A 72,089-nucleotide genomic window follows, 5' to 3' on the forward strand; every position below is an offset into this window, starting at 1 on the left:
CTGGCCTTCCAGGAGGCCCATTTTTCCCACTACCCGAGCCTCCGTGCAGGCCCTGTACTTGCCTCACATCCAAAACGGGCCGCGTGGAGACTCCTGGGAGGGGCGGGGTGCGGTGGGCTGGGCTAGCCGAGGGTGGGATTTGGAGGTTCTCCGAACCGGCCATAACATTAACTACAGGTTCTTCCGAACCCGGCCGAACCCGTATCAGCCTAGCCCTGAAGCCATTTATCTTGAAAATGCTACTTATGTACTGCCTGCTTGGTACCAGGGGAAGCAGAGGGCAAGGAAATCTGTTTGGACTGGGAGATACATTGGAACCTGTTGGCAACTGTGTCTTGAGGCCTCATAGAAAAAGGCCTCAATTGCCATCCAATGTTAAGACCAAGTTGCCAACTTGAAACTTGCATCGGTGTAGATATTTTTCCTGCATATACGTATGAAATTTATAGAATTTCTTATTTTTATCTGTAGATGTTTTCCCAGGAAACTGTTCTAGCAATAGCCCCAAATGGTAATAATATTAGCATCAATACAGTCAAGCAAAGCAGGTTTATCGAGCTGGGTATGAACATTTAGAGTGAGACACTGAAGAGATCAGGAGGGGGATGTAATCCCACAGCACTAGTAGCAGACTCTTCTGTGAAGTGCCTACATATGTTTCAGATTTTCAAGAAGTAAGGATGAGTTTCCAGATTGATAAGGATTCAGAAAACACACACACACACACACACACACAAAAGCAACATGTTTCCTGCATTATCAGTGAAGAGATCTGCCAATTAACAGAAAGACAAAAAAGAACATTAGCAACCCTCCACCTTTAATGCATTAGTTGTAAAAGGGGAAAAGTCCAGTCGACATGAGTTCTTCTAACTCCATTCCTTTCTTCTGAATAAACCTTGCAATAAATAGTCTCTGGGAATCATGGCTGAAAAAGACATTAATTTTCATTTTAACTGGAGGCCATGCTGCCTTGACACAAAATTGCTTGCCTTTGTAATGGTTGAGCTTTTTAGGCCTGCCTCTTTTTCAACCCTTTTTTTTAAAAATAATCTTTATTGGTTATACATTTTTTTAAGAATAAGACATACAAATACTAATACAACTTTTAAACATACAAACTCCCCCTCCCAACCTGCGGTAACAGTCATTCACAGCCCAACTTTTTTTTTCTTCCTCATTGTTTAGTCTCTCACCAGCATCTTCTTGTTACAAAGTTCAGGGATCAATTACAATACCCATGTTCACTTTTAGTTCCCATTGTTAACAACTGCTATTTAACTTTCCCCGTTTTAAGTCCCTGCTGTTCTCCTTGTCGCCCACATATACCATAGGTTCCAGCTAAGATAATGTTCCGTTTCTCCTTTGTGCTAAGGTGACCAGATTTTCAGATTGGTAAAGAGGGACACCATTGACCGGGGGGGGGGGGGGTGTTGATTAAAAATTTTATTTTTTGTCAAAAGGTCACCCCAGGACACTGAAACCAGCATAAATACAAGTCTGTTGCCAAACAAAATTTTGATCACGTGACCATGAGGATGCTGCAACGGTCGCTAAGTGTGAAGCCTCTTGCTTATCTACCTTCACCTTATCCGTCTTCTGCTCTTTCCCTCTCTTCCTTCCTTTCTCCTTCCATCATCTCTTCTTTCCTCACTCACTCCCTTCCTCCTTTTTTCTCTTCCTTCCTCCTTCCATTCTTTCAGCTTCATTTCTTTTGCCTATCTACCTTCTCTGTCTTTCTGCTCTTTCATTTCTCTCTTCCTCTTCGCTTCTGTTCCTTCCTCCTTCCCTCCTTTCCTATTTCTTGTTTCTTCCTTCCTTCTGCCTATCTACCTTCACCTTCTCTGTCTTTCTGCTCTTTCCCTGTCTTCCCCTTTCCTCCCCTTCTTTCCTTTCTAGTTCCATCCTTTCTTCTTTCCTCTCTCCCTTTTTTCCCCCTTCCTTCCCCCTTCCTCTTGCCTATCAACTTCATCCTCTTTGTCTTTCTGCTCTTTCCCTCTCTTCCCCTTTTCTTCCTACCTCCTTCCTTCTCCCTCCCTTCTTCTTTTTCTTCCTTTCTTCTTCCATCTTCCTCCTTCTCCTTCCATTCTTTCTCCTTCCATCCATCTTTTCTCCTTCCATCTTCTCCCCCCTCTTCTTTTCCTTCCCCGTCCCTCCTTCCTTCCTCTCCTTCCCTTTCTCGCACACAGGAAGGGGAGGGGGGGCTTTCTAGTCGCTTTCACAGCATAATTTCTTTATCTAACTTTTAAAAAACAGTGTGCAAATCAAACGAGATTTTCGTAACCTGCGAAGCACCAAGTTATATTATGTTGTTACAAATTCGCAGCTACTCCATTCTTTCCAATAGGGAACTGCATTTCCCAAGATGCCTCAGGTCCTCAAAGCGCTGAACGCGGTTTTGCAATTGACTCCAGCGAGGCCCGGTAGCCGCCGGCTGGGGTGGCTCTCAGGGCACTGCGGAGCGGACGCGCCGTTTGTTACTGCTCCCAGCAATCAAGACGGACAAGGGAAGCGACTGAAACGGACGCTGGGTGCAGGAGAGCGAGGCTGCTGCCAGCCGTTTCACCTCGCGCAGAGAACTTCCACTGGGTCCTGGGGCTTCTGCCGGGCAGCACAAGCCCGGGAAGCGAATTGAAGTTTTCTGCGCGACTGAAACAGAAGCCGCGGCAGGAGAGCGAGGCTGCTGCCAGCCGTTTCACCTCGCGCAGAGAATTTCCACTGGGTCCCGGGGTTTCTGCCGGGCGGCACAAGCCCGGGAAGCGAGTGGAAGTTTTCTGCGCGACTGAAACAGAAGCCGTGGCAGGAGAGCGAGGCTGCTGCCAGCCGTTTCACCTCGTGCAGAGAATTTCCACTGGGTCCCGGGGCTTCTGCCGGGCGGCACAAGCCCGGGAAGCGAGTGGAAGTTTTCTGCGCGACTGAAACAGAAGCCGCGGCAAGAGAGCCGCAGGGGAGGGCGGCGGGACGCGACCACGCCTCACAGACTTGCAGTGTGGTCGCTGGGAACCGTGCAGCACAGGTGCCACCACGCCGGCAGAAGCTCCGTGAGTCCGTGACCGAGTGGAAGTTCTCTGTGCGAGCGGCGGCAGCTGTTTCACTCGTGCAGAGAACTTCCACTCGGTCACGGAGCTTCTGCCGCCCATGGCGGCGCAGCACAGGGACTGGCTGTGACGCGAGGAGGTGAAATGAACTCCGCAAAGGGGGAGAAGGAGGAGAGGAGGGCTGTCTCCTCCCCCCAGCACCTCCCGATTCCCACCCGTACCAATTCATAACATGATTACTCACCAGTGAGTAAGTGCAGCTGCAACCCCAAAAGACGAAATGAAATGGAGGCTCGCGCAGGCGTGCTCAGCTAAGCGGAGTCCAGCCAATCAATGAGCTGGTTGGGATGGAAAATTTTCAGCATGTGGCGTGCTGAAAGTTTCCCATCCCAGCCAGCTCACTGATTGGCTGGAGTCTAGGCCAATCCAATCAGTGAGCGGCAGGCTGGGCTGGCTTAAATTTGTAGGATAGAACGGAACGATGAGCCAGCCCAGTGAGCTAGCAGCTGATGGGCGGGGGAGCGAGGGAGCTGCGAGCGCCAAAAAAAGTGTGTTTTTTAAAGAACCGTGCGGGACGCGGGAAAATTCATGAAAAAGCGTGGCTGTCCCGCCAAATGCAGGACGTCTGGTCACCCTACCTTTGTCCCTCAGCCAACCCGTCATTCTGTCCATTTCTGCACATTCATAAATCTTTTTAATTATGGCATCGTCTGATGGTATGGTAGTAGATTTCCAAAATTGTGCATAGGTTATTCTTGCTGCCACAATTATATGTAGGCTCAAATGCCATATAGATTTACTCATGTTTTCTGGTTTTATGCTTAGTAAAAAAGTCTCAGGTTTCCATTCCATACTTGCCCCAATAACCTCTTTTAACCAGTTTTGAATTCTTTTCCAGTATTTCGTGGCCTCAGTACAAGACCACCAAATATGGTAGAATGTGCCATCCCTTCTTCCACATTTCCAAAATAGTGGAGATAACCCAGGAAAATTTTTGGCTAACCTCGTTGGGGGGAAGTGCCACCTATAAACCATCTTGTATGTTTTCTTTAAACGCTGTAGATGTTGTAAGTTTAATAGTCTTACTCCATAGATCCCACCATTTGCCCATTTCAATCTCATAGCCAAAATTTCTCTCCCATGCTATTAGAAGGCTTTTATCCATCTCTTCTTTAGCATCTTGACAGGTCAAAAATTGATAAATCTTGACAACATTTTCTTCTCTCCGCCAAACAAAATTCTCATTTCCCACTTTCTCATCTCCTGGGGCACTACTCTTTTGCTCCTCTCGTCGTTGTTATCCAATTCTCCATCGTTACTCTGAGTTCCCCTCTTCAACTGACTTTCCATAAAGTCTTGTGCATCTTGCAATGATCCAATCCGAAACCTCTGGCTTTGCCAGAGGAAGGACACCCCTTTTGGGAAAAACCACCTATACATCACCTGAAGTTTCCTCAATTGTGTTGTTAGGTCCTGATATTTCTGCCTCCTTTCCCTCACTCTTCTTGGTATCTGTTTTAGTACTGTCACCATCTCCCCCGCGTATATAGTATTCTGGTCACGTGCCTTCTGGTAAATTTCTTCTCTCAGAGATCGTTTGCTAAACCTCACGTGCACTTCACGTGGCAGTTTCTGTCTCCTAGTATAGGAAGTATAGACCCTATAGACATAATCAATATCATTCTGTATCGTCAGCTTATCTTTCTGAGCGATCCCTGCAATCATTTCAACCATAATTTCCATAACCATAAGTTCCTCCCCTCTTTCCTCTGGAATATTTTTAAATCTGAGAAAGAAGGCTGACCTTTCTAATTCCAACATAGCAATCTCATCTTCCAACCTTCTATTGATATGAAGCTGCCTCATCTTCCACCTCGCCATGTTCCCTTCACTTTCCTTCATTTTTACTCCTAAATCTTGAATTTGACCCTTCTGTTTCTCCATTTTTGCCCAGATCTCCTTTTGCTGCAACCCTTAAGAATGTAGAATTGTGGCAACTTTTTTAACTTATGAATGGCTGGCTACCAGATGCTTTATTCTGAGGAACCTTTTTCCTAAAAACTATACACCATCAAATCTTACCAACCACTACATTTCCATGCGCAATTTTATTTTTAATTATCTTCCTCTCCGCTGACCCCAACATTTTAACGCTGCAATTTTTTTGGTACTTGTCAACATTTATCTCTCCACACATACACACTACATATACATTTATTTAGGGTGGGTGGGTGGGACTTCTTCAACAGTTTTTTTTTTTAATCCAAAGAAGAGTCTTTATTTGGAAGAATCTTACAATAGAGTCATTTGGAAGCTCTAGTGAACATATGATCCCAAAGTTGTGACACTACATTTCACAATCTCAGAACACTGGTCAAGGTTCTTCTTAATTCTATAGAATTTATCCACATATTCGGATCGACTCAACAGCTCCACAAAATCTTCATCGTGGGTTATCACAAGCAGCTGAAAGTTACGTTGCTGAGATCTACTTTTGATTATCCTTCAAAGGAAAAACAAATGCTGCATAAGTAACATTAAAGCTGATATAATCTGGAATGCACACTTGACTAATTTTTCTACCCTGTTTTCCCGAAAATAAGACACAGCTGGAAAATAAGCCCTAGCATGCTTTTTCATGATGCTCATAATATAGGCCCTACCCCCCCAAATAAGCCCCAGTTAAGACTGTCAGCCTGATGGATGCATTTAGTACTGTATTTCCCTGAAAATAAGACCTAACTGGAAAATAAGCTCCAGTGCGTCTTTTGGAGCAAAAAGTAATATAAGACGACCCTATTTTAGGGGAAACACAGTATTCAATTTTATAATTAGGTGAGAGAAAATTGCACCTCAGATTGTGATGAGGCCATTAGTAGGTAAAGGAAAAGAGAGAATGTTACTTGGAAGAGGACAGTATCTGGTTTGTCTGGATCCTATTAGAAGTGGTGTCAGACAAGTAAAAATTCAGAACAGGATCTATCCAGTTCTGAGGAACAATATCAACTAAACACTATTTATAGGTGCTTTCTGTTAGACAACTAAGATCTTTCTACTTATTAAAAGCTTTACCCATACCCCTTTATTTCTTTAGGCATAAAATTATTCCCCTTACTTTTATATTATTAATTTTTAGGGCTGAATTTCAATTCTAAATATAGGAACCTGATGGTTTAAAAAAAGCTAGAATACCATAGTAAATTCTACATCATGTTGATATGTTTGGATCAATAAATTTCCTTTTTATGACCCTGTAACCCCTTAATTTGTGGTAGAGCCAATTTTCTACTAAATAAACAATGAGTGGCATGCAACCCACAAAGCCTCCATTTGCTGGGTGGGGGCTTACTTCCAAATCACATTAGCCAAGAGTAATTTTCCTAGTTCCACTCCACATATGATCTTCACCAAGAAGCACTGGAGCTTTTGCCTTAGCCTGAGTAGTTCTCCGATTACGTGAAATGTGAACGCTAGCTGAACATAGAGGAAATACTTCCGCTCTTCATGCTGCGGTAGAGGATAGCATCATAGCTTCCAATTTGGAACAAAAAAGTGGTAGATAAATATAGAATAGATTCACCTGAAACTGAATCAATTGCTGCTAAAATTTTACATGCAGACAATTACCTGAATTACTTAACTGTTTATTATGCATGGAAAGTTTCACAGGCTTAAACTTATGCCTGAGGAAGGATGACTTGATTTACGACTGTAATTGAGCCCAGACATTGTAACTTTGAAACTAAATCATAAGTCCCATTTTCAGGATTCATCATAACTTTGAACCATTGCTAAATGACTGGTTGAGTCAAGGACTCCCTGTAATTTTTAGTTCCACATAAGTAAATATTTTTAAAATTCCTAGTAAATTCTTTGGATACTTACTCCACCAAAGCATGTGCAAGAGATTCAATATTTTCTCGGTCAAGATTGGTGGTAGGCTCATCCAATGCAAGAATGCCACAATTGAGACAAAAAGATTCAGCCAGAGCAAGACGAATAATGAGAGAGGCAAGAACCTAAAATTAAAATAAATATCACAATTTGATAAATGGACCAGAATATACAAATGTATTTAAAACCAATACTAGTATTCCCTTACTATGTTAGAAAACTGGCCTGTTCATAATGCTAAGGATGATGTTAAAGATCCCCAGTGTTCTTAAATAAGTATCATTTCCAAGTTTTACTATGAAAAAAGTATTAGCATATTTGTAGCGTATATTAATTTGATGCAAGTCATTAGCCATGATTAAACTTCTTAGCTTTATCTTCTCAGATAAAGAAAAGCCCAATTAATTTTGTCTTTCTAGGGCTGAAAGTATCCCTAATAACTTGTGAACCTATACAGTATAGTAGCACTGAAAAAACACCAAGCTTATCTTGACTCTAATTTTTCCATGGGCTGATCCTCTGATATGGATCTACTAGACCACTTGATATATTGGAGAGGGGGGAAACCCATAGTCTGTATATAAAAAGACCCATTAGAGATGACTACTACCACCAGGGGCAATTTGGCATTAGTCACCAGCACTTCGTATGCAAGCACTTTATGTTTTAAATGTATATTAAAAGGCCTACACATTTGAATTGGCTGAGTCACTTTCTCCTTCCATGAACAGAAAAAGGGAGTAGGGTATTTTGTAATTATTATCCTTACAATTTTCTTAGTAAATTCCCTTCTGTTTCTGGTATTACTATGAAAATATTTATATACTTCTGGAAGGTATGGTTATCAGTGTGAAAGCTTAAATGAGAGCAACAGCATATTCTACTTCAAATGGTTAAACTGGAGAAATCTGAGTAATAACATTTGATTACAAATGAAAGACAGTCATGACTCATTACTATGGTTACTTTCTGAATTCAAGACTGAGTGAAAGTATATGAAAAGTTTCTAAAGTTTTAATTTTTATTACAATAGGCAGCTTCTGAACTACAGTGGATATTGTCAGTTCTGGAAGCTATCTTTTTTGCTGGAGCTTCAGGGCTGCCTGGGAAAACAGGAGCGGGGATTGCAAGGTGCTGGTGGAGGATTAGACATAACAACATTCTTTTCTATGGGAGTCAAGGATACTCAACCTGTACCTGGATGGGAGTGACTGAAGGCCGTCTCCAGTTGGGACATTGAAATGATTGGACCATGTGATGGACTTGTGGGTGCAGGGGATGGATCTTTGACTTTCTTTTGGTGAGAAAAACCCAGAACTCTCCGATTCGGGTTTTCCCAGATGTCCCAATATGTCATCTCTAAGAAAATGGAACTTTGAGGAATCACTAGCCTCGGAGTCTTCTTTAGTTGGGAATGTTACTTGGAACCCTATTTTAATCTTATTTTATGAACTAAAATAATAAGAAGAAAGTGACTAGGTAAAATGCACCCAGAACAGCATCAAGAGCTTGCTGGGTTTACAACAAGCCACATAAAATCTGCAACCATATCCTATGGTACACAACATCTTTTTCACCAGTAAAAAAAAAAGAGATTTTCCCATCTCACAGTCTTCCTCCCTGCACTTTTCTCAATATAACTGATGCAACATATGCTTTACTATGCTTTGAAAGAAGCAATGGTGATGGGTCTCCCCCTCAGTGAGCTCTCCCCACAAGAAAACATTTCATCCCCCCAATTAAAATACAAAATAATTTTGCTTAACTGCAGTTGACAGATTCCATATATATTTAGATATGCAAAGAGAGAAATAGAAAGGAACATTTAAAAAGAAATTGATGAGAGTTTCTTGCCTACAGCAAGGGTGGCTAATCTGCAGCTCACCCAGCTTGTGTTTATGAATCCTTGCATCTCTGCGTGATTTATTTTGTGTATGTGTGTGTGTTTAAAACCTTAAGAAAGTCCTATTTAGATGCATTAAGTTGTACCTGTTTGGTTAAAAAAAATATGCCCAGTCTTAAAGGATTGTACACAATGAAGAAGAGTTCCATTGAAACGTTTCTATGACAGAAACCAGCATCACCTCTCATATTTAGATGGTGATACTAATAATAAGCATTGCATGCAAGTGCTTTCCTTCACAAGTGATTTTCAGTCCAAAATTGGCAGGCCAAATTTGAACAGCCATCTTTCATTTAAATAAGCCAAGGAGAGAGTCTGAAAGGTGCTTTTTCAATAGGCAAGTGGACAATATTTTTTCCCTTGAGGAAAAAAGATCTTTCACTTCTCATCCAAGAAGCTTCATCAGTTCTTGTTGGATCATGGTGGGATAGAATGATTACTTCTGATCATCCCCCCTCCCAATCCAACCAGAACTGATGAAGCTTCTTGGATGAGAAGCAAAATGTATTCTTCCTCAAGGGAAAAATCATAGTCCAATTGCCTTTGGAAAAAGCATCTTTGAGAGGGGCGGATTGAAGTGGCGACGACACGACATGCAATCTCAATGCTCTGAGATCGCAGTCGACACTTTTGTCTCTGGGTGGTCCAAACGGACCTAAACCGTCCTGTAGAGATGGTGAACAGGAAGAATACATCTTGCTGATCACAGGGACATCGCAAAGTCTCTGATTAATCCAAGGGAAACTCTTCAAGCCAGTGACAAACAATCCAGCCAAATGGTTGATGGGGTTGGGGCGGCTCCAAAATGGAAGGATATGGAAAGAGAAAGTATTTTCAGCTGGTGATGAATTTTTACTGTTTTAAAAGTGACTGCCTATAAAAAAACTTAAAATTAATTTAAACTGGAGAACAGAAGAAATAAGCAGCAGAATTAAATTTGGACTGATTTTGAATAGTGGGTTATCTTACTTTTTAAATGCTATTTTTATGGATGGAATTTATGCAAACCTTTTAAAATGAAAGGATTAAATTTCATTCTTCTATTTTTTTTATTTGACTACTCTCCATAATCTATGGACTAAAACTCTCCTCTTTCATTACTGTGGGTGTTTTTAAAAATCGGACCTTTTTTTAAACTTGAAATACAAAAAGATTACAAAAAGAAACAAAGAAATGGTAACATTGTAATTTTGTAACGCTGCTACTCGGAAGCTAGATGTTTGTGTATTGGAAACGAAATACTTTTTTCACTGATTATCCTGGCTTGGCACTTCAAGGACTCACAGCTTGTTTATAGAAGAGCCAAGGTGGCGCAGTGGTTAAATGCAGCACTGCAGGCTACTGCTAGATCAGCAGGTCAGCGGTTCAAATCTCACCGGCTCAGGGTTGACTCAGCCTTCCATCCTTCCGAGGTGGGTAAAATGAGGACCCAGATTGTTGGGGGCAATATGCTGACTCTCTGTAAAACCGCTTAGAGAGGCCTGAAAGGCCTATGAAGCGGTATATAAGTCTACTGCTATTTATAAAGAGTCAAGAAAAACACACAGATGCCCCTTTGAAGTAGATTCTTAACCAGAGAAAGGTGAAATGTTATTGTGATGTTTAATTCTGCTAAAACCTTTTAAGATAGAGTAGCAGTGTTTGTCAGCCATAAATCATGGCGCAATCTAAACACCAGAAAGAAGTTTTAAATCTGCAAAAGATATTCTCAGAAATACAGAAATTATCAAATACAAATAAGAGGATAGAGAAGTTGGATTACTTAGTGCATTTAACAGTAAAATATGATGGAGAAGGTGAAGATGTTTATCAAATGGAAAAAGTGGTGGTTAAAATCCAAAAAATCAAAGAGGAAGATGAATATAAAGAAATTAAAATTGCTGAGACTTATGGCGATTGGTCTGTTTCTGAAAATGGAAAGAGTGGAATACTGAAAGAGGAATTAAATGGAGGGGAAACTTACCCCAGATGGGAAGATACAGAAGAGGAAAAAATAAAAGAATTTATGGTCTTAAAGAAAGAAATCTTATTAGCAATAGTTTTGATAACATCACCGACAAATATAAGCAGATTAAGGAAACAGAAGAAGGGCATTGAAACTACATGAGAGATCTTATAAGCAAAGAGTTGCTAAGAGGAATCCATACAAAGCTGATTAAGGAGATGATTAGAGGATTGATGCCACAAATGGCAGAAGAGATGACACTGTTTTGTTACTGGAAAGATACAGGTTGATAGATGGAAGAGTATAATTTAAAACTAGCTAAACTTAGTGAAATTTAGTGATAGGAGATATAGTTAAATAAATAGTGGATAATGATAATAATGTATACAATGTGTAGTGTTATGATAAGTAATAACCTGATATGAATATTGAATGGCACCCATGAAAGGAAGATTAGAAACCCTTTTGGATTATGTATAAAGGTTAATAATAATAATAATAGAATTAATTTAGATTTGGTTAAGTTTTGATTACTGGGGGGAAAATGATATGATGCAGTATATAGTCAAATAAAGGAGGGATAATGATAATAACGTATGTATGTATGTATGTATGTATGTATGTATGTATGTATGTATGTATGTGTACAATATAAGGAAATGAGATGTGAATTGTAAACAGTGATTTGGAAAGAAGGATAGAAAACTTTGTTATTAAATATATGGATGTTTAGCTAGAATAGGACATAAGGATTTAGTGTCATTGGAGGATTTTAGAAATAGTAAATGTAATGCCAATATGTGGTAATGTATTAAATCTTGGTATATTTTATGATGAAAGACATTTAAACAACTATAGTCAAATGAAAACGGAGGTATGATGACGGTAATATGTATAAATATCTGAGTTAAAATACTTGAGTTAATATGAATTATGCTTGATGATTACGGAAGAGATGCACAAAAGTTTTTTGTAATCAACTGATACACTTTCTACAGTATGTAAAAAGGGAAGATTTTATGTGTTGTGTTTGTTTTGAAAATTAAAAAAAACTTTAATAAAAAAGAAAAAGAAAAAGCACCTTTGAGTCAACTATGAGCTGAATGACTGAGAATCTCTATAGACCAGGGATATCCAAACTTGGGAACTTTAAGACTTGTGGACTTCACAAGTTGAAGGTCTTAAATTTCCCACATTTGGACATCCCTGTTATAGATAATGCAAACTATACTGCTCCAAGTAACCACTTTACTCTTTCCAATGCTCATGTGAAAAAATGGGCTAAAAAAACATCTTCAGTGTTTCTCACATTAGAATGCTTTGGAAGCAGAGATGATCTGAAGCTGAGAATTAAAACTATTCTAAAACAAATAATTCTAGGTACAGAAGAATATAAACTATAGTTTGATGGATACTTTACACAAAATGACAATTTGAGTCTTATTCCAATTAAACACAAACAGGATCATCTGAATGCAGTTCTTTTATCTGCTCTGTACAGATCATTGGGTTTAATAAGTACTGTATGTTTTCCATAAATCTTTACCTGGGGAGAAAATATGAATTAATTCTTTGTTCTTTTTCATTCCACGGTGCTTCGCTAATTGTGGGGTCACTATTTCTGAGTTCAATTTTTCAACAAATACTGTGTCAAACTGGAGACCCATGGGCTGGATGCATCATGTACAAGCCATGACCAACCAAGCTCCGCAAAGGGAAAAAAAACATTGTAAAAACATCACATGATGGCAACGTGACGCGGTAAGTTTGATACCGGTGCTCTAGATCCTATTGCTGGTATAAATGTCTACAAATCAATGAATTGGCATGATAACAATACTACATACCTTTTGGCCAGCACTGCACCTGCCCCTCATATCTAGAGCAGTGTCTCCTTTTGTCATGACTACCCTGTAATTGTAACTCCTCCTTTTGTCAGAAGCAGATATATTCTCATCAGCATCAGACCGAATTTCTATATAGTCAATATCTTTAGGGGGGAAAAAACAATTTTATGTAGTTAATTGCCAAAGCAACTTTCTTTTCCTTAAAGCATTCTAATCATTATCTACGGAGTAAATCCACTCTATTACCACATAGGCATAAGTCATTTGTCCACAATATAGTTACATTAGTTCAGATTTTTGTCAAAAGCTTTTCCAGATCTTGTTTAGGTACTTATTATGCATTTTCATTTTGCATCCGTTAGCCAAGGAGAATACATTTTCCAAACTACTGTGCACCGCTCACAATTTTTTTTTCCAGAAATGTAAATGCGAAAGGTATTACTTTTTAAAAGTTAAAAGAAATTTCAAAATGCAGAATTCTGGTTAACTCAGCAATGCAATATATAGAAATCTGTTAAGAGTAAGATGATGATAATGTAAGAAGGCAAGAAACAGGAAAGAATTCATATAAATGTATCAATTGAGATGACTCAACTGGAAATGGCATATTGCTTATTATGAAAGATTATATAACCTCTCTAGGAATGAATGATAAATCTATTTTTATCTTAAAGAAAAATGATCTCAAAATTTTATCTCCAATACTCCCCCAGCCTGGATAAAACCTACTGCAAATATATACTCTGTATGTACCTTGTCCCCTGTACGTGCTTCGCCACAGGTCACGAATTATCTTGTTAATTTCTTCCATTTTCATGCTATGAAATGTCATTATTGCTCTAAGAGATGGAAAAGAGTAAACAGACTTTAAAATTTTAAATTCCTTTGCTTTCACTATACTCTGATCAGGCATTGCTGTGCTTTGATATTCAAGAAAGATGCCAGAGCTATATAAAAAGTTTTGCTACAAGCATGATAAAAAGACTATTGCCTAGAAACTACACTACTAAAATTCCATATATTGAATCTTATATGATACCTCCACATGTTCTCAGAAGATGCTATAATAAATGTCACAGCAATTTTCAAATAAATGACATCACAATCTAACAGAAAATGGATCCATTATTCTCATGGATCCAAGTACACTATACAAAGACTGGGACTATGGAGTAGGCATTCATTGTTTAACATTGATCAGAAATAAGGCCATAAGTAGAAACAAATTAAAAGCATTCTGCATCCGCTTAAAATAATCTTTAAAAGAATTTCTTGATTTTAAAGTAATAAATTTAATCAGGAAGTATTTAAAGGATACTATTTATTACAGTAATAGTAATGTGCGCTTCAAAATATTTTTCCTCCTTACAGAAGCAGAAACATATAATTATTAGGACACATTTGGAATATAAAAAGATTATTGACCAGGTATGCCAAATAAAAAAACAGGTAATTAATACAGCACAATTCATATATAACAAGACAGCTAAATGTCTCTGGTTTATGCCCATGTAACATTAACTTGGTGTCATTCCTCCCTTGCCAAGAGCTGCCTAGTAAGCCAGGATTTTTCATTTCACCATCTCAAGATATTCTGTCTTTAAAATGGCTACTTTTGAACAAATATCCATATAAATATAAAATAGCTCAGCTATATAGGTAGTCCTCGACTTACGACCACAATTGAGCCCAACATTTCTGTTACTAAGTGAAACATTTGTGAAGTGAATTTTGCCCCATTTTATAACCTTTCTTGCCATAGTTGTTAAGTGAGTCACTTCATTAACACAGTTGTTAATTTAGTAACTGGGTTGTTAAGTAAATCTTGTTTCCCCAAGCATCCTAATTTAGATTACATGGCTGTGGGGACAGTCATGCAATTGTTGTGTGAAAAATGGTCCTAAGTGGTCTTTTTCAATGCTTTTGAACGGTTACTAAATGAACTGATATAAGTTGAGGACTCCCTGCATTCATTAAGATGTTCAACATTATTTCCTGAAAGAATTTTTTTTTACTGCCTGGAAAAAAGAGACATTAATCAACATGGCAGGGGAATAAATTCTCTTTTGACACATTATAAGCTAATACTAATTTCCAGAACTTTTAAACCAGATGGAGGAAAAAAGAATTTTTTCCCCAGAAAAAAAATTGTCCCAAATGTTGTTTTGTAATATATATAATTTTTACTTTTGAACAGTTTTAAAATAATAAAACCATTCAAGTTTTGAAAGAAAAAAAATAAAGAAAAATGATAGAAAAGAAAAAATATAAACAAGCAGTTTCCAACCTTAACAGCAGTTATAAATGCATTTATATTTTACTCTTTCTCTCTGTAAGGGTAGACCATAATTTGCTTCATTCCATAATCTACCCTTTCTAGTAATGAAAGCTATAAATTACGTTCATGTTATTCCTTTTTTTAAAGCAAAAAGTCCATAAAGGGTTTCCAGTCACTAATAGTTATTGTCCTTTCTTCAATTAAACAAATCATTTTTGTCTTCTCTGCTTATTCTGCCATGCTCACAAGCCATTTCTCAATTGTGGGAATTTCAGGGTCTTTCCATTTTTTCTTTGCATATAATAATGTCACAGCAGTTATATATAAAACCAATATTCCATAAGTCTTTTTTAATTTTCAATTTAATAGCCCCAGCAAGAAGAGTTCTGGTTTTGACTGGATATTAATGTTTCTTTGTATTGCCTGTAAGTATTCGAAGCAAACCTTTCTGGCTTTTTTGCAGTCTACCAGGTATGATAGACACTTCATAGGTTCCATATTTACCACAGAAATCTGAACTATTTTATACCTTTCGCTCTCCTGAACTCTGCTGTGGGCGAAAGAAAGCACTTTAATCAGTGGGGTGCCGGGGGAGAGGACTGCCTCACCAGTCATAAACTTCACCGCACATCACTGGTTCTAGCAATATATTAGGTCTTAAGTTCTTAGCTCATTTTATCATACTCTCACTTATTCTTCTGTTTCAAGTTTTAACAAAAGTTTATTTATTTTAGCAATTACATGTTAATCATTTGTGCATAGCTCAATTTCAAATTCTGTCCTGTACCAATTAATTCAAAATGCCCTGTTATCTATTTTAAATCTTTCTCTTAACTGTGCATATGAAAACCATTGAAACTAAATGCCTCTGAAGTCGAGTGATCTCTTGATTTCATCTTATATTCTTCATGCTTTTGAACATGAACCATCTGTCTTGTTATTTCTTATCTATAAAATGCTGAGATCCTTAAAGTATTTTGGGCACAGTCTGAATTTATATCTACTCTATAGTCTCAATATGGCATTTCTAATATAGTGATCTTTAAAAACTACAAAAACCATAGTTTTATTGTACCACAGAACGTCATGCCATCCAAACCTCAGGTTGTGTTCTTCTAGTGCTAGAATTCTCTTATTTCTCGGCAGCACCCATTCCTTCATCCAAATCAAGCAGCAGAATGCAAAATTCATTTTCAAATCAGGCAGCCCTATTCCTCCTTATTCCTTTGCATCTTGGAGGTATTTATATTTATATTTAACCCTTGACTTTTTCCCTTGCCATAAAAATCTACGTCTTTCTTTCATTGCTTAAAAGGCATATCACTGAGAAGAAGAAATAGGATAAACATTGGAAAAATGTAAGACAAAAAAAAGCTGAAATATAGGGCATATAGTGATGTTAACTATATAAAATTGAGTAAGAAAAGATAAAGAAATATATAAAGAGAATAATGATTGAAGTTGGTATAGTAAAACTATAGTAAAAAATGATTTGTAAAGATTAGGTATTTAGTAATGATATGTAAGCTTAAATGAATTAATGGGAAAAATTAAAAGATTATATAAAAGAGATGAATATTGATGAAAGTGGGGAGATTAGAATTTACAGAAATTATGATTATAAATGGGATGTATAAAATGTGACCCAGTCAACACTCTGTCCATAATGTATGATGGGGAAAAAAGAAAAATTGTAATAAAATTATAATAAAAAAGGCATATCATTTTTCAAAATACATGTTGTTTGAAACAAAAACTACATTCTAGGGAATACTTTCATTTTTATCATTGAAATATTCCCTAAAAATGACAACTGTAATTTCTCCCATCTTAGAATATCTTTCTTAATATCATTCCATGTCAACATAAGTGTTCTGAAATAACATATAATTCACATTAGTCATAGTAATACCCAGGCACTTCACTTTTTTCCTCAATCTTTAAAACACTTTTTACCTTATTTTTTGGAGTATAAGACGCATCTTTTTCCTTCAAAAAAGAGACTGAAAATCTGGGTGCATCTTATACATTGAATACAGCAAACTTTTCCTCCCGAAGCCCCGCTCAAACGGGCCACCACCCCCCCAGCCCCCAGCAGCACTCTATAAGCCTCCATAAGGCTATACATGCATTTTTTTTGCAAAAAATGGACCGGTTTTTGCTCATTTTTGCCCTCCCCCCCCAAGGAGCACCCTGCAAGCCCCCCATGGCTATTCATGCCTTTTGTTTGGAAAAAAAAGGACTGCTTTTGGGAGGTTTGCAGAGTGAAAAAACTTTTTTTTTCTTTTGAAAAGTTCTTTGATTGATGACAATTAGATTGATCAAGTTCTGTGCCAGCAGAAACAAAGTCTTAGATGCTGCAGATTATCAGCAATTTCCTTCTCCAGCACATGGATAAATACACCTGGAAACATCTACCTACGTACTTACCCTCTCTCTCTCCCTACCTACCTACTATATTTCTTTCTCTCTCTCTCTCTCCTTCTCTCCCTATCTACCTACTTACCTACCTACTCTCTCTCTCTCTCCCTATCTACTGTATTTCTCTCTCTATCCCTCTACCTACCTACCTACGCATACACTTTCTCTCTCCCTACCTACCTACTGTATTTCTCTATCTCTCTCTATTTCTCTCTCCCTCTCTCTATCCCTTTATCTACCTACCTACCTACCTACCTACCTACTTATCCTCTTTCTCTCCCTACCTACCTACTGTATTTCTCTCTTTCTCTCCCTCTGTATTCCTCTATCTACCTACCTACTTTTTTAAAAATTTGCCTCTTCAAAACCTTGGTGCATCTTATACTCTGGTTCATCTTATACTCCGAAAAATACGGTAAATCAATTCCTTTGGCTCTTCCATCTTCCATATTTTTTGTTAACTTCACACAACCCCCCCCCCAAACAAACTCAAATTCTGGAAAAACTAAAATACATCTATCTGACATAATCTTCATTTCAAGCCAATCACTGATTTAGATATACTATAATAAAGTTGTTTTATTCATAATATTATCATGTTTCTCTAAACTAAACAGAATTACTTTTTACAATTTAAAAGTATAATTCAGAAAAGAATTTACTACTAGGATTTACTTTGAAATAGTTTTAAAACTTTTTTTGCACTCCTGTCCGTATGTGCATATATGTGTATGTGCATATACTTTTTATGCCTTGTGAGGCCTACAGAAAAGAAGATTCACAGACATTTGAGATTAAAAAAATCAGAAACATAGAAGGCCACATCCAAATCAGGCATGGAATTCTTCTCTAATGAAAGCAACACTGCCATGATAGAGTTTTGCACTTGAGGGCTAAACTGCCCTGCTGGTGCTCTCTCTCCATTTATTAATTACAAGAAAATATTTCATTTGTGAACAGTGTTTTAAAACTATTTCAACTTTAGAAGGAAAAAAATAGTGGGGGACATTTCCCATTCTGAATTTTTAGGTTTTTCTTTTCTAAGCCTTCAAATCTCGGTTACTCTACAACTAATTACCTACCATTAATCATGATAATTATTTTTGTACTTCTACTGTATATATCTCATTTTTCTTAATTATTTATGCTTTTCCTGTCAAATCATATATTTATGATAACTTCGTGCATCTGATTATATGGAACTACATAACTATGTTACGCTAACAAGAGGCTGAAATATTAATAATGCAAATCTTATTCCTACTGTTTTCCTCAAAATAAGACCTCCCCAGATAATAAGCCCAATTGGGCTTTTGAGCACATGCACTAAAATAAGCCCTCCCTGAAAATATTGCAACACAGAAGCAGCCATGAGGTGACCACGCTCGCCGCCTCCTGCATCTCAAAAATAATAAGACCTTCCCAAAAATAAGGCCAAGCGCTTATTTCCAGGGTCAAAAGAAAATAAGACCCTGTCTTATTTTTGGGAAAACACGGTATATAGCTACTAATCCTTCTCAGTAAGAAAAGCTTTTGTATCATTCCATTATAATTATGATTGGATGCTCACTTAAATTATGTAGTTACCTCTAGGCTATACTTTTATAATTATAATAATAGCAAAGGCACAAATAGAAAATATATAATGGAAAATATAATTTGGTAGATGGTGTAATGAAGCCCAAAGGTGTTCCAAGAACTCTTAGTTTCATTGTTGTCATTAGTTATATTTAGTCATGCTTCCGTTGTAACACAGGATTTTATAGCAGCTTTTTGCCTGATAATATCAAATTGACTCATGGTTATTTTTTACTAGTGAACGAAGTGGCATATTTTGGATATATCAGATAAACAAAAAGAAAGAGAAGCATATTTACTTATCATGTTTAATCTTATCATGTTTTTAAACATATTACAATAAAAAATATTTCCTTTTTTGGAGTATAAAAAAAGAAGTTATTAGTTTAGTTTTTGATTTCATAAGTTGCTTCTTTTCATTTAAGCCAATACTTCCCCAATGTAGGTAAATTATTCCAATTGGGTAAAAGTGGTTTTATGAATCCATTACCTATCACAAGAGTGTCATTTAAATTAACTTAAAGATCGCCATGTGTATTAAAATATATTTGAAAATCCCTAACAGTATTCTTGTTAAGATAAAAAGCTATGAAATTACCAATGGTAATTTGTAGAAAGGACATAAAAATCTTTAAGTTACCACCATTTGTTTAGCAATCAAAGTTATGACAGTACTTAAGGAAGGAGCTTACAATTAGTCCTTGGAAGTTTGAGAAGACTTTCTAATAAGCAGTTTTGGATAACAGAGGAAAAGGTTGAGAACCACAGCCTTAGGCTGACAAAAGCCACAATGCAGGGAATCCTCAACTTATGACCATAGCTAAGCCAAAAATTTCTGAAGCAATATAGTTGTTAAGTGAGCTTTGCCCCATTTTATGACCTTTCTTGCCACAGTTGTTAAGTGAATCACCACAGATGGTAAATTAGTAACATGGTTGTTAAGTAAATTTGGCTTCCCCACTGATTTTCCTATTCAGAAGATCCCAAAAGGTGATTTCATGACCATGAGATACTGCAACCATCATAAATACATGCCAGTTGCCAAGTATCCAAACTTTGATCATGTGACCATGGGAATTTCTGACACATTGTTTTAGTGCCACAATAATCCAAAACCACTTTAATGAAAGACTGCAGAAGCACCAGGATATTGATCTGCCAGGTCTTCTCCAAACCTAATTATAGACATAGCAGTTCCTTATTTTTCAGGGTTCCAAACTGAAGGACAAAAGAATTACAACACTCTAACGTACGATAATATAATAGACATTACCCCACACTCCAAAGTCTATTACTGTACGATGAACAAAATTACAATATAGAATGTGTATTGGAAGGGATGTTATAGGCCAACTAGTCAAACCCTCCATTCTGTGCAGAAATCTAAAAGTACCGTATTTTTTGGAGTATAAGACGCACCCTTTTCCCTGAAAAAAGAGGCTGAAAATCTGGGTGCATCTTAAACACTGAATACAGCATTTTTGCCTCCTGAAACCCCACCCCCTTCACCATAATGGCCGTGCATAGCTTTTAGGAGGCTTTCATAGAACAAATTAATTGAGTGATGAATATTTTGTTATTCATTTTGTTTGTAGGTCTGCTTTATTCTAAATGTGGATGAGCAGTAGCAGATTAAAAAGATAAACTAAAATAAAACCAAATATATGCAAAGTCTTGTCTGCTAATAATGACTACCGTATTTTTCAGAGTATAAGACGCACCATTTTCCCTCAAAAAAGAGGCTGAAAATCTGGGTGCATCTTATACACTGAGTACAGCATTTTTTTGCCTCCCGAAACCCCTCCCCTTCACCAAAATGGCTGTTCATAGCCTCTAGGAAGCTTTTAGAGTCTCTAGAAAGCTTTTTTAAAAATGGCCCGTTTTTTTGCTTAATTTTATCCCCCAGCCCCCAGGAGCACTCTATAAGCTTCCTAAAAACTATCCATGCCCTTTTTTTTTTTTTTTACAAAAAACTGACCCGTTTTTATGAAAAACTGTCCGGTTTTTTGCTCCTTTTTGCCCCCCCCCCCCCGCACTCTGCAAGCCCCCTAAACGCTATTCATGCCATTTTTCGGGGGGGGGGTTGGACCTATTTTTGTGAAAAATGGGGCATTTTTGGGAGGATTGCAGAGTGAAAAAACTTTTTTTTTAATTTGCCTCTTCAAAACCTTGGTGCGTCTTATACTCCGGTGCTTCTTATACTCTGAAAAATATGGTAGGCTATATTTGAGTTTAAATATAGATTATTCACCCTAACCTAAACAATATATGAGAGTATACAGAGTTTATTCAGTTTTAGCAACCCAAGTATGCATGTCTAATTGCAACCTAGAACATACTTGCAACTTGGGTTTTAGCAGGTATAAGAACTAGCCAAAAATCAGATCCTAGGTTTCCAAAATTTAAATAGAGATACTTTTTGCAGACAATATCTTCATATTCATCCCATCCACCCAAATAAGCTCTTGTACATATATTCATGATTTATTAAAGAACAGCTAAATGTTATTTGGGTTAGTTTGAAATAGAACTATTTCGAGTATATGACGTTACTCACTGATCCAGTGCTCTATAATAAATGTCAAGATCCTTGTTTGCCAGTTCTGTGGTCCTCATAACTATCATCATTTCTCTATATTTCTCTTCAGCATCTTTAAACTGTTGTTCTTTCAGCTCTCTTTTATATCTCAGGATCTCCTCCTCAAATCCATGCTGCCGACCCAGTGCCAAACTATGGCTTCTTTTCAAATCCTCTATTTTTTCTTCAAAATGTTTTTGATTTCTAAGTTAAAAAAAAAAAAGATCAACTTACAGTTTTATTATTAGTTTTCCAGGGCACAGAAAATTATGAGCAAAAAGTATTGCCTACTTGATTACAAAAGAAATGTACATGAGGAATTAGGGCACTATGGAAATTGAGAGGACATTTTCAACAGAAAGAAGCAAGAATCCTCATTTTAAATGAAGTATAATACAATGAAAAACAAACTGTTAAAGTATAAAATGGGATGAAGAAATGACATTTTAACAGACATGTGTATTAATAATGTAAAGGCACTATGACTGAATGCCTGAGTGCATTCAAATCTCTGAAATCAGAGATTTTGGTTTATAGAAGGAAAATAAATTTAAAAAGATACAAAGAAAGTCACTAACTTCATGATAGCTGATATGCAAACATGATTCAACCATAGATGACAATAAATTACCTTACATCTTTAACATATCATATTTTTCATAAGGGAAATGTTTCCCATAATATCTAAAAGCCATAGTTACCATTAACTGATCTGTAGTTTTAATCACTGTTCCAGTTTAAAGATAAAATAGTCTGTAGTCCTCCACTTATGACTGAAATGGAACCTGCTCATTATGGTGGCAATTTGCAATGGCCATTAAAGGGAGATGGCCTCACTTAATGACACCCCCCCTCAATCCTGCTCTCCCTGAGGCAGTCATTAAATGGTGTCTCAGGGATAGGGGAGGCCCTGGGGAGCCATCCAGCTAAAAAGGAGCAGACAAGCAGCAAATGGCTTTGCAAAACCAAAAACAGCCGAGCAAGGGAAAAGAGTCCAGTTACATTAGCCTTAGCCTTAGCCTGAGTACCACCTTCCAATGCTGAAGAGGCTTCCAAACAAGTCTAAATGCATGGCTGTGAGAAGCCCTGATGCTCTGAAACACCAGGGCGGTGGAAGCTTAAGTGATCTATCCATAGGTCACTACTAGGCCTCTGATCCGATCATCTGGCAGTCAGGAGACCTAGGCTCTCCTAGGGTTTGGGGAAGCGAGCCTGCTTGTTATAGTGATATATGGCCATTCTACCTCTGCTGAAACATTATTTCTGAGGCAGCATTTCACGGTTGAAACAGCTTATAACAATTTATATATCAGGATGTTCTCAGCATTAGTTTCAGATCCCTTACTTGTAACCTGAACCTGTTTGCTTGAGCCGTGCCCTGTCAAGCAACAGAAAATAATTTTGTCTCATTATATTTCAAGAATTACAATAGCTGTTTAGCCATGATATGCCTCTGATAAGATGAACTGCAGCTCATGAAAACTTATGTCTTTTCATAAAAATAGTCAGAAAAGGTGCCACCAGACTCTTTCTAATTAACAGCTGCCTTATAACTATAAGCTTACAACTATAGAAATGATGTAGAAATTACATCTGATCTATGCTTAATCATGGTAACAAATCAATAGAGATATCAACATTAGAGGCAGTGAGCCTTGCGATACCACATGTTGAGCATAAACAATAGAAGAAACACTGAAGCACTATTTAGTTATCACAAACACATGGTCTGAAATCAGTCAAGTTGATTGCTCATGCTACAATTATTGAGAGAAGAGAATCATCTAATCAAAAAAGTAGGTTTACAAGAGAGTCTTCTATCACTAGGCAGACACTACAAAGATACTTGTGACCACATAAGAAAAAATACTTAAAATGCAAATACTTGAGGTCTAATGCCTTTGCTTTAGAAATGATTTTTCTTTATAAAGCAAGATATACCTTTTCAGTTGTGGTACTTGCATTTCCCCCATTTCCTTCAAAAGCTGTTTTATGTTATCTTCAACTTCTTTTAGATCTTCCTTTCTTTTTCTTAAAGTAAGATTATCTTCTAACCATCGTTCCTGAATCTAAATTCAAATAAAATGAAAAGTGAATTATTCTATACTATTTTATCCCATTACAATCAGAAGAACATAAGTAATGGGTTTTGTTAACAAGGAGCTGTTATCAGATATTCTCCAAGACTGCAACATCATGATCCCTTAAAATGATAAACAAATTTTAATTTCTTGAATTTCATGACTTAACCAGAGAAAGTTGCATGGGTAAACCAAATTAGCTTTAAAAAAAGATATGTCCACTCACAGTTTGAGAATCTGTTCAAAAATACTCTTTAAGCTTTACTTTAATCTTTTAGGTGCATATATTATTTTAGACAGTTATTTTGGTGAACAGCTAATCTACACTTAATGATCGGTTGCTTAACACCAGTTTGAAATTATGATGGCCTTGGAAATGGTTATTTATGCCCCATAAAGGACTTCTACCACAGAATGTTGCACACAGCCCTGCCCCCCCGGTCAGATGATTGCGATCTGGCTGTTCACACCCATGTCCAATTGCCAAGTGCCCCATGGTCATGTGATCACAACTTGCAACGTTCTCTGCCAACCTTCCCAGAAAGTTAATGGGGAAGCCAGTAGGGGAGGCTGCAAACTGTTATCATCTTTAAGCAAGACTCCCTTTCATCTCTGGGAGCTGGATGAAAGAGGTCCTTGCCACAGCTGAAATTCAAGCATGCATGGAGCCCCAAATCCCTCTCTCCCAATCCCTGCAGAGAGCCCCAAAAAGGGAGGGAGACAAAGACATCTAGCTCTTGTTCTGCCTGAACCTTGGCATCCGAAATTCAAGAATGCTTGGAGCCCCAAACCCCTTTATCCCTGCCTCTGCACACAACTCTTCAGAGGCAGAGAAATACTCCCAGTTCTATGCCTCACAAGCTAAAATCCAATCATTCACAGAGGCCAAATTTCTCCAGTCACATGGGCTTAACTACCACTTTGCTCAATGACCTGGACTCCAATTCCAATTGTAGTCATTAAGTGAATTATTGCAATAGTTAGGACATCAGGTGGGAATCTATGAAATCCAATCCCACCTTAGCCTCAAAACCAACTTGGACAAGTCACTGTAACCTTGGACCAGTCACTGTTTCTCAACTCTAGGGAAGCAAGCAATGGCAAGCCATTTTCTAAAATCTTGCCAAATAAACTACAACAAGGTACTAATCAAAAGTCAACACTGACTCAAAGGTACCTGATGTCTTAACTATTATTAATTTAACTGACACCAGAACTGAACTTTTTCCCCCCAGATGAAATCGCATTGCGCACGAAGAATCATGTCCAGAATAGAAAGATATATGTAGAATCAAATTGCGCATTAAAACAGTAAAAAATACTCCCACCGCAGAATAAGTCTTCTTTATTCTTTACTTTCCATAGAGACTCTGAGGCATATAAGGCAGCACATAGATAAGCAAGTCTCTCTGCACAAGTGAATGTCAGCCAAATGCTTCATTCAAGTATATTTATTCAAGCAACATAAATCATTTTAAAATTTCATACTATTGTATTTAGGTTTACAGAAGCAATAAAGAATAAAGCAAGTTCCAAAGGACAGAATTAGTGTACTGATGATTGCCATTCAATAAATAGAACACAGTTTATTTTCTGAAATAACATTCAAGATTGAATGAGATTACTAGTAAATTGTACCCCCATGATAAAGCATAGGAGGCATTTCTGCTTCATTTCAATTACTTCTTAAGTATCAGAGGATTTTATTGCAACCACTGCACAATTACATTATAAAGTCACAAGTTAAATCACTGTCACTTGTTTTATTAAACTGTATAATAATTATCAGCAAATATGATGCAATTCTAAGATATCTAAGATATCACAGTGGTTCTTGTCTATTAACATTTCAGATTAAAGTATTACTAAAATGTGGAGGAAACTATGCATTATACTATTAGATTAATGGAAGAGATAAAGGTACCTTTTGTGTATCAATATCTTGCCTAATTGTTCCCATTTCTTTATTTATCTTCTCTTTCTTTTTCTCACAATCTACTACCCGAAATGTGACTTCCTCCAGTTCAGATTCCTTTTGCTACAAATGAAAAATAAATAAACATTTTAGTGTTCAAAATTACATGTAAAATCTTGTGATGAAACTTTCTGAAAATTATTATTATTTATTAGCTTTTTGCTAATTACCTGCTTGTATTCTTCTTTCCCTTCTTGGATATAATTCTCAATCTCTTTCATATGGCTATGGACATTTTTAACTTTTTCTTTAATATCATTTATCTGTTAAAATACATAAGAAGTATGCTTGATTCTAAGAAATATAAATATATTAATCAATAGAAAATATTGTTCAAGTAATATATATTTCAAAACACTGTAGGTTCTCACTGCACCTTACCTTAATTAGAGCAGAATGTTTTGAAGAGAAACAATATGAAATTTGTAACATGTTGCTCAGATCGTAGGAAATAAAATGTTGATTTTTCCTTATAGCTCAATTGTGATTTTTGCAAAGATTACTGTGAAGATCTACAGGTGTCTGGTTATTATTTTCTTCCCCGCCCCTTGGTAATGTTTGATAAGTGGAGGGGGAAGGGTTTTATAACATCCTTTGGGGAAGTACCATTTCAAGCGTGGATGCCGGACAGCTTTATAACTGTAGAACTGGCAACTTATTCTTAACTGCTTTTCTAATAATCTTTAGCACAGATAAATGTTTCTTGTTCCATAGCTATTATGCAATAGACTAATATTAAAGCTAAGCAAATCTTTTGAAACAGAAATTTTGCATTAAGTAATGAAGCAACACCTTTCTTCAAATGGTTAAGGCAGGAACTTCTTTTCTTCAATTCTAATACGTATTTGAAGGATTTCATTTCTCACCACTCTTCATTGCAAGAACTGTCTAATGATTCCTGTAGTCTGCTTTCATTTCCTTCAGAGGTTGAGGGTCTAGGGTACTTCCACATGACAGTTGCAGTATGTTGGACCCCTCGCAACCTGATTTGAAACTAATCTCTTCACTTGTGATAGCTTCAAGCTGCTAAGTACAGAACCAAATAATTCTGTATAGGTGCAAGAAGTTATAACAGGACCAGTCTTCCTCTTTTGAAGGTAACATGCATTCTAAGCCTGTTATTATTTGTGATGTGGCAAGAACAAGACAGCATTTTTGCAACCATGCGTGTTCACAATAGCTCTAACCAAGACTGTAATTATCAGTAAAGAGTCTTTTATGTTTGTGAAGAATGGAGAGAATGTAATAGCTCACTTCGGACCAGAGGCTGTGTATGGAGTAGACTGCTTCTATAAGGGAAAATTAAGGGAGGTTTTTAAAAACTTGTAAAAATGATGAGAAAGAGATCTAAGTTTTCGTTTAACTGTAGGATATAGTGTTGGGCTGATCTGAATGGTTGTCATACTTAAAAACAATAAGAAGATGAAAAAATAACCAAAATACCATAAAATAATCAATAATCCAAAAATAAATTTCCTACAATAATATATAAACCAATTCAGGGCCAGCAGCCAACCTTCTCTTGTGTTATTTTGTAACTTGTATTCTTTTTGTTCAACAACTCTTCTTTTTCTTGTTGTAGTTTTCCCAAAGTTGTTTCCAAAGGAAATAACTGCTCCTTTGCTTCCTAAAAAGAAAAGAAAAAGCACACAATTATCTTTTTTTTGTTTCAGAAATCTGCTTTTTACATGTAGCAGTCTTATGGTTATGTGACTGAATGTATAAAGCTGAACAAAATTGAAACCAAGGCAGGAATAGCCATGATAGTCCTGATATTCACTTGTTATTTTACCTTGATCTCTCTGTTTAAAGATTGCACCTCGGTTGCTAATTCTACAGTCTGTTCTTCAAGTTGCTGTCGACGCTGCATGCCGCTGGAAATCTGAAGTTTCTCAGCTTTGAGCTCATTTACTGTGCACTTTAAATGCTGGACTTGATTTTGTTGATCTTGCTTGAGTGTCTGCTTCAGTTCAATTTTGCTAGTAACTGCAAGCAAAATGAAAGGGAGTCACTTTTGAATAAGCTAGGAAAGAATGCAAATAATTGGATGAAATTCGGTCTAAAATCACGATGGCAAAAATGTGCAGTAGAGTATAGTGGGCACCTTGTCTGCGACTCCTTAAAGCAGCAACTTCTTTCCCAGGATTACATGGCTGCCTTCAGCAGCTGCAGCAGAATACTAAAAAGAGTGTTAAGATTCACTCTTAACAGTTTAAGAGGTTACAGGCACACTGAGCCCACATGTTTGCAAGCACCTTTTTGAATCTGAACCTGAATCATCAAATACAGTGCTTCAAACATGGACCAAATATATCTACCGGTAGATACTTAAAGAAGAAAATATGTGTTTGCTATTAGGAGTTGCAAACACATGCAATGCTTTATTTTGGCACTCCCCAAGTCATGTTTTGGATATTAAATTCAAAGTCTGGCGACTTTGAACCAGGTCATGATTGTCCCAAAGGTGCTTTTTCAAGAGGCAACTAGACTTTCTGGTTTTTCTTTGAAGACGTTTCCCTTCTCATCCAAGAAGCTTCTTCAGCTCTGACAGGATGGTGGGGAGTGGACGGTTTGAAAGAGAGGTCAAATAGGCCATCTATGTCAAATTTGAACAGCCCTCTCTCAACAGAGGGATAGGGGTAATAGACATCATCTATTTCCAGTCTACAACATAGTCTGTTCAGCAGTTCCAAGAAGGCTCGACACCCATTTGCATTAATCAGGTGACGCTGAGGACAGAGATAAACTTCCAGGTAGCCTTAATGACTCGCTAAAAATGCAAATGACCAGCTGTCTGCAAGGAGTATAAATCCTTCCATTCTCCACCATACAATCAAAGTTGAAGAAGCTTCTTGGATGAGAAGTGAAATGTCTTCCAAGAAAAACCAGAAACTGCAGTTGCCTCTTGAAATAAAAAACACATTTGAGTTAAATCCAAGTGTTGCACAGTCATAGTCAAAGGCTTTACTTGCTTATAAATATAGCATTACAGGTAGTTCTTGCTTGCCACGACTGGGACCAGCAACTCCATTACTAAGTTAAGCAAATTGTTAAGCAAGACATCCCATGACCACAACAGATTTAGGGACTCACTTCCACTGTGGTTGTTATATGAATCACCTGTGGCTGTTAAGCAAGACAGCTTATGACCACAACTTGTGATTTTACTCCCAGCTCTCTCATTGACTCTGCTTGTCGGAAGTAGGCTATGAAGTGCACAAATGGTAATCGGGTCATGATGGATATTGTGTGGGGTTGTTTGGAAAGAAATTAATAGGCATACCTTCAAATTAAATTTCGGTTCTAATTATTACATTTAATTGAAACAATTTGTGCTATATCATTATACTTGTAATTAAAAATTAGAAAAAACTCCTGGAAATAAAGAAACAAAGATCTGTAAGAGAGTCTCCAATATTTGAGTTAAGAAAAATGTATTTGTCAATAATATTACTTTTTATTAGTGAAAGTAGGGATACATTTTAATTTTAGCTGTGCACTTGTAACTGTAAGTATTTCTATCCTACTTTTTCTTCGGGAGCTCAAGGTAACACAAATATCACTTCCTCTTCATGTTTTTAATTTAATATAGCAACTCTTAAAATAAAATAAATAGTGGATTATTTACTAGTATTTCAAATCATAAGATGGGCAGCATTTAATTTAGTAAACCAATAAATATCTTCTTTGAGGAAAAATGATTCCATGATTTTATTAATTTTAAAATTTTGATTTTAAGGATTTTGCATAGGAAACACAGTTAAGGAATGCAGTTTTAGTTATGAAAGCATGATAACTCCTTATATGTCATCACCTGTGTCCCACTGATGTTTTTTTTCCTGTTTCTCTTGGCTCACTTGCAAAAGAGTCCGGCCCAAATCCACTCCCTGGAGCCTAGCAGACTGCTGAGCAATTTTTCTTTCAATATCCTTTAGATCAATCTGGGGGGGAAAAACCAGAAAGAAAATGTTGAGAATCCTGAGGTGCTTAACATAAATCGTCCTCAATGTGCAACCATTTATTCAGCAATCATTTGAAGTTACGATGGTGCTGAATGAATATTAGTTATGATTGGTTGTTAAAAGTTCTGCCACTCTATGGTCACATGATCATAATCTGGGTACTCGGCAACCAGCTTGCACTTATAACCGGTCACAGCCCCCCTCAATCATTGCCAGAAACTCAGTGGGGAAGCTGGCAAAGGTTGAAAGTCCTGCCCAAAGTCTCTCCCACTTGTGCATCCTACCCCAGCCCTTCCGTATTTGTGCTGTACCGACCACTTGCACATTAAGTGCACATGAGGAATCTCAGGCTGAGGAAGGTCATGGGGGGGGGGGGGGGGCTAGCGATGCAATAGGACACCTGCCTCAGACAACCCAAGGCCTCCCCTGAGCCACTGAGATATTACGTGCCTCTTCCCCTGGGGTCCCCACAATTGTTCCCCGCCCCCCATCCTGCTGCTCCAGGTCACTTACCTTGTAAAGATCTAGCCATCTTTCTCCTTTCCACCCTCTCTGCCTGCTTACAGTCTAAGCGTGAAATGGGAAGTTTGAAGCAATCTGATTTCATTGCTCCAAAGTCTCATTGTCTTGCAAATTCTCTTCATCGGGATCTGGTGCAGGCCTTGGTTTGCTGAGAACTGAGGCCTAAAGTATTGCAATGCGAGATCTCGCAATACTGATTTTGTGTGATCTTGCACTACTTTAGGCCTCTGTCCTCTGCGAATGCACCAAAGCAGGCAAAGGAACTGATGGCTTGCTAGATTGTTGCAAGGTGAGTCTCCATAGGCCCATTACCTGTGGAGACCCTGTCAGTGGGGGGGAGGGAGGGAGAAGGGAGAGAAATAGGCAAGGCAAATGTTGCAGTGCTTCTGCCATCATTCGTAAGCGTGAAAGACTGCCATGGTACTGCAACTTTTGTAACTGGGTCGTAAGTATTGAGGGGGGGAGGTTTATGTCATAACTTCAAATGGTCGCTAAGTGAACTGCTATAACTCAAGGATTACCAGTAAATTCAGCAACTTAAGTTTAAGACTGGATTTTAACAAATTTGGGGTTCCATAATATCTATTGCAGCTAAGCATGATACATTTATACAGATGTTCCCAGCAGCCTTAATTGAAGGATTCCTTCCTATTATGTGACCATTTGGGGAAAAAAGCTAAATGAAGAGACATTCTTTTCCAACAATCTTTGCCACTTTGCCCGTAAAGTGTGATAAAGGAAGTGTGCAATCTGGTAAGAAGTATCTTTACCTGATCCCTTTCCATAAGTGTAATATCCTGCAGACATGCTTTTGCACTTCCTTCCTCTGTTATGATAGTACTCAAGAGGGTTTCCTGTTCTTCTATATCAGCTTTAAGGCTTTGAATCTCTCTATTAAGGACCTGTAGCTTGTTTCTCAACTCAGGTATATCCTTTTCATGGAGTTCAGATATCGTTTGTCTTGGTAAGAAACAGAAAATAGAAATGCATGACATTTTCTTTTAACAGTCATAAAGTCAACTTACCACAATTATACTTGGAATTCTAATCTGAATGCTAAAATTATATTTGTTTTGATTGTGATGTCTTACATCAGGGTGTCAAACTCACATCCAGAGGGACAGATGCGTCATGTTCTGACCACGCCTACCGCGAGTTTAGCGAAAGGGGGGGGATTCCTGATACGTCACGTGACGATGAGAGTTTGCCACCCCTGTTCTAAATCTTTCTTTCCCCTAAATGGAATTCTCCTCATGGCATATCCCACTAGAGAAAAAGAGGTGGGGGCAGGGACGGAGGAATCTGTCTACTGTTTCTTCCTGAGCCAACTGTGCCTCTCAAATATTTGGGGATCCTTCACAACCGCATGGCCACTGAGGCTGTTGAGAAGGATAACTGATTATCTAAGCCACTGTATTATTTTATGATGGTACAGAATGCCTGATAAGACAGGAAACCTCTTCAACTTGCACATATCAAAACACTGCCATTCCTGAAAACTTCATTCACTTTACACAGCATAGAATATTGTGATTCCTGCCTCACCTGATAGGTTTCAGAGAAATCATATCATCTCGTTTCTTCTCCCTTTTCTTAAGTTCGGATTCTGTTGTCTTCAGTTTGTCTGGAGCAAGGCGCAGTTTGGCTTGAAGATCATTTATGACATCTTGCAGTTCTGCCTCAGTTTGAAAGACCCTCTGACACACGGGACAACATGACTGGCTTTCGTCTGTTAGTTGTGTGATGAACTGAGAATAAACTGCTGTGGCTCCTGCAAGCATAGCTGTATTGAAAAAACAAATGCTTTTATAAGACAGTGGGAAGATTGAGTTTTACGAAGTATTTTTTCTCACATTCATTTTGGTAGAAAGAAGTAACCACTCTTATTAATGGATGACTGAGGTCAAGAATTTGTACCTATTTACAAAAAAAACCTTCAAAGCTATTTATTATCAAAGCAAAGATAAATCAGTAAAAACAAAGGCTAAAAGCCAGAATATTTACATCAGGAGTTGCAATTCCTTTCCAATTGAACATTTCAGGTAGCCTTTGGTTAATAAGGTAACTGGACCAGAATGTCCATCATTAACAAATGTAATTGTAAAATGCAATGCCAAATGACCACATTACTTAGCCAAGTTTCTGTCAAAATTTCAGTAGCTTAATTTAACAAGACTGTTGGATGACTTGCACACATTGTTGAATCTTTAATCATCTTCAGTGTTACTGTTCAGTATAAACCTCCTAAACTAAGAAGGGAAACATTACGCTTTTGCCCATTTTTTCTATTCTGACATCCATCTCTACTTTGAATGCAGTTCCTGATATTGTTTTAAAGCTTACAAGTTACTGAGTATAAACAAGTATATAAGACAAAAATGATTTGTTTTGTACCCTATGGGAATGGGAAGGTGTTATATAGACTTGCCTCGCTGTTTGGATGTTTTATCAATATCATGCTGCAGTTTATTAAGATCACTTTCAAAGTCTTGACTTCCACAGACATCAAAAAGCTTTTCTTCATATGTGGACAGCTGTTCCTCCTTTTTCCTTAGTTCGGTGGTAATATGACTTTTGTTTTGTTCTGCTGAAACAAGTTCTTTGCTGAAAGGTAAGTACTACAATCAGAACTGAGGTTTTGTTTTGTTTTTTAAAGGTTCAAGTGATTTGATTTTCCTTTTCAAAAGGAAGCTTTTAAAAAATGTTCACTGGGTGGGCACCTCATCCCGACTACCAAATGATGTTCATCAATTCAAAACAACTTTATCTAGCTCTTTGTTACTTAGATTGCTGTGGCATGTATACATGGCTTAGTTCAGACAATATTAGAATACACCATCTGTAGGACTGCATTATGGCTTTGTGTAATTGTTTCTCTATTTCAGGATATCAGTAACTTCCTTAATTTCCTTGATACCTCGCCCATAGTTTTCCATTTTGTATGAATCAAGAAATAGTTTGTAAATTGAATTCTTATCTCAGTTTGGGGTTTAACTCTGGTTGTAATTTGCCTAATATGGATATTACCAAAAACTAATGAAAAGAATCATACTTTTTTTTTTTAAATAAGCTTTTTACGCTTTCATCTTCAAATGAGTTTATAATCTGAAAGGAATAGATGCTTTTGTTTAAAAGAGAATACTCAGAAGAAATGATTCAAATTTTAGGCAGGTCAAATAGCATAAGCAAACATTTTTAACTATAGCACAAAGAATAACCCTCCCAATCATATATGTACTTGTAAAGTTTTACTTGATAAACCCAGTGGACACAATCCTTCTCCCTCCTATATCACTCAGTAACCCAAACAGTGAATCATATGGTTTGCACATTCTACAGGTCTACCACAGCTACCATACCACAACTCCAAGTCTGATTCTCTACTTCCCTCTACCCAAAATCTGTCTCATCTACTTCCTCCATCAAAGTTCTGTTCTGATTTAAGGTTTAAACAACCACATGCTGGGGGTCACTTAGGAACAGCCTTCACCCAAACAAATGTCCTTAACTCTCAGATCTACCAAAGACCACTTACCTGTTTTCCCACTCCCCAACTCTCTGTTAGACTTTGTGGCAAGGCATTAGATTGTAGAACTTTTGTTAGATTTTCCTAATGTTAACTAAACACTGATCATTTCCAGTTTAATTTAATTAAATGCATTCTCTCTGATGGTACCATGATATAATGAATGCTCTAACTCGAGCCATTTAGCTTGGTCTCATTACAGCTTAACTTTATTTTTATTAATAATAATTTATTAAAGATTTACAAAAAAACCTAATACAAACTAAAAGAAAAAAAGAGAAAAATTGGAAAGTGCTGAAAAGAAAAGAAAAAGAAAAACAAAGAAGAAAGAAAAAATAAAAATGCAGGTAGTCCTCAACTTACAACCACAATTGGGTCTGGAATTTCGGAAGCCCCGAGAGATCCAATACAAGCTACATGAAAGTTGGGAAAGTGAGGAGCTCAGGAATGCCAGGGAAAGAATACACTGCCGCTCAGGGGCTTGTTTGTACACTGTAGCTCTTGGGTTACAAGAAGCCTCTGAGTTGCAGTGCAGCGTGAAGTCATAGCTATCTCTGGAAGCCTCAGCTGTCCCAACAGCATGGCTCAAAGGGGCTTCTTGGTATACCATGGTTCTGGAGCAGGGGTGGGTTCCAGCAGGCACTACTGCCAGTTTGCTCATGGATGCACTGCGTGTGCGTGCTGCTCGTGCATGCAGTGCAGTTAAAATTGTTCTGCGCATGTGCAGGGCCCAAAAACAAGATGGCAGCACCTATGGTGCTGCCCGGAGAACCAGTTTGGGGGCATGGCAGGCCTGGGTTGCTGCTGGTTCCAGCAACCCAGGCCGCCAAACCACTACTGGTTCGGCCAAACCAGTCCGAACCGGTAGGAACCCACCACTGCTCTGGAGCTGCAAGAAGCTCAGTGCTAAACAGCTTCTCCAGGAAGTCCTAAGGAAACCCCACTAGCATAGTATCTTCTTCTCCATCTTCCCCAGGTCTCTCAAGAACAGGCAAGCTGTTTAGATAACAGCATGCCTGATTGGGACAACAGAGAGAATCACCTTTGGAAGAAGGTCTAGTGGTGTGATGCTTGAGGCAACATGACTCAGTGGAAGCAGCAGTGCTTGGGCTGAAGAAGAGGGCAGTGGCAGCTGACTGAGCCTGCCAAAGTTCCTGGGCTGTACTTCAACCCTAGCCCCAGCCCTGCCAAGAAGTGCTGATGTACAAAGCAGCCAAAGAGACATAGATGTGGGGGAGATTAATGAGAGGGCAGGGGGGAGATGAAGCATCCCTGCAGTTGTAAGTGTGGGCAGGCTCCATTATAGCTGTGAGTCAAGGATTACCTGTATTAGGATAATATGGGGGCTGGGAGAATACTGTTTGCAGTCTTAGGTCTTTGTTTGAAAAGAACTAACCAAAATATTGAAAATAATCCCTCTTTTAAGGCAATCCATTATACATAACTCTTAATTTATAATGTAATTCAAAGTACATTTCAAAAAGTTTATTTAGACCAGGGTTGTCAAACTCGCAGCCTGCAGGCCAGGTGTGTCACGTACTGGCCAAGCCCATGTCTGAAGGGGGGGGGGGAGCCCTGATACATCACGTGACGCTGCCTTGACGAAGTGAGTTTGACACCTCTGATTTAGATTATATTCTGTACTAATGTTTAAAAAGTGAAAGACAAATATAATTCATGTTAATCACTACATTTCACTACAGCAAATAAAATTAGTACTTACTTGAGCTTGGCAAGCTTGTCTCTTGTTTGGTTAATTTCTTTAACTCTTGAGTGAAGCCAATCTTCAAGCTGATTTTTGCTTGGGAAAAATCCCAACAAGCAGATTAAATCTTCATTGTGTCTAAATTTAATTTTTCTGATTTGGTCTTCTTTGTCAGCCTTAAAAAAAAGAAACAACAGTTTCATCACTTATAAGCAAGAAAGTATTTCTTGTTCTGTAAATATTGAACTAGCTTAGACTTAATAATATACATAAAGAAAGCTTTATACATTTTCAATATATTTTTGTCAATACTATTAAATAAACATTGTTAAATACTGCATGGATGTGGGAAATTATGTTAATCTGAGTACTCCAAATGATGGATCGAGCATTATACTGGAACTAGCTGTGGCTTTCATGGAAACTTGACATCATTTGTGTCAAATATTTCAAGCATAAGAGTGTCTGATAAAATACCCTACTTTATCTTTTTTCAGCATATCCATTTGGGTTATAATTGCAGTATTCAGGTTCAGTTGTTCCATCTCTTTATCCAGTTTCCGAAGCGTACCGTCCAAATTTGTCTTTTCTCTTTGCAGTTCCTTAATTTCCATTTCTAGGGTTTCAACATTGCAATTTTTCTCAGCTTCAGCTAATTCATGTTTCTAAAAGGAAATAAAAGCAGATTTTTACCTCCATTTAGTTATGCATAAAACTGTATTTACTGAATTAATACTAATCCTAGTGATAGATACCAGATATTCTTTGTAGCCGCTGAAGAAAACATCTCTCAGTCATTACCACAATTGCACTTTCCTATGAAAAAACCATCTGAATACAGAAATAGTGCTACATTAAGTGTGCCCTTCTCAAACTGATGGGTTTCTTCCACATACGTAAGTGAAAAAAAGTGATATGCTCAGACTCCTGGCTATACCAAAATAGCCTCTTGTGTTCTGTTCTGATATCTGACAGGTAACAAGGTGATAATTAAGAAGTTATTTTGGTGGCATCTTCTTCACATTTCATCATCAAAGGGGAATGTATGTCCTGCTTTAGGGACGTGGTGGCTCAGTGGCTAAGATGTTGTGCTTGTTGATTAGAAAGATCGGCAATTCAAATCCCTAGCGCCGCGTAACGGAGCGAGCTCCCGTTACTGGTCCCAGTTTCTGCCAACCTAGTAGCAGTTCGAAAGCATGTAAAAATACAAGTAGAAAAATAGGAACCACCTTTGGTGGTAATATAACAGCGTTCCGTGTCCCTTTGGCGTTTAGTCATGCCGGCCACATCACCATGGAGACATCTTCAGAAAGCGCTGGCTCTTCAGCTTTGAAACGGAGATGAGCACCACCCCCTAGATTCAGGAATGACTAGCACAGATGTGTGAGGAGAACCTTGACCTTTACCTATGGCCTGGTTTGAATTGGACTACATGGGGAAGCTGTGAGTTTAATATCATCCTACTTGGAAACAATAAATGAGGTATTAGTTTCAGAATATGTGTTTAGATAGTATTTAGAACAATCTATACATATGAACAGCTTTGTTTATCTTTTAGTTTAATTGCATATATAGTTTCTTAATCAAGGCTTACTGCTTTTGTAAATTCTTGGTCCAGTTCTAGGAGTCGATTTGATGATCCTTCCAGCTGATGTAATTCCTGTTTCAGATTCTTTACTTCAAGTTGTTTCTTATTTTGAATATCTGCCTTTAGGACAATAGTTCTTTCAAGTCCAGTTTTTTTATCCCTTATTTCATCCATTTGTTTCTGTTTAATTGTTTCCTTCTCGCTAAATTCTTTCTGAAAAAGAGATAAAAATCACAGTTTATTTAAAAAAGGTTGTGCATGTAGTGCTCAACCTACGATCACAATTGAGCCCAAAATTTATGTTGCTAAGTGAGACATTTGTTAAGCGAGCTTTGCCCCATTTTACAACCTTTCTTGCCACACCTATGAAGTGAATCATTGCAGTTAGTAGCATGGTTATTAAGGGAATCTGGCTATCCCACTGACTTTGCTTTGACAGGAGGTCACAAAAGGTGATCAGATGACCCCAGGACACTGCAAAGGTTAGTTGCAAAGTGTCTGAATTTTTATCAAATGACCACGGTGATACTTGCAAGTATGAAAAAAGATTATGTCACTTTTTTCAGTGATGTTGTAACTTAATCAAATTTAATGTATGCAAATTTACTGTTAAAAGTAATGTTTTATATTTAAAAAGTCAATAAAAATCACTGATAAGGGCTGAGCTAGAATCCCTCTCATAGCCTGCCTTTTGTCTGAAATGAGCTCTTTGGTTCTGGAACATAACATGTCATAAATTAATGCCAGGTTACTCACCATCTAACCTAATTTGCTGCACTGGCAGACTAACATATCAGAAAGGGTTTTTTTTTTAATTTAACCAGTGACATACGTATGCTTGCAGAAGTTGTCTCTAATGCATATATAATACATTTATTTTTATTTCTATTCAAAAATAGTTTCTGGGATATTTAACAGAAATATACTGGGGTAAAGCAAAAAAAAAATCAGAAAAAGAAAAAAACCCCAAGATTTTGTTCTTACTGGCTATTTTTCCTTATCTCTGCCAAATAAAATGCTCCTGCCATCAAGTTCACTTTTCTCCAGTTGTAACCAAAAAGAAAAGAACATACAGTAAAAATGACTCATATGAATTTCCCTATAAGATACTATTTCAGTGTTCTTTAAAAGAAATATGTTTTTATTTATATCCTAATCTCACTACAATTTAGAATACAGAGATTATTTTCCTATTTTAGACCCACTGAGCCTTTAAAAATATACAAACATAAATAGTTACCATTAAATTATTAGCAGTTTCCATATCTTTGTCCTGTCTCTCTTTTACCAGCCTCTGAAAATTATTGATTTGCCTTTCGTTTAAAGGTGCTCTTTCAAATCCTTCCAATTCCAACTGAGCTGCCAAAGATTGAATTAATGAATCTCGGGTTCTAATATGCTGCTGGTAACGATCCGCCTGTATCTGAAGACGACCTTCACAAAAAAAAAAAAAAAAAAACCAAACCCAGAATTTAAACATTATATAATGTATTTCAGGATTGTTGATAAGATTTTAAAAACTGTAAAAGTCATCTATATGTAAATTAAAAAAAAACCCTAGTTGTCTAATCATCAAGTAAGATTAATCCTGTGGTGGAAAACACCAACTGTCTGATTCTAAACTTTTTTGTTGCAATTAACAAATAGTTAATTAATTCCAAAGCTAGCATACTGATATGAATTACTGGTTTCTTCAGTGGTGGGATTCAGCCAGTTCGCACCTATTCTAAGCAGTTCGGAGAACCGGTTGTTGGAATAAATCTTTTGTTTTTTCCCACTTTACAGGGCTAATCCTGTAAGGAAGGCAGGAAGGAAACATTCTGGTGTTGTTTCTAGCCTAATCTTTATTGCCCTGCTTACAGAAACTGCCTCTCCAATTAACCCTTATTACCACTGTAACAACTAAGGCGAAGTGCCCATCGACCTGAGTGACATTGACTTAGCCATGCCCACATGATCACCGAGCCCCGCCTACCCAGCTGGTCATTAGGACAGAGAATTGGTTGGTAAATTATTTGAATCCCACCACTGGGTTTCTTGTACCTCAAAGGAGGAGTAAGAGACATAGGCCAAAGGAGAACCTATGTGATATATTGATTAAACACAGTTCACATGTGTGTGTATATACAAGCAGAAGATCCCAAATAAAGGAAACAAGGCTTTATAACTGATAAGGAAACAGGACAACCAAGAAGATACAACCATAATGTAACCAAGCACACATTCCTTGAAATGCAATGTAACAGCTTTAATATATGAGTTGTGACAAGGCTATGATTGTTATTCTTAACAGACTAAAATTGTGTTTATAACTAGAAAGGATAAAGAGTTACTGTAGCATATTTCCTCAAGCCCTCTCAAGGCGTGAACTCTGCAATTAATTCATCATTACAAAGTAGATTGCCACAATAATAATAAACATTTGATTCTTAAAGATATTACATGACAAATAAGGCAATGGATATCTATTAGTATAAAGAAGCATATGTATATTTATCTGTCTCACACACACAAATATTATATAAATTAAGCATAAGTAGATAAATAATTTATTACATAATCGATTCAACCTGAGTTCTTATTCCAGCTCACTATAATCCGCAAGTAACTGAGGAGGCCGATTCTGATTTTTTTTCCTTGCGATTCCCTCATATCTCTTCTGAGCCGAGGTGGTGCAGTGGTTAGGGTGCAGTACTGAAGGCCACTACAGCTGACTGTTATCTGCAGTTCAGTGGTTCTAATCTCACCGGTTCAAGGTTAACTCAGCCTTCCATCCTTCTGAGGTAGGTGAAATGAGGACCCAGACTGTGGGGGCGATATGCTGACTCTGTAAACCGCTTAGAGAGGGCTGAAAGCCCTATGAAGCGGTATATAAGTCTAACTGCTATTGCTAACTGCTATTGAAAGCTTCTTATGTGGATTATTGAAATTCAGGGAAAGGGCTAGGATCTCAGTTGCATGATCATAGTGAAAATAATGCAGTATTTGATGCTATCCATTTTCTAATTCAGATATGTGTAACTTTAGCTGAGAAGCACTGAGAAGCACTGACTACTGAGGTCACACTCATAATCTGTTTAAGTGTGAGCGACAATTTAGGTGGCCCTCCTCCTTTACCAAATTATGATTTAAGTTACCAAGTCAATTAAATTGGTGGTAGGATGGACTGTATCCAAAAGATGTAACTGAAGAAATGACAGAGCTTTAACAAATTATTTGACAAGATAGAGATGGTATTAAAAGTGGATTTATAAATGACAGGCCATGAGAATGACTTAGGAAAAGATATTCCATTGGATTTACAAAAGAAATTGGCTGAGGTTTTAAAATTTCAAAGGCAAACACAAATGACAAACCAAGAAAGTAATCTGGATATTTCTTTTCCTACTGGATTTACAAAAGAGATTAAAGAAATATATGAGATGGGAGCAGAAAAAATTAGGGGGAAAATTGAAAAAGATGAGATGAAGACATAAATGTATGTAACCTTAGAGGTGGTGAAGAATCACTAAATTTATGCTTCTTGTGATCAAGGTTGGAAGTCACTTCTTTATATATTACTTTTTATTTATTATACTTTTTTTCTTTTCTTCTCTTTTTTCCTGCATTTTTACTCTTTCCTTCTATTCTTTTTAAGTTTAGTTTGTATTAGATTTTGCTACTATAGTCAAATTTTATTTATTTATTAAATAAATTTATATAATCACCTAACTCACACATGGTGATTCTGTGCGGGTTATAAAATTTCCAAAGCATAAAAACTGATATAATCCCCTCTCATGCACTCCAAAAAGTATCATTTGATTTTCTCTGTATCAGCTTCCATCTTAAAGATCTTCTGGAAAACTAACAAGTTGAAGGGGCAATCTTATCTCTTGGGGGGGGAGGGGATTATATTCATTCAAAAGATAGGGATCTACCACTTTTTCTTTTTCAGACCCTTTACCTTGGTCCCACCTGATTTCCCTAATAGATGGGACCCACAGCATGCTCTGGTGGATCAAGTAGATTTAACTGGGAGAGATAGTCCTCCCAATAACCTGGTGCCAAGCCATGTAGGGCTTTAAAGATGACAAGAAGCACTTTGAATAGCACCCAAAAGTAGATCACTAACCAATGCAGCTTCTGCAAAAATCTCAATAGAAATTATATATATAAAAAAGAAAAAAATGCTGGTATTAATTTTCATTTATTAACATGCATTAAAATGTTAATAAAAATATACCTTGTTCAACTAATAATTCTGATTTTTCTTTATTAAATCTTAGAAATTCTTTGTTTACTGCCTCCAGTTCTCGCTGACACTCCGTTAACCGCTTCTCCTTTTCTCTCACAGTTTTCTGATGGTTTTGATACATTCTTCTAAGTTGCTCATCACTTCCTTGAAAAACCTAACATTGCAATGTAGGAGAAAAAAAAAAACTTTTACAAATATCTCCCCCTCCCCCAGAGTGGGAGTCTTGCAAAGGCCAAAGAACATGTGATATAAAAAGCTGGATGATTATGACTGCCTTTACTAAACTTAAAACCTAGTCCACCAGTCTGCATTGTTGCCATGAAGATTGAGAAATACTGTAGTGGACTGGGAAAATGTTAACCTTTTTCTTCATCTAGCCCTCATCTCAGTTCTTAATGTTGCTGTACCACCTACTTGTGGATTTGCTCAGCAAAATCATTGCAATAGTAATAACAACTGCAAGAGAGATGACTGATTATAAACACAAAAGTTGCTGTGAACAAAAATCTAACCTTTACGATTGGGTCAGCATAACATTTACATGCAGTAGTCCTGATGTTACTTAGTTTGGGTAATGAGATGTCTGCAAGGAAAAACCAAGCTCAGAGAGCACCAAGGATCACCTAATTTCAATCCTGAGCTACAAATATTCTCCTTTATAAATGCAGTTTATATATTCTACTTCATGCAAACATAATCAACATAAGAAAACCTTCTCCATTTTTTGTTGCAGGTCTTCATTATCCTTTTCCATCTGCTTTCTCCGACTTTCCAAAGCTTTGCTTTCATTATCTAGTCTCATTACTTTTACAAGATTCTGTTCTACTTCCATCAAAGAGTTCTGAGAAAGAAAGAAATATTTACTGTAAGGAAGCTACCTAACAATTAGGAGGGATGATAAAAACAACCTTGTAAATAAACCCCTTAAAGGAATTAGTCATTTGGGCCAGAGGTGGGTTGCTACCGTTTTGCACCAGTTCGGGCGAACCGATAGTGGTATTTTGGCCTTGGTCGCAGAATTGGCAGCGACCCAGGTTGGCCATGCCCCCAAACCGGTTCCCTGGTGTTTTTCAGTAATTTTTTTGATGTTCTTGCACATGCGTAGAACAATTTACACTCAACTGCATGCGCACATGAAGTGAACAGGCAGCAACGCCTGCAACAACCCACCCCTGATTGGGGCTCTAACGGAGGATGCAAGCAAAGCTCTCTCCCATCTTCAACAACCACATTTTTAAGGTGGACATGGAGTTCAGGATGCCATCTAGCTGGACATTAAGACCCAACTTTTAAATATCCAATTTTGGGGTTTTTTAAAATATTAAACTTAATGCTCTCTTCGTGCTTTTCCATGGTTCATTAATTAAGCACACCTTTAAACCAGGATGACAATTTGGAGCCAGCAACCAAGCTGCAATAAACAGATTCAAGTTGCCAGTTCTGAGGACACATCCATTTAATCAACATATTACAGATAATAAATCACCTTTAGAGGCTCTAGTTGGTTTTCAATATGTCTGACATTTTCTTTGGAGGCAGCTAACTGAGTTTCCCTGCTAGTTAGCTGATTCTGGATCTCTTGTGCTTTTTCTTTATTCTGCTTCAAATACTTCAGCTCCACCTGACATTCTTTAACTCGCTGCCCTTGCTTTAGACGGACTTGGCGAAGCGTTTCCAAAGCCTTAATATATCTTTTGGAAAGAAAAATGTATATCATTTTTAAACTACCTGTAACCTGCAGATAACCTTTTATTAATATTAAAGGGTATTTGACTCATTTTAAATTATTTACTCATCCAAGAAACCACAAATAAAAATTACCTTGTGGCTGAAAAGATCTCATCAAATTTCTGCTTCAGAGCCCTTCCTTCACTTAGAGGCCAGTTGGAATCTTCTTGATGGCAGAAAATGACATTATTAATTACAGATTTAGAAACTCCAAGGGCAGTAATCATCTCTCGGTCAATTTCTGCGCACTTGGAGCTCAGACTGACTTTTTCCCCATGCCTGCATGAACATTGGCACAAAAACACAGCAAGTGAATGATAAACATTATACAGACAATTTACTTTTTCTGTAACTGCAAATCAGTGTTGACTGCTCCAACTGCCTGGAAATGTCCTTGCCATTTTCTTGGCAATTTTTTTTGGCAGTGGATTAGCATTGCCTTTTTCCTACAGCTGAGAGAGAACAACTGGCCCAAAGTCATACCATTGGCTTCATGCCTAAAGCAGGACTAGAACTCATGATCTTTTGTGTTCTTCCATATACCGTATTTCATGATTATTTTACTTTTTTTTTATTCTTACATTTACTGTTTTTCAATATATAATATAAGGACACTACAGCTCTTTTCAATATCACAGAAGAAAAACATGTGTTATTAGTTATGTATTTGTTCAATTAAATTAGTGTAACAGAAAAGATGAGGAAGAAAAAATTGAAGTGCAAATAAAATAAACGTATTTAAAAAGGATTCCAATCACAACTTGGTACAAGCTTAGAATTCTTTTGGTGGTATGTAAAAATAGATCAGCTACATCTTGTTTTCAGATATACTGCCCTGATATAATCCCCAAATCATATTCAATTAAAAATATGGTTGTTCACTCACTTTATTCTTGTAATTACTCCTTCAAGAGTTTTAAATTCTGTCTTCTTTCCTTTCTGAGAACATATCATGGACCGCTGGACAGCAACAAGCTCTCCATTAACATCATGAAATTGAAGTCTTATTTGAGCTCTGACGTCTGTTTCATTTGCAACCTTTCCCAAGGGAAAATAATTTTTTATTTACAGGTCCAGGAAGAACAACAATTTCTCCCCCCAAATCACCTCTTTATATCGTGTTTATTTATAATAAAAGCGGAGGCAGAGATTTAAAAGTTATTTTCTGTGTCATGGACATTGATGATGGACTGAATTTCCTCAGAGTTGAGGGTCTCTTTTCAAACAGATTTGAGAGATTTAAGGGGAAGCATAAGGACAAGAAACTGAAGCAGAAATGTCTATTGCATGAGAAGAACATCATTGTCAGTTGCATGCAAACTTGTTGGGAAAAATATATCCCATGGAAGGCCAGTAAGTTAAGAAAAATAGTAGGGAAGTTGTCATGAGAACAAAATCATAAAGGTAAAACTATGTGCTAACAAACTTTCCGTTAATCAATTACAAAAGGACACATTGCTTGGATCTCCACATATACGACTCCAAACACTAAGTAAAGAACTGGCAGCTATGACTTCACATTTCTGTGTCTGTAGTAATATTTTTATATTTTTCCAATGGATTTATTATGCAGTTATTTTCTCATAATATATTTTAATCCATTGCTTATATTTATTTTTCAGCATTTTCTTTAGACACACTGCCTCTCAAGGCACAATATAGAAAGTAATAATTGTCATTTTTCTTGAAACAGGGAACTACAAATTCCTCATCAACTTAATCTACACACTGCAATTTACTAGCCAAACAAACTAGCAACTGCAATACTTACTTTTGGATCATGGACAAATGAATTTCCTTTGCTGCCGGGTGGAAAATCCCCAGTACAAATATATTTGAGGCATTCTATAATAGTCTAATGAAATGGAAACAGGCATCAGAAATATATTTAATAGCCACTAAATGACTATGTCTAGATGAGATGATTTAAAAAGTAGACCCTCTCATGTATTATTTTCTCCAACCCCCCCCATAGGAAATCTAAGAAATCATATAAATGGTTTACTCATATAAAGATGTTTATGCTATAAGAAGAATTATAGAGCTTTGCTGATCACTTTTATTAGCAGGAATTCCCACCGACATTCATTTGTACAGAATTGCAAGATCCTATGCATTCCAACACAAGCTGACTTCTCATGTATATTGTTAAACAAATGGGAGAGATAACAAAATGTTTAAATTTAGTTCTTCGAAAGCATCCTCTGAAAATATCTTCCTGTTTTCCAGAATCATGTTCTTTAATGTAATGCTATCAATGTACAAAAAGATATAAATAAGAAACACACACAAACACCTTGGAACTGTTAGAAATCCATAGACCCATCCAAACAAGCACATGGAAGTTTTGGTGATCTCTTTAAAGAAAATATATATTCTATACAATTTGTTCTTTCAGTGTCATTGTTAAAGAGTTATATTTATTTGTAAGGAGTTAATTTTTAAGGTATATGAAAAACAGAATACAATACTTCCTCTAAGAGATAATCCACACATTTTGTTATTTATTTATTATTCTTTTGGGATATTTGTAATAAGATTTTAAAATGTATTCCCAGAATTAAGCCACTTCTCAACATTGGGATGGGTGGTAAGAAAGTAATTTATTAAAAAAATTAAACCCACTTGAATCTTACCGTTTTTCCAGCACCATTTGGGCCCACCAAAATAGTTAGTGGATTAAAGAAAGTGATAACTTGTTTATCTTTATCCTCCACACCAAAGCTCCTCACTCCAAGAATGCTCATTTTATCAATCTTAGACATGTTTGAAAAATATTCTTTTTTCCACTAGCAGTAAACTGTATTCAAACTACCCTGCAGAGTAACTGTCAAATAGAATAAAAAGGGTCAGTTTCAGTAATCTTTCATCTAAATAAGGCAAACAATATTCCATATGTAATTTGCTTAGGATATTTGCACATAAACAGATATCTACATATAGAACTAAAAGAACAAAACTTTGGTAAAGATTTCATCCACAATTTAAAAGGTAGACTAGCACCATCTATTTCAGACCATTGATCCATAAACTAGATGACACTCAAGTTTTCTCACCCCAGGAAACTGTGAGGACTTTGGATATAGATAAGATCTTTTGATTTTAATTAAAATTCTTGATTAAAAATAAACACGAACTGTGGATTTTCAAAAAGCCAATTTGAATAAACTAAGCAAAATAAGTTGCATGAGAAGAGACTCATAAAGATAAAGGTGTTGCAACCAGCTGAAATTTCTTAAAAAGAAAATTAAGGATAGGGTAATCTCATATATACCAATGAGAAAGAAAACAAAACAATACCTAAAAGAGCCAACATGGCTGAATAAATAGTTTGTAAAAAAAGTTGTCACTCATGAAAGATGCTTATTGGAAATGGATGGAAAAGTTAACACCAAGGAAGTTACAGAACATGTATAATAACTGCAATACCATCTTCCTGGCATGGCTTGCTAATTTTTGCTGCTGTTGCTTTCATTGGTAACTATAATTGCTTTGTATCATCTAAGTTGTTTTGATAATTGAAGCTATCTATCCAAATAACTCCAAATGCTTATGAGGCAACACAGTTCTTTTAATTCTGTCCCAACAGCTTCCACATCCTCTTTCTAACATCCACTTTCATTCATTCTCTTGAGATTATTTAAGGTCCAACATTTCTTCATACTGGATTTTTGCTTGCCTTTTCTCTATTCAATCTGATTTCATTCTAGTTTCTTTCACTTCTTCTCTTTTCCTCCATGTCCATCTTTTCCAACATCCATTAACACAGTATTTGAAAAATAGCATATTTCATATTTAGAATCTCTCAGTGCCTTTGTATTCTTTGCAAATTCTCTCAACTATTTCTCAAAAACAATTGTAATATCATACACATTCAAATAAATTTGTGCATATGGATACACAAAAGCATGCTTAAAACACATATTAGAATTAGGTTCTTTTTCAAAGAGATATTAGTAATTATTGAATAATCTTCGTATTTATTGCTTTAGCGACCTCTACCTTAAAATTTACTTTGAAAAGATCTTCAGAAGTGAAAGGGAATAAGAAGGCATCCAGAAATACATGATCTTGTTACACCCCAAAACGTGTACCACCACCACGGCGGTGCTCCAAGCATAACAACTTCTCCGGCTTCCAAACTCCAAAATCCAGCTGCTGAGTTTTCCAGCAGCAGCCACTGCGCTCTATGGTTGTGGGCTGGCTGCTGGAAGACTCTCTGTCCGGAAGACTCTCTGTCCAGCAGCCAGCCCACAACCATACAGCGCACTCCTAGAGCGGCCGCTGCTGGAAGACTCGGTAGCTGAGTTTTGGAGTTTGGAAGCCAGAGAAGAAGTTATGCTCGGAGCGCGCCCTGGCCCTGCAGAGAGAGCTGGGCCAGGGCATGGTGAGGTTGGAAGGCATGCTTGCTGTGGGCGGAACAGGTGCTCGCGCAACCTGTGGGAGCTGGGGAGCGGGCAGGGCGCCACGTGGCTTGGTGCCTTAGGTATATCCCCTAGGTCAGTGAATGGCGCTCTGCCCGGCTGGAGAGGGCAGTTGCTGGGGAGCGTGGTCACCTCATGGCTGCTTCGCCCCTGAGGCTGTGCCCGGAATTTGGGAGCCAATTCGCAAGGGAGCAGCTGCCCAGCAACCCCAAAACAATAAGCCCTCCCCCTATAATAAGCCCAAGGCCATATTTCGTGGGGGCAAAAAAAATAAGACCCTGTCTTATTTTCGGGGAAACACGGAAACTGCTGTTAAGACAATTGAAAACCACTTCTTTATAAGCTTTAAAAAAAATCTTTTTCTCTCTTTCCATCTTTTTTACATATTAGTTTAATTTCCTTTTCAAAATTAGTTTTTCTCTTTAAAAAAATCTTTATTATGCACATACATACATAGATACATACATATACAGTCCTTGACTTTTAACAGTTCATTTAGTGACCGTTCAAAGTTATAACACTGAAAAAAGTGACTTAAAACTATTTTCACACTTATGACCATTGCAGCATCCTCATGATCATGTGATTTACATTCAGATGCTTGACCACTGGTTCATATTTACGATGACTGCAGTGTTCCCGGGGTCGTGCAATCCCCTTTTGCAACCTTCTGACAAGTCAATAAGGAAGCCAGATTCACTTAACAATTGTTTTACTCACTTAACAACTGCAGCAATTTGCATTTTAAGAAATACGGCAAGAAAAGCCGTAAAATGGGGGGAAACCCAGTTTACACATTTCTCACTTAACAAGCTAAATTTTGGATTCAATCATGGTCATAAGTCGAGGACCACCTGTACTTGTATGCATGTATGAGCATTCCGTGTATTCACTTATTTATTTTTAAACTTGTCACTGGAGCAGAGATAGAAGAAGCCTCAATGCAGGATCGGAGGAGGAGGAGTCAGAGGAAACTAATCAAAGATTGAAGGAATTAAGAAGAAACTTCCTAACAGTGAGGGCAATTAACCAGTGGAACAGCTTGCCTTCAGAAGTTGTAGGTGCTTCATCACGGGAGGTTTTTAAGAAGAAACTGGACAGTCACTTATCGGAAATAACATACATTCTCCTGCTTGATCAGGGGGCTGGACTAGAAGACCTTCAAGGTCTCTTCCAGCTTATTCATTCTATTCTATTCTATTCCAAGGAAGTCCTGGTTGGCTGTTGCGGGGCATTGCTGCCTCTCTAGTAATTGGTTTTACTAAGATAAACTGAGAGTTGCCTGCATTGCTGTTTCCGGTTAAAAATAAATAAATGCGGGTGGGGGGAGTGGGAGGAAATACAGTCCGGTGGCAAGGAAGACCATTCTGGCACAAAACCCCCAAGCCCCCAGCCCAGCAGCTTCTCGTTCTTAGCTCAACAATTCCTTTATGGCAAGACGACGCCCGCCAGCACACCAGCATGGTTCAGAAGCCGCGGGGCTTCAAGGAAGGGGGCGAGCCCTCCCGAGAACCCGGCGCCACAATTCTGGAGGAGGATGCGCGCGCGGGGAGGGCGACTCCCGCTTTCGAAGACCGGGATCTTCCCAGACCCGCAGCGAGACGGCGCGAGAAGAAAAAGGGGGGGGGGGGGAATCCTACCTTTCTTAGGGGCGGGGAAGGGGGCGCAGCTTTACCGGAGAGGGGAGGAGGAAACTCGGATGGGGGAGGGGAGGCACGGCGGTCTCCGAAAAGGTTTGACATACAGCCCCGCGCATTGGAATATTGCAAAAGGGAACCTTACCACTTTGACTGACACGCTTGGCCCACCAACGGCGTGTGGGGGAGGGAATGGAGCGGGGAGGAGGGCGTGTCTGACGGAGCGCGAGGAGTTTCATCTACAGCCTGGGCCACAAACCCGGCGTTACTTTCCCGCCACCGCCGAAAAAAACGTCACCTGTATGACATCAGCATCTTGGGAACAGAGAGATAGTCAAAGTTAGAGTGTCCTCAGCGAACTCGGAATAGGAGGAGAAAAGGGCGCGATAAAGTCGTTTCCCAAGTGATTCGACCGCGGGGCATCTCTACATGATTTTATCTCTTGGTGCCTCGTCCCTGCATGTGACAGCCTGCCGCTTAGGAACAAGGAAATCGCTCCAGGCTTACACAGTACAGGTGGTTCTCAAATTACGACCACAACTGAGCCCAAGGTTTATGTTGCTAACTGAGAAATTTGTTAAGTGACATTGGCCCCATGTTAAGACCTTTTGTGCTACATTTGTTAAGTGAATCACTGTAGTTGTTAAATCAGTAATTTGGTTGTTAAGTGAATCAGGGGAGTCGCTAAAGGGGATCACGTGACCCGGGGACATTGCAACCATCATAAATACGAGTCAGTTGTCAAGCATCTCAATGTAAATCATGTGACCATGGGGATGCTGCAACGGTCTTGGGGGTGAAACATGATCATAAGTGCATTTTCAATGTCGTCGTAATTTTGGTCACTAAATGAGCTGTCGAGGACTACCTGTACTTAGAGAATTTTAGCCAGTGCCCTCAGAAAGGGTAAAGTAGGATATTAGGCAGCTTATAATTGGCCTTGAAGGCCTCAGAAGCTAAACTGGCTGAAATTGGTTAGTCCGTGGATGAGGGAAATCATAGGCTAGGCTGGGAAGTTAAAAAGCATTTTGGAAAAAAATGTGGTAAACCAATGGACCAATACATTCCAAATATGTCAATTCACAAACAAACCTTGAGATGAGGGATTATTTTGCTGAATGTTGTTTTTTTTTTAAAACAAAAGTTAACTGCATAAGAGTTCTACATATAACCTTGGAGTCAGGTCAGGGAAATTTGAGGAGATAGTTTTTTCTGTGGGTCATTGGAATTCCAAGCCATTTTCTCTAATTTGGCTCGCATTCCTTCCCCAGTCTGAAATATGAGGGATAGCCATTCGTCTTATGCCACTGGCTGGAACTGAGGATTGCAGTCTGATGCTCCTGCTCCTAAAAAGAAAAAAAAAATCCATCCAGCTCAGAGATTGGATACTCTCAGAGACTTGGATTTGATCATCTGCAAGGCATCTTCCACACCAATCACAAAATCTGCATTGGCAATGTCCAATAGCAACCTTTTAATTTCTAATAATTCTACAATTATTAAGTGAGCACACTTGTGGAATTATTGCTATTTGGGTGAGCATGGGCATGGCCATCAATTGTAACAGACACACAGTTCCAAATCCATTACATTTACCATGATGAATGCCCTCCTCAGTTGTTCAGAATTCTATTTTGGGGCAGCCTGTATGGCTCTCAACGTTTTAGATTCAAAAGAAAAACCTGCAGGGACGCTATTACTAGAGTTGCTTTTGGTTAGAAAGATGAGCAGCATATAAATGTAATAAATAAATAAATAGAATAAAGAGAATAAGTACCGTATATACTCGAGTATAAGCCGACCCGAATATAAGCCGAGGCACCTAATTTTACCCCAAAAAGCTGGAAAAGTTATTGACTCGAGTATAAGCCTAGGGTGGGAAATGCAGCAGATACCGGTAAATTTCAAAAATAAAAAATCAGTGTTATTTGAAACTCAAAGTTATGTTTATTCAAGGGACCCGCTTAATTAAAGTGTTCTATAATATCAGTATGACTTATAATACTGCAAGTCTGCAATATTAAAATACTTGTATAGGGGATCCCCGGGATCCCCCGAAGAGATCAAATCACAACCAGTATGCCACCTTCTTGGTATATTGTTTTTATTTTCACTGAGTTTTTTAAAATGAGCATTATTTCATCCTTTTTTTCTTTATGTTTGATTGGTATCTGCAATTTGTGTTAATTCTGTTCATACATATAATATAAATGAAAAACCCAGCTCTCTTAAAAAATATTTTAAGTTCTTTCTGGTGCTCCCTTTTAGAATTGGCCAACTAATATTTCTGTTCACCCAACTAATGTCAGGCAGAGTTAACTGAAAAAGTAATTTTTCATGAAAGGACATTTTCCTAGGATTTTAATTGTTCTTACTGTCAGATTGCTCGTTATTTCCAGCTTGAGTCTCCTTCTGACAAGTTTCCATTGCTTCTTGTCCTGTCCTCAGGTGCTATTGCTGCCGCCGCCTCCTCCTCCTCCAACAGCACCAGCACATTTGCTGCCCAGCGCTGCGGCTGAGGTGAAGCCGCCAAAGCTCCCGCTGGCGCCCCCGCAGCGTTGGGCGGATATCCGGCAGTGCTGTTGGAGGAGGAGGAGGCGAACCAGCCTGCCATCGCCGGCCACTGCCAGCCCCGCCGCTCTTCCCACCCCCTTCCAAGCCCCACAGTCCAGCGGATGGAGCAGCGAAGCCCCGGGGCTTCGCTACTGCTCCCCGCATTTTCTGCACGGGGATCCCTTGGAGAGGGGATTCCAGCCTGCCATCGCCAGCCACCGCTAGCCCTGCCGCTCTTCCCACCCCCTTCCAAGCCCCACAGTCCAGCGGATGGAGCAGCTGGACTGTGGGGCTTGGAAGGGGGTGGGAAGAGCGGCAGGGCTAGCGGTGGCTGGCGATGGCAGGCTGGAATCCCCTCTCCAAGGGATCCCCGTGCAGAAAATGCGGGGAGCAGTAGCGAAGCCCCGGGGCTTCGCTGCTCCATCCGCTGGACTGTGGGGCTTGGAAGGGGATGGGAAGAGCGGCAGGGCTAGCGGTGGCTGGCGATGGCAGGCTGGAATCCCCTCTCCAAGGGATCCCCGTGCAGAAAATGCGGGGAGCAGTAGCGAAGCCCCGGGGCTTCGCTGCTCCATCCGCTGGACTGTGGGGCTTGGAAGGGGGTGGGAAGAGCGGCAGGGCTAGCGGTGGCTGGCGATGGCAGGCTGGAATCCCCTCTCCAAGGGATCCCCGTGCAGAAAATGCGGAGAGCAGTAGCGAAGCCCCGGGGCTTCGCTGCTCCATCCGCTGGACTGTGGGGCTTGGAAGGGGGTGGGAAGAGCGGCAGGGCTAGCGGTGGCTGGCGATGGCAGGCTGGTTCGCCTCCTCCTCCTCCAACAGGCAACAGCACTGCCGGATCCAGTTGTAGACTCGAGTATAAGCCGAGGCGGCTTTTTTCAGCCCAAAAAGTGGGCTGAAAAACTCGGCTTATACTCGAGTATATACGGTAAATAGCTATGCTGTATGGGAGTGGGACCTTAGGTAATCTGAGTTCTCAATTTAGGAGGTACCATAGATGTCCAGCCAAATGTAGTTATGATTTTTTCCCCAGACCATTTCCACAACCAGAAGGATGAAGGCAGAAGAAACACAGTCCAGTTCCCATTTTCTGTCTATGCATACAGTTCCTGAATAGCTTTGTAGGAAGTTATCATCTAGCCCTCTCCCAGAAAAATGAAATATCCTAGGAAATATTGAAAAGGCAGAATATTTCTCTGGATGTGAAAAAGGAAGAAACATGTTTTAAAAGACAGAATAGCTTCCTGCAGCTTCCTGCCCATCCCCTTTTTCAATGAGCCATTAAAGCCTGAGCTAGTCCACTTACATAATAAAGAGTTCTCCCCTTCAGCTCCAGAGTGATGGGATTAAGGCATGATAATATTGGCCCTTTACCCAACTCACCACATGGCATCTGAGAACTCACCCAAGCCTGGATTCAAAACGTAGCTTAGAGAGTTGCCCCTGCATGGCCCCATGGGAGTCTGACAACCAATCAGAATACAAGCTCAAGATCAAAGGCCAGAGAGGGCATAAAACTAGGGACTCAGCTTCTCTTCCGCCTTCACTTCCCTTCTCTTCTCCATCAACACTGAAGCATGTGATCACCTTTTCTCTTCAGGACTCAAGCCATGTGGTCCTGTCCACCATTAAAACCATCTTTCCAAGCAGCCTCCATTTCTCCAGTGTCTTTTTCCCCATTTGGAGCCGAACCCAGAAGGACATTTCTTCCAACAGCTTAAAGAGGCTAAGAACAAACTTGCCAATTCTGATAAACTTCCCTATGTATGTGGAAATGGTATAGCTTTTGACTGCTTGATTTTATATCTCTTCTGATAAACTAGACATAGATATTTCATCTAAGAACTATAATGTTTCTTTGTAGGTACCAGCTAATGTTAATCAGCAGGAAGTTTTAGCATCATTGATTTTTAGATTATTTGACACTAGAAATATTTCAATGGCTAGATTAAAAACAACAAAAGCAATCAAAATATGTCAGCCAGAAAAATTGTTCAGCTTTTCTTTGGTGTATTGGTTTTACTCTAAGAGGTTGCAGTTTGCATTCTGAGTTCTAAATATCAGAATTGACAATATCAGTTAAACAATATCAGACAACAGCAGAGGGCAGTAATTTAGAAATGGCAATGATACGTTGGAACCAGCAGATGGCAGTCCACTGTTAAAAATCAAAATGCCAACTATTGCAACCCACAAAACAACACTATGTTTCCATATAATCATTTCCTCATTCACCCAAGTTTCTTCTCACATGCATAACACAAGAATAGCTAAAGGACAGCTAAGGGTTATGTATGTATGCACAATTTTGCCTGATTTGGGGAGTTTTAATAACAAGAAAAAGGCTGATCATCTATCACATGGGCTGTTCTGTTCTGTGACATAAACAATGTATGTGGTGTTGGAAGAAATAGCCACCTGGCTCAGTTCCAAGCCAGGAAGAAGGCACTGGAGACAAAATGGAGGCTGGAGGTTGATTGGAAAGATGGTTTAATAATGAAGCGGAACCATCAAGCACATGGGTGGTTTTGGGCAGCTGACCCACATGGAGTTGAGAGTGGGTGGCTTTTATACCTTCTCTTGGGCTTTGCACTTGAACTCCCTGTTCCTGTGCAAGAACATGTATGCTGTTGGCTGTTGTAGGGGTCATAGCTGGCTCTGTAGGTTGTCTGAGCTCTCAGGTTTGGTTGAAGTTTGGGCAGCTGATGCAATGAAGGAGTGTTGTGCAATTCCTATTGTGGTGAGGGCTAATCCTACCTTTGTATTGACCTTGCTGCAGGGAATTTTTTTCTATGAATTGTTGTTAGCTGCAAAGTCATGTCCAACCCATCACAACATTACTCCAGGCCTTCCTTCTCCTTTACCATCCTCTGGAGTCCATTTAAGCTCATGCCTACTGTTTCAGTGACTCCATCCAGCCACCTCATTCTCTGTGGTCTCCTTCTTCTTTTGCTCTCAATCTTTCCCAGTATTAGGCTCTTCTCCAGTGAGTCCTTCTTTCTCATTAGGTGGCCGAAGTGTTTCATCTTCAGGATCTGACCTTCTAAAGAGCAGTCAGGATTGATCTCCTCTAGGACTGATTGCTTTGATTGCCTTGCAGTCCAAGGGGCTTGCAGGACTCTCCTCCAGCATCATAGTTCAAAGGCCTCAGCTAGATACTTGGCTTCTTTCAATAAGCTCTTTGTCTCTTAAGGGCTGACATCTGCTGAGAGCTATTAAGAAAGGTGGGTGCTGCTTTAAAAACATGTTTCTCCATTTCTCATCCAGGGAAATATAATATTCTGTCTTTTTAAATATTTCTAAAAATATTTCATTCTTCTATGAGACGGGGGGGGGGTGCTAACTTTCTACAGTGGTTTAGGAATGAACACAAAACCTACACATCCATTCTTGAGCAGGATTACTAGGAAGAAAAACTTCACTGCTTCATTTATGGTGGCATCCAATTATAGGACGTTGTTAGGAACCGTATTGTACAATACAATAGCAGAATTGGAAGGGACCTTGGAGGTCTTCTAGTCCAACCCTCTGCCTAGGCAGGAAACCCTATACCGTTTCAGACAAATGGCTATTCAACATCTTCTTAAAGATTTTCAGTGTTGAGGCATTCACAACTTCTGGAGGCAATCTGTTCCACTGATTAATTGTTCTGTCAGGAAATTTCTCCTCAGTTCTAAGTTGCTTCTCTCCTTGATTAGTTTCCACCCATTGCTTCTACTCTCAGGTGCCTTAGAGAATAATTTGACTCCCTCTTCTTTGTGGCAACCCCTGAGATATTGGAACACTGTTATCATGTCTCCCCTAGTCCTTCTTTTCATTAAACTAGACATACCCAGGTCCTGCAACCATTCTTCATATGTTTTAGTCTCCAGTCCCCCTCCAATCATCTTTGTTGCTCTTCTCTGCACTCTTTCTAGAGTCTCCACATCTTTTCTACATCGTGGTGACCAAAACTGAATGCAGTATTCCAAGTGTGGCCTTACCAAGGCATTATAAAGTGGTATTAAAACTTCACATGATCTTGATTCTATCCCTCTGTTTATGCAGCCTAAAACTGTGTTAGCTTCTTTGGCAGCTGCTGCACACTGCTGGCTCATATTTAAATGGTTGTCCACTAGGACTCCAAGATCCCTTTCATAGTTACTACTGTTGAGCAAGGTACCACCTATACTGTACCTGTGCATTTCGTTTTTGTTGCCTAAATGTAGAACCTTACTCTTTTCACCATTGAATTTAATTTTATTAGATAGTGCCCAATGTTCAAGTTTGTCAAGATCCTTCTGTATCTTTAGCCTGTCTTCTGGAGTGTTGGCTATTCCTGCCAGCTTAGTGTCATCTGCAAATTTGATGAGTTCCCCATTTATTCCCTCATCCAAATCATTGATGAAGATGTTGAAGAGTACTGGGCCTAAAACAGAGCCTTGGGGTACTCCAATGCATACTTCCCTCCATGTAGATGCAATTCCATTGAGGAGTACACATTGAGTGCGGTTGGTCAGCCAGTTACGAATCCATCTGGTGGTGATGCTGTCCAACCCACATTCTTCTACTTTACCTAGTAGTAGGTTATGGTCTACCTTATCAAATGCCTTACTGAAGTCCAAGTAAACTATATCAACAGCATTCCTCTGATCCACTAATTTTGTCACATTATCAAAGAATGCAATAAGATTAGTGTGGCATGATCTGTTTTTGACAAACCCATGTTGGCTTTTGGTTATTACTTTGTTTGCTTCTAGGTGTTCACTAATTCGTTGCTTGATTATCATTTCCAGAATCTTTCCTGGTATTGAGCTCAGGCTGATAGGTCTGTAGTTTCCTGGATCTGTTTTTTTTCCCTTTTTTGAAGATGGGAACCACATCAGCTCTTTTCCAGTCCTTTGGTAGTTTCCTGGTGCTCCAGGATCTCTAAAAGATATAGTTCAGTGGTTCTGAGATCTCGTCTGCCAGTTCCTTCAGAACCCTGGGGTGTAATCCATCCAGTCCTGGTGATTTGAACTCGTCTAGGGTAGACAGGTGCTCACTTACCATTTTCTTCCCTATTTCAATTTGTGTTCCTAACCTGACTTTTGTGGTGCTGTTTTTGATAGGTTGGACTGTTTTATCCCTTTGTGTAAAGACAGATGCAAAACATGAGTTAAATAGTTCTGTTTTCTCCCTGTTGCTTGTCACCTTCTTCCACTTTTTCCCAGCAATGGACCAATTGTTTCCTTAACTTTTTTCTTGTTTTTAACATGTTGGAAGCAGCTTTTTTTGTTATTTTTTACTTTTGTGGCAAGCCTTTCTTCATTGTGAGCCTTAGCTTTCCTTACTTCATCTTTACAGGCTCGGGCTATTTGATGATATTCTGCCTTATTTATGTCCCCCCCTTTCCACTTTTTATATTTATCTTTTTTGTCTTTCAATTTGTCTGAGAGTTTTTTATGCAGCCATGCTGGCTTCTTTTGGGAGCTGTTATTTTTCTTCTTCATTGGTATTGTGCTAGACTGGGCTTTTGTAATCTCATTTTTCAAAATTTCCCAAGCTTCTTGAGTTGTTTTCCCCTTGAGGATTCTCATCCATGGAATTTTTCCCAAGCTCTAAGTTTATTGAAATTAGCTCTCTTAAAGTCCAAGACTCTAGTTTCACTTTGTTCTACTACTTGTGTTTGCATAATGTTGAATTCCAATATTGCATGGTCACTTGCCCCCAGGGTTCCTGTGCTTCAACACCTTCTATCATTTCCTCTCTGTTAGTGAGAATTAAGTCCAATATGGCCGATCCCCTTGTTCCCTTCTCTACTTTTTGGGAAACAAAATTGCCTGCTAGCTTCATTAGGAACCTGTTGGAACTTCCACTTGGTGCAGTTTGTTTCCCAGTTGATGTCAGGCTGGTTAAAATCTCCCATTATTATTGTGGTGTGCTTTCTACATACCTTAATTAGCTGACTAGCAAAAGGTTCATCTACTTCCTCTGCTTGGTTGGATGGCATGCAATATAGACCTATGGCAATGACATTCCCCCCCCCCATTTTAATATTGAACCAAATGCATTCAAGATAGTTCTCATCATCGTTGTGCTCTATTTCTGTAGAGATATAGTTATTTCTTATATATAGTGCAACTCCACCTCCCCTTTTATTTGGTTTATTTGTTTTAAATAATTTAAATCCTTCTAGCTGTATATTCCAATTGTAGGTTTCATCCCACCAGGTTTCTGTAATGGCAACAATATCGTATCTGCCCTCATTTACTTGAATTTGTAGTTCACCCTGTTTATTCCTCATACTCTGTGCATTGGTGTATAGACATTTGAGTCCATTTTGACTGACCCTCTGTTTACTGTCTACATGACCTGTGTTATGCCTGACTGCCCCTATTTTCTTGCCACTTGTATGATTCATGCACATGGTATGGCATTCACTATTAAATGAACAGTTTTGCTTGACACCAGGAGTGGTAATTTTACCTGCATAAACATCTGTGTTACATGCACTGATAACCCTATCAGTTTTAGATTGCTGGGCACAGAAATGTTCTGTATCAATTAATTCTCTGTCCCAGCTGTTCAGTTTAAATGTTTATCCAGAAAATCTGTTAATTTAATACCTAGTAACTCAGTCCCTTTCTTGGATGGGTGCAAATCATCTCTTTTATACAGTTTCATTGAACCAGCTGCAGGCATCATGACTAATAAAACCAAATCCTTCCCTTTTACACCACTCCTTTAGCCACACATTAAACTCTGCTACACGCTGGCCCTTCCCTTTTTGTTCCTTATATACTGGTAAAACCTCTGAAAAGATAAGCCTACAACCTACACTACTAAGTTCATATAACTAGGCCAATCTGATCTGATAAGTAGAATGGGAAATGAGAGCAGGTGAATCCACAACCGAATCTTACTCAATGTGGGTTTCAGTGACATGGATTATATATATGCTAAGTAGATGGCAGCACCTGGCCAATCTTGTCTGAACTCCGAGGCTACACATAAAACTCAATCAGATCAATGTTCAGAAGGTAGACCTAGAGAAAATATTCTCTGCAAACAGTGACCAAGCTACACCTAAAAGAAAACAATCTTTCACTTCACCCTGTGAAACAGGGCTAAGGGCCTGCTTGAACAATGACTCTCTGTGGCATTTGGACTCTGAATTCCACAATACCAGAGAAATTTCATCAAAACTGCCTTTCCTCACTTGAACCTTGCCAAAGATTCTGAGCCAAATTTAACAAATTTAGCAAATTCAGGATAAAAGCTCAGGAAAGTAAAGTGATCTTTACTGATCATTGACAGCTGATCATTCTCACTTCAGGGAGGTTGGGAAGCTGATGCTCAGAAGGGTTGTTTTTCAGTGGTGACCCTGACCCTGTGGAACAGCCTCCCATTTGAGCTTAGATCTGCTTCTTTCTTGGCCATTTTCCGGAAGTAGTTGAAGTAGTTAAAGACTGAGCTCTTACAGAGGGCAATTGGATCATGACCTCTTGATTGGAAATTGCACTGAATGTTTCATCATTTTTCGTTCTTTTACATATTTCTTCTTTATAATATTGAAAGTTTCATAATTTCAACCAAGTAAGAAAAGAGCAGGCTGTTATCTGAAAATAGTCCTCATCTTAAAAATAAGATTAAAAAATAATAATGTCCCTTGGAGTCCTGCTGGAGCCCTGGTTACTTCATGGGCATGTCCACACAATGCAGCTGTATAATGATGGCTTGCTATTTTTGCCTTCAAAAATGTTTTTCAACTTCAAACGTGTTGCTGAAATACCTCTGGATCCTCTGTTTCAGAAATTGCTGGGTCAGGTTGATCTTTGTGGCTATTATTTTCAACAATGACCAGGAAAAATAGCAACATACTTATGTAAGAGTGGCGTTTCCTGTCCTTGTTTTGCAAAGTCTGGGGCTTTCCCAAGAATTCACCTTCATCTCAAAAGCCTAGAAGAATGAAATGCAGACAACCCAGTGCAGGTTGATTGCAGCATCATAATGTTAATAGTAACAGTAAGTAGTAAAAAGTGACTGATTCTGATTAACTCGTGAAACCAAAAAGATATATAATTTACGATAGTATAGGAATCAAAATTAATGAAAAGATTTAGGTCCCTTAGCTGCCTCTAGATGGCACTCGGCTTCAATTCAACGTTTTGAGAACTTTGAAGTTATTTGACTGCCCACTACAGCAAAGGCTATGCCAGATCTTTTTCTTTTCTTACATTCCTTTTTATCTCAGCCTGCTGAGTTTTTCATTCCATTTTTGTTGATCTTTTAGCCAAGTTAGAAACATGAACAAACAACACGGGATAGTAGGTGTTTTTTAGAAAGGATTTGTCCCGAGCCAATGGATTTCCCCCTTTACTTTGGAACTTCCACTTGCTGTCACACCCCATGGATCCATGCCCAACCCTGACTCACCACAACCATATATAGCAGTGCAGTTAGACCTGTAGCCATTGGCAAGGAGCAGCTGTGGAGCACTGAGCTTATCCATAACCCCCAGTTACTGTTTTTCATGACATTGCTAATATCACTTTATATCATTCCCAGCCCATATGTAAGCCCCACTTGAAATTGTCCTGCTGTCAGCTTTAAAGTACCATTGTTCTGCTTATCTCAACCCAATTCTTGACACTAATGCAAATGTAGCATCTATGCCTCCAAACTTTAAGACATGTGTTTTCTGGGGAATTTTGGGAAATCCACAGGTCTTAAAATAGTCAATTTTGTGGAGACCTCTGTCCTATGCCATAGTTAGATGAAGGGTCACTTCATTTCTTCTATTGAGATATTCAACTATGCAATAGTTAGGGGATTTGCCCAGCTCCACATGGTTGCTTTGGTTCTTACCTCCAGTCATCAAGTGATGGCCCTTATAGTCTTTCTGAGTTGACCTACAGAGGTGGTCAAATACCTGGCTTCCACAGAGGCATCTGTTCACATAGATGTCTTTATGTGAACTTAGTTTCTAAAAAGCCTGGACACTGCTTTCTAATGTCTTTTCAAGATCCCCCAGTACTTGGGAAACAGAGTTACGGTAGCTACATACATCCACAAGCATATGATTAAGTGCTGTTTTGAAAGAATACTAAACAGAAGATGGACTTAAAATGGGCACGAGGATGAGGTCCACCAGCTGTGTTTCTGGTTCTGTCACCAATGAGTGCATTACATATTTCCTAGTATATCTACCACCAAGAAGCTTTTCATAATCATTATTTTTTACTCTCTTTATAACATTGTTGCATATGCAATGGAGAGACATGATTGTCCACTCCTACACTATTTTTACCTACACCATGGAGTACTGATGTTGCTGTTGTCAGAAGGAGCTACCGGTACTTCCTATCAGTTTGGGTTTAGGTTTAGGTTTATTGGATTTATATGCCACCCTTCTCTCAAGGACTCAGGGCGGCATACAACTTAAAAGAAAACACATATTGCAAAAATTAAAAGGGACATTAAAGTATCCAAAAAACACCAATTAATATTTACAATAAAATTTTAAAAATTACATTAAAACTAACAACCAAATTAATCCTATATTTTATTCTATTCAGGCCAGGCCAGCTTGCTAGAAAAGCCAACTTTTTAGGAAGGTCGGGCATTATGCAAAGCTCCGGGGGCAGCTCATTCCAGAGGGAAGGCTCTCCCCTTGGGGTCGCCAGCCGACACTGTCTGGCCGACAACACCCTGAGGAGACCAACTCTGTGGGATCGCACTGGACGGTGGGAGGCTACCAGTGGCAGTAGATGGTCTCGCAGGTACCCTGGGCCTAAGCCATGGAGCGCTTTAAAGGTCATAATTAGTACCTTGAATTGCACCCGGAAGACAACCAGTGCAGGCCGCCTAAAAGGGGTGTAACATGGGAACACCTAGGTACCCCCATGATAACCCGCGTGGCCGCATTCTGGACCAGCTGAAGCTCCGGGTGCTATTCAAGGACAGCGCCATGTAGAGAGTGTTGCAGTAGTCCAGGTGAGAAAAGACGAGGGCATGAGTGACTTGCACAGAACATCCCAATCCAGAAAGGGGCGCAACTGATGTATCAGGAGAACCTGGTAAAAAGCTCCCCTGGTCACTGCCGTCAGGTGTTCTTCTAAACTAAGCCGCGTATCCAGGAGGACTCCCAGATTGCGGGCCCTCTCTGAGGAGGGTAAAGTTTCTCCCCCTATCATCAAAGATGGAACAAGATGCACAAATCACTTATGGTTGCAAATTTTTTAAATACTTTGATATTTTTAAATATATCAAAATATTTAAAATATAGAAAATATATTTCTATATTTTAAAATATATAATAAAATATATATTTTCTCAGTCAAGACTACCATTCCCTTGCAACATCGGATACAGGACAGACTTTCCTTTGTTCTCCTTGGCAAAAGGCTTTCTATATCTGTATTACTTTTATTATTTCTGAGAATTCACATACAAATTGTTGCCTTAGTTAGCCAACTATCTTACAACTAGTATATCACACTTCCTGTTGCTATTTTGTGTAATGCAACATAGTTTCAAATGATGTCTAGGATGAAAGGGGTTAGGGCTGTGTTTCTCAACTTTGGCAACATTAAGATGTGTGGAGTTGAAGTTCACAAATCTTATATATGCCAAATATGAGAAAACAGTGGGCAAGGGAGAAGTGCTGCTGCTTTTCCTAATCCCTTCTTTGCAGCACAAGCTTTCCACAATGATCAATATTATTATTTAGGTGTACACCTATCACAACCACAACTTCTTCCTGGCCATCCGGTGGCCACTTCAACACACTGATGCTCCCAAGGTCAGTACTGAACAGACTGCTTGGATTCATGCTACCATTCTCCTGCAACACCATTCAAGGAGGAAAAAAACCTTACTGGTTACTGATGGCTTTATCCCAGCCCTCCTTGCCTGCCTCCAATTAGACCCTGCCATGTCTTAAATTAGGCAGCACAATTAGAAGAGCTTTGCAACCTGGAGAGGTTGCAAATACCTGAGGAGCTCTCACTAGGGTGACACCCCCCCAAGCCCATCCCTTAGGGCCTGCCACCTTTCAGTTAGCGGAGGAACTTGAAAAGTTGCAATTCCAAGCACTCCCCCCCCCCCAGCTGGTATAGTTTCTTGGGAAGGAAAACTTAGCGTCCCATCCCCCACCCACACCCCACATCCCAGGTCCCTTTCCTCGACTGGTGACTGGAGATTGTTAAGAGACTGGACAATCGGATCTCCTGATTGACTAGAGGGTTGGACTAGAAGACCTCCAAGGTCTCTTCCAGCTCTGTTATTCTGTATTGCTGCTCTTCCCACTCCCTCAGCCCTTAGTGGAGGGCTGGAGGTGGAGAATACGGCAAGATCACCGCCTCGAAGAACCCTTCGAGCGTTTTCTCCTCAAGCCTAAAAGTCACTCCTCCAACCCCACCCCACGGAATCCCAAGTTCTTTTAATAATTATCTTCTCAGGAAATTCCCTCTCTTCCTGAGCTTCCCCCCCCCCCTTCCTTCCTTGCTGCACGCATTTCTCTGTGTGTGGCGCTATTATCCTCTAGTGACCGGCCGACGTCGTTGGCGATTCCGGGAATATCCTCGATTTCATTCGGGCCACGCTCCCTTTGCAAGAAAGCGAAACTTAAAATCGACGAGAGGGTTCGCCTTTCTTGGAAAGGGAAGATAGCGCCGCCCCCTCCGACTCCTCCCCTTGCCTCCCTGTAGTTTCCCTGGCGCTGCCTTCCTCTGAAGCGTGAGCCAGAGGTCTGGACTGCGCGTTGGAGTTTCTGTAAATCAGCCGACTTGTAACCATTGGAGGGAGGCGGGGCTGCGAAGGGGGAAGTCCGAAAGTCAGCCTGATTTCTCTGCTAGGCAAACGGCCCGGCCTGAGTTCACAGCCCTTCCTTGAGATCGAGAAAAAAACCGAGGAGGCAGTGCTCCGGCAGCCTCTTGCGGTTGTGGGCGCGCCGTTTACTTTTGAGCAGCAGACGAGGCTCTGTTTGCTGAAGTGGGGAGGGAAGAAGGAGGAAGGGAATGAAAGAGAGGCCGAAGAGATGATGATGATGATGATGATGATGATGATGATGATGATGATGATGATGATGATGATGATGATGATGATAGCATCCATTCAGTCATGTCTCCGACTCTTGGCAATTGTATGAGCTAGGTCTCTCCACATCTTTCAGTTTTGCACTGCTTCTTTGAGGGTTTTTTTAAAATGCTGTGTCTGGTGTCAGGTTTGAATGTGGCCAGCCAACATGTTCTTGGGTGGCCTAGTTTGTTAACTGTTCCCAACAATTATTTTCTGCAGCATGATATGACCAAAATAAGTGAGACACAGTTTTTTTCCCCTTCTAGTGAAGAGACATGGAGGGAGGGAGAGTGAGCAATGAATTCATTTATGGTGTTTATATTTTCCTAACCCCTTGAATCAGATGCTCAAGGTGCCTCCAAAACACAGTTTTTAAAAAATGAAATGGCCCTGCCTCATTTCAGGTACTTTTAAACGCTGCTTCTGTCCAAGAGGAGCCTGCTTTAACATTTATCCTTCTTCCCTTCATCCTTCCCTCCAACTTTCCTAATTGTTAAGAAGAGAAGGAGGAACTGGTAACTGGCCTGTGCAGACCCCATTTATCTCTGGTTGGATCCCATGCTGGTTACAGGAATGTTTGGGGCGTTGCTGGGTTGTCAAGATCAACAGACAAATTTCAGCCGAAGCCAATGTTTTTAACTTCAATAAACATCGCAACCCAACTCACAGGATTGTTGTTGTGGGGAAAATAGGAGGAGAAAGGAGTATGGGGTCTGTTCACCACCTTGAGTTAACTATTAAAACAATTGAAGGGGAATAATAATAAGGATACAAACTTGTTGATTAGTAGAAATATTTGTTTTCTGTAACACACATATATTATGCCTTGTATTTGTAACATATAAGCTTGCATGCTGTAAGTGCCTTTTGTTCCCTGCAACTGACTTCTTGTGGCACTGTTATTAGGGCCTGTAGAATATCTGGCAAATGTCAAAATGTGTGATCCTTGCCATTTGAACTCTTGTCAATCTGCAATCTATGGGCATAGAATTTATCCCAGAATGGAGCTGTAAAGAGCTGTAAAACTGACACTTTTGATATGTCCTCCTTCTGCCTGACAACATATTTCACCTGTGATCTGTGCCCTTCACAACAGGGGGCCAATCATGGGAACAGAGGAAAGAGATAATGCTGATAAGGCTAGTGAGGATAGATAGGATGTTATTCTATGTCTCTAACTGTATAAAAAGGAGCTACACCTTCTCTGAAGGGTAGTTCTTCGCTGCATATCCTGGGGGTATGTTGGGAACAACTGACCATCTTGTCTTTAAACTTTGATCAAAGATTAAATGCTGATTGTTATCCAAACCTCTGTTTAAGTCTCATGTTTGGCTCATTGTGATTTGGATGTGTTCTCAAACTTCTACGGGTCTCAACATATTCTCAAACCTTACACAATAAAGCTGGGAAATAAATAAAACTGGTTCTCAGCCTTAATAAGTTTAAAATGTACGTCCCCTTATTCCACAGTATATTCTCCTTCCCCATATTGTGCTTTTCAGCCCCCATTCCAGGCAGGTGGGTTGCACATCCCAGCGCTTCTGCAAGCGCAAAAGCGTCCAGCCAGGTGGGCGGAGCCTTCTACCGTTGCCACTACGGTTTGCCTGATCCGAGCCGAACCGGGAACAACCCACTTTTGATTCCAGAGTAGATAATTCCCATTTACTATCCTCTAAAATGCCCTTTTTTGTGCCGTAATTGCTGTTATGGCATGGGGAGAATTTTCTTTTGCCATTTGTACCTTATGCAAATATGGTAGATTTGTCTGTAAGAAATTACCATTGTAGTTATAGCCATCCATCACAATATTGTGGTTTGGCAATGCCATATTTTGCCAAAAGACACACCCCCTTCCCATTCCCTTCTTTTCTGCCAGTTGTACCTCTATTATTCCTCCTTGCAATCAAAGCATCAAAGCAAAAATAAATAAATAAATAAATCCCTAGGAAAAGAAATTTAATTATTTTCAGTACTCCAGTTGGTCACCTCTTTGAACTGTTTTATAACTGATAACTAGACTTATGATTCAAGAGGCTAGGAAAATCCCAAATGAGAGCCAGTTTGACACGGTGGTTAAGGCACCAGGCTATAGACCTTTGGGCCAGTCACTTCTCGGCCCTGGGAATGAAGCAATGGCAAACCACATCTGAAAACTTTGCCAAGAAAACGGCAGAGTCTATCCCAGATAATCTCTGAGAATTGGACGTGAATGGAAGGGAAGGGTAGAATCCCAAATATATTTGCAGGCCATTTCATTGGAGGTAGTTATTTACACACACACACAAACACAAACACACACACTTGGTTTACTGTCATAAAATCTCTAATGCTTGTAAAGAACCATTTGTTTTGCCTTTTTTTTAAAAAAAAGCAATCCATTAGAGGAAGAAATACATATATTGTTAAGTGCATTAAAAGTAACAGCTGGGGAACATAATATTTAAGAACAGAACTAGATAGGTGTTATTTTTACATGCCAATAGTTTTCCAATCGGAACAATTCCTTTCAGCCTTATATGGCAGTCAGTCTCAGGTCTGCAGAAGTGCAAAACCTCTTTTTAAAATTTGCCTCTTCAAAATCTTGATGCGTCTTATACTCCGGTGTGTCTTATACTCTGAAAAATGTGCAAATGTTAATGGCTTAATGTGGATCATTTCAGGTCACTCAGCTTCCAGTTAATCTGTATGAACTTTCATATAAAAGCAAAATCCAATAACTAGAAGCAAGGTTGTTTTCATGAACTTTCATCATCTGGGAGTAATATCTAGAGCAAATGAGATCATACTGTAATCTTTCAGCAAAAACTTTCCATTTGTTGGCTTACTAGTGAATACTCATTCTATCTTCAGGACAATAAATTATAAGTACAAAACTACTGTATAAATACAACTTGCTAGTATTGACAGAAGTAAGGGATTTGGCGCTTGAAAGCAAAGTTCTAGAAAGATTAGCTGGATATCCTCCATTAACTTTTTTACAAGTGGAGAAAAATAAAACTCTGGGATGAAAGTCAAGCAGACCTACAATGAAATATACAATTTAGCTTTCAGCTTTTATGAAATATATTCAATTTTTATTCCTCATTTCAACCCCAAGCTATAAATAGTCTCCTTTATTGGTTTTGATCATTGCTAGGATCTATGTTTTCTGATAGTTTTCTGATTTCTACTGTACTCCTTTTCCCAAAATAGGCTTTTTTAGGCCCCCAAGAGAAAATTAATTTAATTTAATTGTATTCTGCAAATTTTTAGTCTTCACTGTTCTTCAGTATATCATTAATTACTTGTGAATAATAAAATATATTCTTTTAGAAGTCTAAGATTACTACTTTGTTTTCAAGTAAGAATAAATATAATCAACAAAGTATAAATCAACATCTGAAATTATAATAGATTAAATTAATGTATTCCCAAAACTCTTGTCATTACTACTGATTGATAAAAACAGTGCACAGTAGGGCAACAATTTAGAACCAAAGTACTGCAAATGGGTACCGCAAATTACTGTATTTTTCGGAGTATAAGACGCACCTTTTTCCCTCAAAAAAGAGGGTGAAAATCTGGGTGAATACAGCATTACTGAAATACTGAATACAGTATTTTTGCCCCCCCCCAAAACCCCACCTCTTTGCAAAAATGGCCATGCATAGCCTTTAGGAGACTTCCCAGAGTGCTGCTGGGGGCTGGGGAGGGCAAAAATGAGCAAAGAATGGGTCATTTTTGCCCCCCCCCCTGGAGCACTGTATAAGCCTCTTAAAGGCTATGCATGCCCCCCTTTTTAAACAAAAAATTAGGCCCATTTTCACAAAAAACAGGGCATTTTTGGTAGGTCTGCAGAAGTGCAAAACCTTTTTTTTTTTATTTGCCTCTTCAAAATCTTGATGCGTCTTATACTCTGAAAAATACAGTATGTTCAATATCTGGGAACCATAATTCCTAAGGGAATGAAATTTGAGAAAGTTGAGGCTGTTTTGGGCTGCTCCTGTGATCAGGATGCTGTTGCAGTCAAGTAATGATCCTTTTGAGCATTCTGTGACAGTTTCCCAGCCAGTCTTGCAATCCCTTGTTCCCATCCCCCCAGCGACAAGGAATTGACTCAGCATATATTGCTTAAAGAAGCAGCCATTTTAAAGGATGTTTGTATTGCTTTACATGACCCACCCTCTTACACACAAACACATGTGTATTTATACTGCATCTTTGTTCAAGAACTCAAGGCAAATGCATAATGTTCCATCCTCCTATATTTCTTCACAACAACCTTGTAAGGTAGGTTGTGATGAAAGTCACCAAGTGAGCCACTGTGACTGAAGATGGAGTAGAGACTAGATCTGGGGTGTCAGTCAAATACATTAGTCACCATACCTTAGTCCTTGCCATCTGTTTCGTTTTTCGACTGCTTACTACTCTGAAACCAAGGGTAGATTGGCCCTTCCTTTGATCGGATCAATCAAAAAGATTGGTCACGTCCTAGCCCTCTGGAAGTCATGTGATCCTAGTTTTAAACTGTCTCTGAAAGCTTCCTATAACTGAATGCAGAAGCCAGTAGAGATGCTAAACTGATCTGAGCAACATATAATGTGGTAAAAAATAATTAATTAAAATATTGTCAGCATAATTGTGCCACGTGGAAAGCAAGGATGTTATGGTCAAGAGATGACACCAAACATTAGGGTGTGGCAAGGAGGAAAGAGGAAGAAACAGGTTGAAAAGGCTGCACATTTCCAGAACTACAAGGAAAGGTATACCGGTAGGTACAGAATGAGGAGACGAGAAAAGATGGAGGGGAAAAGGGAAGATCAACTTATGAATACGTTGCAAATTAATTTCAACCACAAATTGTCAACAGAGCAAGGGCGAGGCAGAATGCACCATCTGCACAATATAATATTTTTGCTGAGGCTGATACCATGGTCAAAGTCTACCCTCACTGTTATGTGTTTGCCAAAAATAATCTGCCAATTTTTGCTGTATGAAGGGAAAGGTCAGGAAAGGCCATTTTCAATCTCTACCTAATGAACTTCCCAATTCATATAATAATGAGGAACCTATTGCAAAGGAGTTCAGGAAGAACATCAAACAATATGCAGGCTCTTCCAAATGTTATCCTTTGGTGTCAAAGTTATTCTTCCAATGAGGAACAGATGGAATCCCACGGCAATTATTTGAGGAAAAATCCATCATTACATCAGACGTTTAATGCCAGACCCCAACCAGACAGCCAAATTTATTTCATTGGTCCTCAAGACATCTTAGAATTGAGAATGGATATGCTGCACAGTGATAGAATTCAACGAGATATTGAGGAAGGCAGGCAGGCAGGCAGGCAGGCAGGCAGGCAGGCAGGCAGGCAGGCAGGCAGGCAGGCAGGCAGGCAGGCAGGCAGGCAGGAAGGAAGGAAGGAAGGAAGGAAGGAAGGAAGGGAGATCTCTGAAACAATGACTTAGTGAGACGGAGGTTGTCTACTAGTATTCTAATCTGAATAAACCATAGTTAAATTATTGTTCTGTAAGTATAAATTTCAACTGGAATTAGTGTGTCAAATGTACTTTTAAGGTACAAGCTTATTCTGGGCATCAAAACATATTCCCACAATTTAGTTAATCATTCTTCCAAGGAGGGAATCAGGCAATACTGCCATAGGAAACAAACAATATGTGGTAATAAATGCTAATAAATATACTTTGAAGGAATGTATGGTTTAATAAAATTTAACAAAAACAGCAAGTTGAAATGGAAGTTCACATTTTAAAACTTATTTCATTTTAGCATGGATCCTTTACTTAGTTGAGCTTTAACAACAAAAGTCACCAAAATTTGCTCATTACATTTGCAGCATTTGTTAGAGAATGTATTGTCCATTTTAGCAATCCAGATTGGATTGATGATGACATCTTGTACCAATTTTCTCTGACTGTAATGTTCAAAATAAATGTAATATTCTTCTGTTGAATTTCCCATTATTGCATCTGTGTTATTGTATTCAAATTCTGCATTCATTTAATCATACATTCTTTGACTTGTTCAGATTCTGAAGAGTACTTTTTTTTAACAGTTTATAAATTAAACCCAGCAGATGTTCCAAATTTCATGTTATAAGGTTTTTGAATTCAGTCAAGTCTTTTGGGGTTTTCAGTTATTGCAATTCTTTGGGGGATACCTGTGGCTGAGTGATATGAAGACAAACCAAATACAAATCAACCCTTTATATCATGACTACCTCAGTGGTGGCTTCCTAATGGTTCAGATCGGTTCAGCCAAACCGGTAGTGGTTTGGTGGCCTGGGTCACTGGAACCAGCACGACTCAAGCCTGCCACACCCCCAAACTGGTTTTCTGGGTGGCGGAGTAGGTGTCGCCATCTTGTTTTTTGCTTCTGCGCATGCACAGAGCAATTTTTATTGCTCTGCGCATGTGCTCGCACGGCATATCCATGAGCGAACTGGCAGTAGAGACTGCCAGAACCCATCACTGAGCTACTTCCAGAAAGCATTGCCCCCTTTAAAAAACCTGCTTATGGTAAGAGACATTCACCACATAAAAGACTTTCCAAGCTTGGTGCCCTCCAGAAGTATTGGACTATAATTTCCAATATGCTTAGCCAGCAAAGACTCTGCTTAACATTTTGGGCAATTCTAGAGTAATTCTAAAGTACATTGGATCATAGAAAACTGTTCTAGACCATATTGGCCAAACTCCATTAATTGAAAGTCGACAAAAAAAGACAGCAATAACTGGAAAAACAGGTTGCCACCCACTGATTGCTCAGTATTCTTAGAAATTAATAACTAAACAAATATAACCAGAAAGACACTAGTCAAGCATTGACAATCAAATAGCCGTCCAAGTTAGAACAATATGAATGTTAAATAAACATATCACATTAGATCATCTGTAGTAAAAATCTTTCTTAATTTGTGGCTTGTGGTAGATTATAACTACCAGATAAGAGGTGGCTTGCTCCTGGTTTGGCCCAGTTCGGCCAAACCGGTAGTGGTGGCAGCAGGAGGCCACCTGCCCAGATGCTTTGCGCATGTGCAGAAGTGTTGTGCGCAAGCACAAGCTAACTGGTAGTAAACCGGTTAGCAAACCACCACTGAATCAGATATGGCCTGCAAAAATCTGCATGACTGTTAAATAGCAACAAAGAGTCAGAAAACTAGTAATCCTTTGTTGCAATCCAATAGATGGATGGATGGATGGATGGATAGATAGATACAGTAGATAGATAGATAGATAGATAGATAGATAGATAGATAGATAGATAGATAGATAGATAGATAGATAGATAGATAGATAGATATCCTGTAGCTAGTCATATTTTATTACAGATGTAATCTGATAGCCTTTGCACAGATGTACAAATTCTCTAACTTCTTGGACAGGCATGAAGCAGGTCATGGATACGTACAGTTTATTTGCTATTATCACCTCCACAAAGCAAGCTTTATAATGGGCTCAATCCTTATTGAAATTTACAATATATCAATTTAATCTAGCTGCCTTCTAGATATATTGAATTACAATAGTTGTTATTTCATGCTAACTTGGGATAAGTAGAAAGTATGGTTCAGAGGTTGGAGAAAGATGGCTTAAAAGGCCACACAAACATTTGCCATTGCTTCTTGACTATTGGAGTACCAAGGAAAGGAAAGGTATGTTTCTTTCTTTCTTTTTTAAAGAGGAAAATGAGTAAAGATACTGTGCAGAATCAAAGCCAGTGCAACGTTGGGGCAGACATAACAAAAAAAAAACAAAAAACAATTCACTCCAAAAGGGGTTGCCTCCCAATACGCACCTCCAATTTATACTAAGGAGCTGTCCAAGGGTTAGACTGATGGACTTGGATAGCATAAATCCAAGGTTTGAACCATTTTCACTGGTGGACTTTGGACCAGCTATTCTCCTTCAGCAATCCCTATTTCACTGGGCCTTAGAAGGAACTGTAGAATGTGGCACTATATTCACTCTTTAGAGCCCCTGGAGGGCAAGCAGGACAGATATTCAACAAAATAAAATTCAAAATCTTTAAATTGTTTTGTAGGAAATGTCATTGATCAATGTACTAGAACAGGAGTGTCAAACTCACACGGCCTGGAGGCTGGATGTGTCATGCGTTGGCCACACTCTCCCTATTTTAGCGACGGGAGGGAAAGTCGTAATAGATCATATGACAACAACATGATGCTGCAAGTTTGCCACCCCAGTATTACAACATGCTTGAACCCAGCTAAATTCTGTTTTCCAGGATTACATCTATGGGTGCTAATGCTATTTATAAGAAATTATGATGGAAGGTAGTCACATTATCTTCATGTGGGTAATAGAAAGAGTAGTAGAAAACTATTTCATATTTTACCTTTCTAGTAAATGAGTGTTTTCTGACTTGTGACTATTTTGTGAGAGTGCTACCAAGAGTCACAATTTGTTGTTCAAAACTCCAAATCTTGGCATCTGTCTCAAAAAACGTGAAGATTCTTCACTACAAAATCATTTCTGTGTAGATAAACCTATATCGGTTGATGTTAAAGTTTGTGTCCTAATATTATGGCGTGATATTAATGTTAAACATGTTAGAAATAGGCTTTATTTTGATTCCCTTTTGGATGCTGCTACAATTTTCTTCTTTTATAC

General features: G+C 38.8%; 1 protein-coding gene across 2 annotated transcripts; it reads right to left on the reverse strand.

Moving 5' to 3' along the window:
• Positions 1–5,149: 5,149 nt before the first annotated feature.
• RAD50 (RAD50 double strand break repair protein) lies at positions 5,150–49,167 on the reverse strand. 2 transcript variants are annotated; one of them, XM_032211268.1, is made up of 26 exons: positions 49,013–49,167; positions 45,443–45,633; positions 44,578–44,661; positions 43,693–43,844; positions 42,900–43,085; positions 42,565–42,769; positions 41,791–41,919; positions 41,067–41,232; positions 38,082–38,275; positions 36,848–37,054; positions 35,736–35,918; positions 35,272–35,429; positions 32,451–32,626; positions 31,568–31,805; positions 30,793–30,982; positions 29,353–29,479; positions 27,331–27,524; positions 27,055–27,165; positions 25,709–25,801; positions 25,488–25,601; positions 23,424–23,551; positions 21,462–21,686; positions 13,381–13,466; positions 12,628–12,770; positions 6,924–7,057; positions 5,150–5,541 (listed from the first exon to the last, which is right to left on the reverse strand). In XM_032211268.1, exons 2-26 carry the CDS (start codon positions 45,569–45,571, stop codon positions 5,355–5,357), a joined length of 3,939 nt encoding a protein of 1,312 aa, XP_032067159.1. In that variant the 5' UTR covers positions 45,572–45,633; positions 49,013–49,167; the 3' UTR covers positions 5,150–5,354. The 2 variants fall into 2 exon arrangements, with proteins under 2 accessions (XP_032067159.1, XP_032067158.1); XM_032211267.1 differs by lacking the exon at positions 49,013–49,167 and adding an exon at positions 48,871–48,995.
• Between the last annotated feature and the right edge of the window lie 22,922 nt (positions 49,168–72,089).

Source organism: Thamnophis elegans, chromosome 2 (genome assembly GCF_009769535.1).
Source record: "Thamnophis elegans isolate rThaEle1 chromosome 2, rThaEle1.pri, whole genome shotgun sequence".
NCBI classification, from domain to species: Eukaryota; Metazoa; Chordata; class Lepidosauria; order Squamata; family Colubridae; genus Thamnophis; species Thamnophis elegans.

Bases quoted from the DNA above. Each gene is read 5' to 3' on its own strand.
- RAD50 (XM_032211268.1), bottom strand. From the start codon at position 45,571: ATGTCTAAGATTGATAAAATGAGCATTCTTGGAGTGAGGAGCTTTGGT. The intron at 38,276-41,066 runs GTATATTTTTAT...TTTTTTGTGAAG, and splicing joins AGAATTATTAGTTGAACAAG to GTCGTCTTCAGATACAGGCG. The intron at 27,525-29,352 runs GTGATGACATAT...TTTTGCTTGCAG, and splicing joins AAAACATCAGTGGGACACAG to TTACTAGCAAAATTGAACTG.